At 52.8% G+C, this 70717-nt stretch overlaps 1 protein-coding gene and 1 long non-coding RNA gene across 7 annotated transcripts; one reads left to right on the top strand and one right to left on the bottom strand.

Annotated features, from left to right (window-relative positions):
- The first annotated feature begins 18163 nt into the window (after positions 1 to 18163).
- Positions 18164 to 18480, top strand: LOC118502279. The gene is made up of 2 exons (XR_004904991.1): positions 18164 to 18286; positions 18382 to 18480. It is a non-coding gene; the product is annotated as an uncharacterized LOC118502279 (long non-coding RNA).
- A 7529-nt stretch (positions 18481 to 26009) lies between these two features.
- CELF5 (CUGBP Elav-like family member 5) lies at positions 26010 to 67948 on the bottom strand. 6 transcript variants are annotated; one of them, XM_028519281.2, is made up of 13 exons: positions 67632 to 67946; positions 52335 to 52417; positions 42053 to 42104; positions 40205 to 40333; positions 39163 to 39242; positions 37331 to 37477; positions 36536 to 36677; positions 36305 to 36451; positions 34714 to 34776; positions 34157 to 34243; positions 31560 to 31703; positions 29187 to 29354; positions 26010 to 27834 (listed from the first exon to the last, which is right to left on the bottom strand). In XM_028519281.2, exons 1-12 carry the CDS (start codon positions 67888 to 67890, stop codon positions 29227 to 29229), a joined length of 1461 nt encoding a protein of 486 aa, XP_028375082.1. In that variant the 5' UTR covers positions 67891 to 67946; the 3' UTR covers positions 26010 to 27834; positions 29187 to 29226. The 6 variants fall into 6 exon arrangements, with proteins under 6 accessions (XP_028375082.1, XP_035890217.1, XP_035890216.1 ...); XM_036034324.1 differs by having other exon boundaries at positions 36377 to 36451; XM_036034323.1 differs by having other exon boundaries at positions 42056 to 42104.
- Between the last annotated feature and the right edge of the window lie 2769 nt (positions 67949 to 70717).

Genomic DNA, 70717 nt, shown 5'->3' with positions numbered 1-70717 from the left:
TTATCTCTGTTTTACAGGTGGTTTGCCCATCACAGAAGCTAAAGCTCAAGCCTGTTAATGGCTGTAGTGGCCTACTGCATGGATGCACTACGGGTTGTTTTTTAAAAACTGTGATTAAATATATGTGACCTAAAATTTGCCATATTGACACTTTTTAAGTGCACAGTTCTGTCGCATTGTTGTACAGGCATCACCACATCCATCGGCAGAGCTTTTTGTCTTCCCAAATTGAAACTCTGCCCCAATAACTACTAACTCCCCCTCCCCCTCCTCCTGCCTCTGGCACCGCCATTCTTCTTTCTGTCTCTCGATCTGACCTGACTCTCTAGGGACCTCCTAGGAGTGGGGCCGACCATGCAGGGCCTTAGGGGCAGGGGGAGGACTTGAGATGCGACACCAGGGAGATGGGAGCCCCACAGGGCTGTGGGCAGAGGAGGGGCAGGGCCCCACTCAGTGCTCATAGGCACCTTCAGGGCGGACAGACTGTGGGGACCAGGGTAGGATCGGGGGATCAGGACAGAAGGAATTTGTATCAGTCCAGACATACAATGATGCTATGAGGCCAATTTTTCTAACTCCTGAGGGTCTCAGTGAGCCCATCCCTAAAATGGGACTGCAAGGGTTTGGTGACCAGACAGGACTCTGCCTGGCATATAGTATAGTAAATGCTCAGTAAATAGCAGTTTGCCCTGAAGAGCTCACTGAATCCCCACCCCCCACCAACAGCCCTATGATGGAGGGATTTATATTATCATCCCCCTTTTTTACAGAGGAGACAAAACGAGTCACAGAGAGAAAAAGTGACTTGCCTGAAGACACACAGCTGGTGAGTGGCAAAGTGGGCTTCTTGCTCTTAATTCCTGTGTATCTAGGAAGTTAAGATTGTAGGTGACCAGGGCAGATTCCACTGAGAGTGAATAATTGGAGGGATTGACCTAGTCTGGGAGGGCTCCCTGGAGGTGGTGACATTGGAGGTGAGACTTAAAAGATGACCTATCCAGGTAAATTAGGGTAGAAGGAGCACCCCTGAAAGAAGAAAATGCATGGTCAAAGGACCTGAGAGTGGACCCACAGGAATGCATGGGCACAGGTGGGTCCATCTCTCAGAGCCCAGGGTCGCCTTTTTCCCTTCCCCTCCCCACCAATCACGACCACCATATGGCTCTCCCCAGCAGCAAGGCAGCACTCTTTCCAGCTCCCCTCCCTCTCCCTTGCAGATTGGGTGGCTTGGCGCTGACCCCCTCCCCTAGCCACCTCCAGCTGGTAACAATCCCCAGAAAGGGGTCATTAAGTGGCCCAGCTGAAGCCGCCGATCACCAGCACACAGGGACTATTTTAATTTTCCACTGATTTGTCTGCGGTGGGCCCCCCAGAGCTGAGCCATGTGTGCGTGCAGAGGAACACCAAGCTCCAGTGCTGTGTATGGGGAGTGAGGGCAGAGGAAAGGACCTGGTGGGGAGACCTCACTGAGAGACAGTTATGGGGTAGCTGGCCTGGTGTCTGGGGGCACCAAATCTCCCCTGCCTAGCTCTGAAGTGGGAGATTCCTGGGGCTTTGCTGGGCCCTTTGCCTTTCATACTGAGAGCAAGCACTCTTGTCTTCAGCCTTCACCATCCATCCATCCATCCACCCATCCATAGGTCCATCCACTCATGCAGCCATCCATCCATCTATCTGTGCATCTGTCTATCTACCATCCATCCATCCAGCCCTCCATCCCTCTACTATCCAGCATCCCTCCCCCATTCCATGGACAGGCGGTTACTGATCACATAGGAGGTACCAGGTGCCGTCTTAGGCTCAGGGGCCTTCTCCACACTGACTCAGCAGCCCCCCCAGAACATGCCCCAGGAGCCCTGAATTCAGAATCTTCCTCCTCAAACCCTCCTCCCTGTGTCCCAGTCTCAGACAGTCTTACCACTGCTCCCCACCCCCGAGGCAGGGACCCAAGCATTGGCCTCATTTCCTCCCTCCCTCTCACTTCCCACGGCCTGCCAGTGTCCATGTTCTGCCCACTCTCTCCCTGACCAGCTGGGTCTCTGCTCCTGTCTCCTTGCTTTCCCTCTGGATCAGGGCTCTTCTGTCTCCTTCTGGTCCCCATTCAAGTTTCCACACTTGCCTCAGACCCGCCCACGCCGTGCCCTGCTCAAACACCTCCCGCAGCTCCCTACTGCCCTGGGGAGAAGCCCCTGCTCCACAGCCCGGCGTCTAAGGACCCTCACGGTCTGGCTTGGCGCGTCCCTCTGACCTCCTCCCTACTGTGGCCGTCACACCCAGCACATTCCCACCCCCGTGCGTTTGAGTAGCTCCTTCTCCAGGAAGCCGGCAGCTCCCTGCTCCTGACTTTCCGTCAAAGGACCGGCGCCTCCCCCCTGCCAGTGGCTCTGCTCTTCAGGCTCTTGGAGGCTCGCAAGGCTGCCAGTTGCAAACCTGGACAAAAGCACCATGTCATGAAAACCATGAGTGCCTAGTGTGAAACTAGCGTGTGACACACACACTTCCTGGGTGATACGGCCTCCCAGAACATCATCCATTTGCAGATGGCAGAGCCAGACACTGACACCCCTGCTTGCTCGGACCCAGCAGGTAAGCCCTCAAACCGTCAAGTCCCCCTGCAACCTCGTGCAGCGACTGCCCCTCCGTGGGCCTCAGTTTCCCCACCCATAGGATGGCGGTAATAGCAGTTCCTTTTTCGGAAACTTGCTAGGAGGATGGAGCAAAATATAACGTGGGAGGCTCAGCGGGCTGTGACTCCAGTCGGTTATTATTTGAGGTCTCAGCCCAGGACTGTGAGTTTACGGCCATTTGCTGTGTGATCTTGGAAAACGTGCCGTCGCTCGCTAAGCCTCAGCTTTCCCTTTCTCTGAAGACTTCTAGAGTGAACAGCAGCCCGGCTCTGCCCTTCTCCTGGAGGGAAAGCCACTGGAGCCCCCAGGGCAGGGCCTGAATCCCCCCATGCTTGTCTGCCCTAGAGAAAGAAGTATCAGGGAGGGACTGAGGTCAGATACAAGGAGGGACTTCCAGAAGGTAGGAGGTGTGCCGGGAACTGGAGAATGGGGGTGTGACGGGTGCCATCAGGGTTGTGGTTTGTGCCAGGCTGAAGGGGGAGGCTGAGCTAGCTGGCGTTTTCTGCCATGATCTGCTCACTGCCACCGCCCGTCCCTCCATTCATTCATTCACTGAAGGAACTGCACTGGCTCCTGGGTTAGCGGGTAAGCCCCCTGAGCTCTGCAGCCAGGTGGTCTGGGTTTGAATCCCACTGCTGCCTCTCCCAGCCCTGTGGACAAGTCCATCGGCCACCCTGTGTCTCAGTCTCCCCATCTGTAAACAGGGGGGCCATCACAGTGACGATAACTTCATGTTGACCTGTGGTGCTGCCCATGCCTGCTTTCTGTGTCTCCCCAACTCTCTTCTCGGGGCTCCCCACCCTTCCCCTCCTCACCGCCGACATTCCCGGCCAGGCGCTCCGGGAAACATTCCGTGGTTTGCAGCAGACTGTCCGGCTCCTCGGTGCCTCAGATGTGGGCAGAGTGGGCGGCGGCTGGGCGGGCGCAGGCCAGGGGCTGGGGAGACTGCGCACCCCCGACCCCCCACTCCAGCACCGGGCACCCGATGGGGGAGGCGGTGGGTGGCACTCACGGATGGGCAGAGGGTCCTGTCTGGGCAGATGGGGAGGCCTCCCCTGCTTACAGCCCGCCCAGGGCTCCCTAGGGCCCCTTGAACAAAACCCGAGTCCTGCTCGTGGCCCACAAAGCTCTGCCTGACCTGCCCTCCCCTCCTCCCGCTCCCCCTCACTCACTCTGCTCCAGCCACATGGGCCTCCTCGAGGTTCCTCCAATGTGCCAGGCACGTCCTACCCCAGGGCCTTTGCACATGCTATTCCCGCTGCCCCCAGACCTTTCGGTCCACTGAAATCACACAGGCTACAGTGTCACCTCCTCAGAGAGGCCTTCCCTGCCCAGCCAGCTCCCACCACCCTCTTCTAATGTCTCTGCAGCCTTTCTCCCAATGGGAAATTATCTCATGCATTTATTCACTTTCTCTCTTACTGTTCCCAAAGCTGGGCCGTGAGCCCAGGAAGGGCAGGGCTGGGTAGGCCTTGTTCACCGCAGACGAGTAACAGGCACTCACGGAATAGATGGAGCAGCCACGAAAGTCCTCCTGGAATCTGACCACAATCTCTTCTGCTTTAGCTGCATGAACATCACACAGTGTCTAACCTGGACACAGTCCTCAACAGTTTGTAAGACACCTCCACACCCATCAGCTCACTGGGTGTCCTGCCAAGACCCTGTTCGGGGGAGTGTCTATTACTCATGACCCCTCACTTTACAGGTCAGGAGACGGAGGCACGGAGGGCTGGCGAGATAACTTCTCTCTGAACAAATGAACGGAGATCAAATGAACTAGCCACATTATGACTTTTGAGGGCCTGATGTGTTTTTGCCTTCCTCCATGAAAAGGACGTTATTAAACATGATCTTTTAGGGCTGCATTAGTATACAGATGAACACAATCCAGGCTGGATTCATTCCCGTGTATTCACTATATCGTATTCACTGCTTTCTTCTGATTGTAAAAGAAGTAAAAGTTAAGATATTTACGAGGACCCTGAACGTCCCACAGACCCGGCCCCATGCCTCCTCTGGCTCCGGGAGGTGTTGAGTACGTCTGGGATTTGGGGGCTGAGGCTGCAGTCTCTGGCCTCTGCCCTCTGCCCTCTCTCACCCACTCAGCCCCACATTCGAAATGCTGCACGGCCCCCTCGGCGCCCTGGGGATCCTTGGTGCTTTGAGTGTAAAGGGGCTTTTTCAGAATCATCTGGTTCACGCTACTTAAGAGACTGAAATTCTTGCCAGTTGGGGCTTGAATGCCTCTTGTGATGAAAAACTCATTACCTTTCAGCCAGTTAGGAGGAAGTCCTGTTCTGAGGTTGAACTGACCCTGTAGAGGCGGAGCTCTGACCTCTGGGGTTGAACGCACCCCTCCCCCACCACGCCCTCATCAGCTTCCCATGCCCAAGGGCAGCCCTGCTGGGAAGATTCGAGCCCTGTCCTGTGTCTGGTGGTTTCAGCCCCTGTGACTGGGGGCTCCTCGTGGGTGGGGCTGGAACCGATCCTCTCCGGGGAACCCGGGTGACACAACTCAGAGCTGAGCCCAGAGAAAGGTCAGGAGGAGCGGGGTGAGTTGACCCAAACTCTCCCAAGCATCTTCCTCTGTGGGCTGAAGGCCTGAGTCTCTCCTTTCTTCCCTGCAGACTGCTGGACTCCATCCTCTCTTTCCTCTTCTGGATAAACCTCAGTCTGACGCCTGCCTGCCCTTGGCTGATGAGTGGACCCATAACCTCCTCCATACTGGCCTTTTCCTCTGATGATAAGACCTCACGTGTGCACAGAAACGTTCTCCTTCCTCAGACTGCCGGTTCTGCTGGACTCTCCAGGGACCCTGGAGGAGGGGGACGGGGAGTCGCTACCCTCGCCTCCGATCCCAGGCCTCTCCTCCCATTCCAGCTCTGCCCGGCGCTCGCTGTGCGACTCTGAGCAAGTCTCTCTGTTCGCTGAGCTTCCAGTTAAGTCACAAAGTGCCCCCCATTCTTCAGCCGAGACCCACCCACTCTCTTCGACCCCCAGGCCCCACCGTCGCAGACCCAGACACTGTCTCGCCTTCCCCTGGTCTGGCTGCCATGCAGCCCCAGATGTCCCTTCTCCTCACAGACGCCCGAGGGAGCTTCAGAAAATGTTAAACAGGTCCTGTCCCTCCTCTCCCCACAGCTCTCCAGGGTCCCAAAACACTGGCGTAAAAGCCTAAGGCCCCACAGCCCACAAGGCCCTGTGCGACCTGTCCCCTCTCCCCCTTCTGCCGTTGTCTCCTCCCTCTGTCACCCTCACTCACTCTGCTTCAGCCACGCTGGCCTCCTTGCTGTTCCTCCACCGTGCCTAGCACGGTCCTGCCTCAGGACCTTTGCACATACTCTTCCCTCTGACTAGAACTCTCCCCACTTCTCTTCTAGTGAATTCTGTCATCTGCCAGGTCTCAGAACAGATATTGCCTCCTCAGTGAAGCCTTCCTGGACTACCCCATCTCAAAGCACACCCAGCTCCTTGTAACCCTGCACACAATCGTAACTAACTCCTACTTTGTGCACTGATGTTTTAATTTTCTGTCTCTCCTACTGGGACAACGGCCCCGAGAGGAAAGGGATCTTTGTGTGTCGGGGTCACTGCTGTGTCCCCAGCACGAGAACAGGGGACATAATGGGTGTTCATTGAATGCTGAGTGAATGAGGAATGAAATATGAAAGCAAGTCCTGACACTACCCAGGGATGTGAGGAGATCCCCTGTCCTCGGGGACCCTGGGACCTCAGCGCACCGAGACTGGGAGGGACAACTCCCACTGTCCCCAGCATGCCTGAGGCAGCTACGGGGCGGGGGGGGGGCACAGAAGGTCGTAAGGAGCTGTCTCTTACCCTGAAGCCCAACTCTCCTTGGAGAGCCACAGAGCACTGGCCACAAAGCCCAAGACATTTAGGCCCCATACCATTTCCCTAATGGGGAAACCAAGGGCCAGGGAGGGTAAGCCACTTGCCCAAGGTCACACAGCACACCCAAGTTCAAACCCGGGGATGTGTGCCTTATTGTAGAATTGTGCTGATAGAAGGTTTCAGAGTGCCACTGTGGGTGACAGGCCTGGACAGACAGACGGATGGACAGCAGAGCAGATAGCAGCACGTTGGCCTGGAGACCTCACTCTGGCCTGGAAGACGTGGACTCGCAGCCTCAGAGTCCACGGCTTCTTGCACTGCTCCTGGCTTCTCCCCTCAGTGGCTGGGTCTGGGGAGCTTCTGGAAGGGCGCTAAGTCTTGGGAGTGGGTGCTGCAGGGTGTCTGTCCCCTCCCTCCCCGGGGTCAGGGGGCACAGCAACAGCCAAGGTCCCACAGCAGCTCAGACCCTGAGCCTCCTGCCTCCTGGTCGGTTAACCTGGGTGCTCTCCGGGACCCCTCTGGCCCCCTAGACCTCGCTGCACTCACAACTTCCCGTCGCAGGCCCTGGGGTCACAGGAATCCCTGTGATGCCCTCGTAAGGGCTCCAGGTCCAGCCAACTCACTGCCAATCTTTTGAGACAGCCCCCGCCCTTGGCACCCTCCCCGGCCGTGGAAACTGGCACGTTCCAACCCTGAACGGTATCTGGGGAGTCTCAGCCACACTTTCAAGTTCAAGGCTCAGCAATGGCTTTCTCGCCATTGTCTGGTCTCGGTTTCCCCACTTCGGACAGACCGCCTTGCTGATTTTCAAATGCCCAGGGCAGGGTCACTGCCCCTGCCAGCCACGCCTGACAGCCTAGCACCGGTGCTCAAGTGTCCACACATCTGAGAGGCCCCTGCTGCCCGCCACCCCCTCCTGCCTCCAGGATGGCCTCCCGAGCCCCCACTCAGTGCCGGTGGGCACCTCCCCACTCACCATCCACCACATTTTGGCCGTCATGTCGTAGCAGAGCTGCCATTTGACCGAGGTCTCTCCTGGTTTGCTGGACACCGAGGCCCCGGGCACCTCCATGCTTGGACAGAGGGGGAGGGCGGCCCGGTGTCGGCTTATTCAGATAAAAGTGAGGGCTGCGCCGGCTGTCTGGGGTGCAGGGGCCCAGCATCCATGGCCCTGGGCATGAGGGCTTTCTTCTGGGAGTCGGAAGAGGGTGCCCGGGACGCTCAGAGCTGGAGATCATAGACGAGAGGGAGGGAGGGAGAGGGAGGGAGAGGGAGAGAGCGAGGGAGAGGCGGAGGAATGGAGACACGTTAATCTGAGACACACCAGCACCAGGCCACCGGTCTCATGCAAGTGGCCACCCACAGCCCGAGGAGGCTGTCAAAGGCCATGTATGTGTGTGTGCGTGTGTGTGTGTGTGCGCGTGCGCGTGTTGGCAGTCAGTATGATCACACCGGAGCGTGGATTTGTGAATGAGGCTCTGATTGGAAATACCCCTCACTCCAGCCCCGGAAGGAGTGTGGCTTGTCCCATCTACCCCCACCCCACCCCCGCCGCCTGTCTGCCTCCCCATCAATTCCATCAGGGAAGAAAGCCTGGGGCCTCGACCCACCCACCACCCTGTCCTAGATGCCATCTGGGCAGGGCACCCTGAGGCCTTGTGAGCTCCAGGCGCGGCCCTGAGCCATGGGACAGCGAACAGGGTTTGAGAGTTGGGAAAAGCGCTCTCAGTGTGTGAAGATAGTCAGGGGCAAGGGCCCTGGATTTGGAAAGAGACGGGGTGCTGTGTTCTGGCTGTGTGGTCTTGGACAAGTCTCTGTGCCTCTCTGGGCTTCACTCTGCCTTACCTACCTTAAACATGGAAGAGAATCACTGAGAACAGTGGAGGGGTGGGGGCGGGGCGAGGAGACAAAATACAAAGCTCTTAGAAGGGGATGTAAGTGTCATGATTTCTCTCTCTCTCTCTCTCCCCCCTTCTCTTTTTCTTTCTTTTCCTCACTCAAGGACATTTTTATTGCTTTTAGAGAGAGGAAGGCAGAGAGAGAAATACTGATGCGAAAGAGAAGCGTCCATAGGTTGCCTTCCATGCACACCCGGACCACACACACATGGACAGAGAATGAACCCCCAGCCCAGGCATGCGCCCTGACTGGGAATCAAACCTGCAACCTTTCGGTTATAGGACGATGCTCCAACCGACTGAGTCACACCGACCAGGACTCAATTTCTTTCTTTCCTTCTCCTAACCCCTGAGCAGAGGCAAGCCAGAGGGGGTTCTTCTATTATTTTTAAAAATTTATTGATTGATTTTAGAGAGAGAGAAGAAAGGAGGGGAGAGAGAAATATCAGCTTGTTGTCCCGCTTATTGGCGCATTCATGGATTGCTTCTTGTTGCCCTGACTGAAGATCGAGCTCGAAGCCTTGGCGTATTTGGACGATGCTCTAACCAACTGGGCTACTGGACCAGGGCTGGGATTATTTTGTTTCCATGATCTAATCATCACTGTGCATACACGGAGCCCTGAGGGTGTGTCCAACTAGATGTGAAGGGGCCGGTCACTGCTCTGTGTGAGTTGCATGTCCTGGCCCCACCTGGCAGCAGGAGGGACTGAATATAGACAGCAGGAAGGACTTCCAGCAAGGGGCTGCCCATAAACTCTGAAATGGCTAGAAAGCATTCAGCCCCTGTTTTTGCATGTGGCCTCGCAGGCTATGAATTAGGAGTGGACGGAGGGAGTGGGGGACACTGGGCAGTAGGTGCTGGGAACACACGGGGACCCAGGCTGACCCCCGCGGAGCCGGAGTGAAGACAGAGTGGCATGTGGGACTGCGGCTGCTGCAGGCCGCCCCTTCTCTGTCCCACCACAGCCGGGAGGGGTCCTCCGAAGACACAGTTCTGACTAGTTCCCTGCCCTGCTCGGTGACCAGTGTCTCCAGGTTAACCACCCATGGCGACTGGGGCTGGCACCCCCTTCATCCCCTCTGCCTGGCACGCCCTTCCTCTTCTGTCATCTATGCATCCCTCAGAACCCAGACCAACAGTCCCCACCCACCCCCAGAGTGAGAAGGAGTCGGACAGAGAGAAAGGGAAATAGGCACAGAGACAAAGAAAGAGACAGAGATGAGAGACGGAGAGAGAGTTGGAGAGACACCCAGCCATGCCCATCCATCCTGGGGTCACACTCCCGCCCAGAGGCCCGAATTGTCAGCCACACTTTCCTTGAGGAAAAGATGCCTGCGTGACGCCTCCCTCCCAGCGCCGGGCCCCGCCCTGAGCACACAAGGAGCCCGGAGGATAGGCCCCAGGTCGGAGCCCTCGGTGGGACTCCAGACCACACAGGACAGGACTGTGCCGCCCACAGGCTCCAATGATCACTGACACAGGGCGAGCGTGTGGATTGGATTGGGTCATTTGAATCATCATTGTTAACAGCAACCATTGGTCGACCACCTACTATGTGCCAGGTGCACAACCACACACCCAGCCCTCCCAAGAGCTGTATGAGGTCAATACGTCAATTGTTTCTATTTTACCGATAGGGAAACTGAGGCTCGGAGACGTTCAGTGAGGAGCCCAGGGACACGCAGTGAGCAGCATTCACCCCTGGCACGCAGGGGGCCGAGTGTTCGCCCGCTCCCCGCCTCGCCCCCTCCAGGCCTCCGCTCTGTGTGGCCTTCCTGTGGACGCCTGCTCTGACCCCTGTTTCAGCTGCCTGCCCTCCCCTGGCACCTTCACCTCCTCTGCCTTTAGTTGTCTTTGTCACTACTGCTCATTTCTCGTCTGTGTCCTCCAAGGGCATGCCGGCTGGTGTCTCTCTTATTCACTGCTTTGGCCTCCAAACCCAGAACAGGAACAGCACCTGGCACAGAGTAGGTGCTCAGTAATATATCCGCTGAATGAATGAACGAACAAATGAATAGCGGGTCTGGGGTTTTGCAAACATTGGCATTTCCTGCTGACTTTCACAAAAGGCATCTACATCTTGGCATAAAAGATGCAGGTCTGGTAAGGGGGGTGGAGAGGGGCAAGAAGCCAGGCGTTGCTCCCAAGGCCAGAGCCGGGCCACGCCCCGGCCATCTCGCCCAGCTGAGGCCAGCAGAGCCCAGCCCAGCGGACGCGGTTCGCCCACATGGAGGCCCCCGCCCCGTAACTATAATTTGCCTCAGTACCTTGTGGTCTAGGAGACAATTACCCCACAGATGTGCGGTCGGAGTGAGGCATTCGGATGGCGGGTCAGAGCCTGGGCCTCGGCGGAAGGCAGATGTGGGAGGCAGCCTTCAAACGGGAAAGGAGGGAGGAAGAGGGAGAGAAACAGAGAGAGGGAGAAGGAGAGGGAGAGGGAGAGAGAACTACCCCGAGAGAGGTAGAGACAAGGGGGAAGGATATTGAGAGACAGAGAGAGAGAGAGAGCAGTGGGGATAGGGGACAGAAACAGGAAGGGGAAAGAGAGAGAGAGAAGGCAGAGACACACAGAAACAGAGAAATAGAGAAACTACGCACAGATGAAAGGAGACAAGTAGAAACAGAGAGAGAGAGAAGGAGAACGGGAGGGAGAGAGAAGGAGGGAAAGAGACACACATTAAAAGAGAGAAACAGAGACAGACGGAGAAATGCACACAGAGGTAAGGACAGACACGCACGGCACGGCGGGACAGAGAGGTGCAGAGGAGGTGTGAGGGAGACAGAGGAGAGAGAGGCACACACAGGATGAGGCAGAGGTGAGGCAGCGGCGAGGAGAGCCGGAGAGCCGGAGTGGAACAGGTGAGACAGAGACACACAGAGACAGAACAGGAAGGACCGAGAGACCCAGCCACACTCCATCCAGTCATGCAGGCTGTGGGGCTGCTGGGTCACACCCTCTGCGCTCCCACCCTGAGAGGCCTGGTTTATCAGTGACGTTTTCCACTCGAGGAAACTGAGACCCCTGAGGTACAGCCTGATGCCCAGACCTTCAGCAGCCGCGGAGCTGGGCCAGGGTCTGGATCTCTGTGAGGGCTTCCCAGCTCCTCCCCCAGTTCCCATCCCCCAACACTAAGAGCAGAGGGCCCAAGTCCACCCTGCACCTCAGTTTCCCCAGGTTCAAAGTGATGACGTTAGACACGGAAGCCTCTCTCAGCCATCTGTTCCTCACAGAGCACCATCCCCATTTTGTCTGTGTCCAGGTATTACTGTACATTTTTCTTTCGACCGAACCCTTAATATAAAAAGACTTGGGTGTATTTAAAGAGAAAAGGACAATACAGGCTGCCATAAGTCAAGGTCAGCTGTGAAGTCAGATGCAGTAAAAACCCCAATCTTATTTAATTCTTCCCAGAGGTCAAACTAGAAGGCTTCTCCCTTTGTTAAAAAGACACTCAAGAATTAGGGCCCAGCACCGGTGAACACCTAAGGCTCCGCCCCCCGCCGTAACAAGAGCAACCAGACCGGAGAAAAAATAAATAAATAAGTAAAATAATAGGAGAGACGGGGAAAGACGTAAGATATGTTTCCAGCAGAACAGATCAGACCCCCAGGACTCATCCTTTTGAGTGACCAAGAAATAGCCAATCTATCAGATGCACAGTTCAAAACACTGGTGATCAGGAAGCTCACGGAACTGGTGGATTTTGGATCCAAATTACATGAAAAAATGCAGATTACCATAAAAGGGATGCAGGAAGACACACGGAGAAGAGCCAATTGTGAAAGGAAGGAATCTGAATCTCAAAACAACACAGTGGACCAGAAGGAAGATAGAATCAACCAAGCAGGAGAGCATGATGAAATAAGAATTCAAAAAATCGAAGAAAAGCTTAAGACCATCGAGGACACCTTTAAACGTTCCAACATCCGAATTATAGGGGTACCAGAAGGGGAAGACCAACAAGTGGAAAAGTTATTTGAACAAATAATAAAGGAGAACTTCCCCAAACTGGCAAAGGGAACAGTCTTCCAAGAAATCCAAGGAGCGCAGAGAGCCCCAAAGAAGTTGGACCCAAGAAGAAACACACCAAGGCACATCATAATTACATTAGCCAAGGTAAAAACGAAGGAGAGAATCCTAGAAGCAGCAAGAGATAAGGGGACAGTAACCTACAAAGGAGTGCCCATCAGACTGTCAGCTGATTTCTCCAAGGAGACCTTACAGGCAAGAAGGGGCTGGAAAGAAATATTCCAAGTCATGAAAGACAAGGACCTACATCCCAGATTGCTCTATCCAGCAAAGCTCTCATTTAGAATGGAAGAGAAGATAAAGTGCTTTTCAGATAAGGTCAAATTAAAGGAGTTCATCATCACCAAGCCCTTACTTTATGAAATGCTAAAGGGGCTTATCTAAGAAAAGAAGATAAAGAAAAGACATGTAGAGTAAAAGGACAGCAAACTCACAATTATTAACAACCACACCTAAAGCAAAACCAAAAGAAACTAAGTAAACAACTAGAATAGGAACAGAACCACAGAAATAGAGGGCACAAGGGGGGGCTAGCAGTAGGGGTGGGAGGAGGAGAGAGGGGGAAAAGGTATAGAGAATAAGTAGCATAGAATGTAGGTTGAAAATAGATCGGGGGAGGGCAAGAATAGTACTGGAAATGTAGAAGCTAAAGAACTTATAAGTATTACATATGGACATGGACTAAAGGGGGGGAAGGTGGGTGGGAGAGGGGGCACAGGGGGGAGGGGAGTGAAGGGGGAAATGGGACAACTGTAATAGCATAATCAATAAAATATATTAAAAAAAAAAGTTGTGTTTAAGCCCTGGCTGGCGTAGCTCAGTGGATTGAGCACGGGCTGGGAACCAAAGTGTCCCAGGTTCGAAAAAAAAAAAAAAAAGAATTAGAGAGGTGCCAGGCAGGTTAAGAAACCCCAAGCACTGTGGGACAAGATCAAAAGATCTAACATATGTGTAATGAGAATTCCAGAATGAGAAGACAGAGAAGAGAGCAGAATATTTTAAGAGAGAATAGCCAACAATTTTCCAAAATTAAAGACATCAAGTCACAGATTCAAGAACTTCAGAAAATGTCTATCAGAAAAATATTGCCCCAAACACATTCCCAGACACATAATACTCAAAATGCAGAAAATTAAAGAGAAAAAGGAAAAAAAATTGAAAGCTGCCAGGGCGGGGAGGGGGGAGACCTTGCGCAGAGGAGCAGAGACAAGAATAACAGCAGACTCATCACCAGAAACTGTGCAGACAAGGAGACAATGGAGCGGTATACTCAGAGTGCTGGCAGGAAGACACTCAACCTGGACTTTTATACCTAGTGAAAGTGTCATTTGAAAATGAAGGGGAAATGAAGGCTATTACAGCAGACAAAAGCTGAAAAATTTCATGGTTAGCAAGACATCCACTTTACTTATTTATATTTTTTAAAGCTGAATTTGGAGAGAGAGGGTGGGGGAGAGAGAGGGAGCGGAGAGGGACAGGGTGGGGTGGGGCAGAGAGAGAGAGAGAGATTTTTGTTCCAATTATTTATGTATTCATTGGTTGATTCTTGTATGTGCTCTGATCAGGGATCAAACCAGGGAAAGACACCTTTTCACCAGTAAAAGAATAGGGGAAATATACCAAGAAAACACTAATTTAAAAAATGCTGCAGTGGATACATTAAAGTCAGACAAAGCAATTGTATGTCAACTGTAACTGAAAGATTAAAAGAATCAGACCGAGCAAACATGACGGCACGGGGTGCTCTATGGTAGTGGGGTCAGTTTGCTGGCCGTGAGCGTGTGCGCACCTAACCGCATGCTATCCCGCAAGCAACATACAGTCGAAATACACAAAGCTGACACTGATAGAGCTTAAAGGAGACACTGGAAAATCAGCGATTTTCCATGGTTATTTCAACACTATTCTCTCGGAAACTGATGAAAGAAATAGACAGAAAACCTGCAAGGACAGAGCAGACTTGGCAACACTAGGGACCGACTTGCAGTGACATTTGTAGATTCTTCACCCGACAGCACTAGAGAGTACTCAGTTCTGAAGTTGGCCATGGAACACCCATGAGAGAGACCACACTCCTTAGTCACATTCACCAAGAAAGGCCGTAACATAAACCTCATTACATTTTTTAAAATTCAAGTCCAAATTATGTTCTCTGAGCATAAAAAGTCTAATGAGATATCAATTACAAAAAGATCCATGAAGAAAATCTCCAAATATTTGGAAATTAAACAACAAACTTCTTTTTTAAAAAGATTTTATAATTTATTTTTAGAGAGGGAAGGGAGGGAGATAGAGAGAGAGAGAGAAACATCCATGTGCGGTTGCTGGGGGCCGTGGTCTGCAACCCAGGCATGTGCCCTGACTGGGAATCGAACCTGCAACACTTTGGTTCACAGCCTGCGCTCAATCCACTGAGCTACGCCACCCAGGGCAACAACAAACTTCTTAATAACCTAGATCAAAGAAGAAATCTGTAAGAGATCTGAGAAAATTCTTTTTTTTTCCTGAGAAAATACTTTTACTTCAATGAAAATGAAAATGACAACATATTAAACTTTGGGAGATGCAGCTAAAGCAGTGCTTAGGAGAAAAATTACAGCTTTTAGTCTTATATATTTCATATAAATGCTTATAATATAGTATTTTATATTATTATTTTTTAAAGATTTTATTTATTTATTTTTAGAGAGGGAAGGGAGGGAGAAAGAGAGAGAAACATCAATGTGTGGTTGCGGGGGGTCATGGCCTGCAACCCAGGCATGTGCCCTGACTGGGAATCGAACCTGCGATGCTTTGGTTCGCAGCCCACACTCAATCCACTGAGCTATGCCAGCCAGGGCTGCATTTTATATTATTTATATGGAATGTAATACACATGCTTATATGATAAATTATGTGAATGTACTTTAATGCTATTGAGCCATGCACCTAAAAATGGTTAAAATGGTAAGTGTTATGTTTCATGTGTATTTTATCATAATTGACAGAAACATAATAGAAAGGGGATGTGAACAGATCACGAGAGTGACGTTACCACCTTTACCGAATTCTGTTGGTTAGGGCAAGTCCCGGCCCTGCCCACAGTGAGCTGAGGGTCTGCCTCAAGGATGGCGCCAGGCGGGTGTCACAGCCGTTGCAGCCCACAGCACTCTGCTCTGCACCCCGCAGACCTCCCCAGCTCGGGACCGTCTCTCTGACCCCCAAGCACCCCATGTTCTGCCCCTCAGGTTTCCAGCTGGATCTCATCCTCCTGCAGTTGCATGACTTTACTCTTGCTCACGCCCTTCCTGTAGCCAGGAGTGACCTCCTCTGACCCTAGATCTTTATCCTCTCTCTTCCAGCCCCCACCCAAGGCCACCTTCCCCTGGAAACCTTCCACAGCCAGCAGTGGACTCTGTTATGTGGCCTGGGTTCGCTCAGGCAAATCCCTCCCCTTCTTTGAGGCTCAGATTTCCCATCTGCACAGAGGGTCCAATTATGCCTTCTTTGCAGCTTTGGTGTGAGATTTCACGTGATGTTAGATGTCTCCAAGCCAGACCTCTGGGCATGAGACATTTCTTCATTCATTCATTCATCAGACTTTTACTGAGCACCTGCTATATGCCAGTTCTGCACTGAGCTCTGGGGAACAGAACAGGACCAAGGCAGACCCCAATCCAGTCCTCAGGGAGTCCACAGTATACTGGAGGAGATGGACGTCAGGTAGGTAACTGTATACTGAATGTTTAAGTGACAAAGGTGACAGGTTCTGGGGGGATTCTGAGAGGCCCCAGCCTTATCTAAACCACACCCTTGCTTACCTAGAAGCCAGCACAAACTTCTTCTTTTTCCTAGTCTCCCCTGCAACATGTTCTCCACACAGCAGCTGGGGGAGACTTAAAAATGCAGACGTGACTGTTGGAGCTCTACCCTCCCCTGGCTCTCTGTTGCCTTTGGGATAGAGACCAACATCTTCCGGGGCCTCTGATGCCTCCAGAGCTCGCCCCTGCGAAGTTCTTCCACCTCCACCCTCATCCAGGATGCCCATGTGAGGGAGAAGTAGGTGAGAACAAGTGTGCAGGTGAGTATCTGGGGGGAGGGGGTTCCGGACAGAGGGCATGGCCCACGCAAAGGCCCTTGGGCAGTATCATGCCTGGCATGTTGGAGGAACAGCAAGGAGGCCCACAGGGCTGGAGCAGAGAGAGTGAGGAGGAGAAGAGAAGATGAGGGCTGACATAGCAGTGAGGTCATGCAGGGCTCTGTGGAGAGAGCGCAGGCCTTGGGTTTTTATCCCCAGGGAGGCGGGAGCCCTGGAGAGCTATAGGCAGAGGAGCAGAAGATGTTGTCCACATGCGCCCTCTGGTGGTTGCTTCGGGGAGAACAAACCAAAGTGGGTGCAAGGAGGGGAGTCTGGGAACCAGAACAGAGAACTGCACAGGCGTAGATGGGAGATGATGGGGCTAGACCAGGTGGCGGCAGAGGAGTGGGGAGAAGTGAGCCCATCCAGGACAGAATTTTGAAGGCAGAGGCACAGGACTTGCTAATAGATTTGATATGGAATGAGCAAGGAAGAAAGGTACTGTTTGACCCCAGCACCCGGAAGGATGGGACTGGCATCTGCTGAGATGAAGACCATATGGAGGAGCAGGATTGGGAACCAGGAACAGTTTTGACCTGAGTAACATCTGCTTGGAGATGTCAGATGGGTTCATGGATTTAAGACTGGGCTCATTGGAGTCTTTGATGGGGGTGGGGGCAGACAGGCAGAGAAAAATTAGGCCCTTGTCCCCGTGGGAGGGCTGAGAGCCTGGAGTTCCTTCTAGACTCTGTTCCCAGGACCGCCTACCCACCCATTCACCCACCCATACAGCATTCTTTGGTCCGGACCCTGGAGCTGTCCGCGACCCCCGGTGCTGAAACTCCAGCTCTCTGTTGCAACGTGGCGCCCCAAGCTGGTAGGAGCAAACGCTCAAAAGGCATGCCTGGACTTCACCGAAGCTGGCAAAGCTACTCAATGCCATTAGTTTGCGCTGGTTTGTATGCCTCACACACCCCAACCTGCATTGCACAGGCCTCCTCAAAGAGAGGCAAGTATGTGTCACTCTAGGTTGATTCCAAACTCTGACTTACAATTTACTTCTTTTTTTTTAAAGATTTTATTTATTTATTTTTTAGAGAGGGAAGGAAGGGAGAAAGAGAGAGAAACATCAATGTGTGGTTGCTGGGGGCCATGACCTGCAACCCAGGCATGTGCCCTGACTGGGAATTGAACCTGCGGTGCTTTGGTTCGCAGCCCACGCTCAATCCACTGAGCTACGCCAGCCAGGGCACAATTTATTTCTTTAAGGATCACTGTGTGTGTCACTCTTGACTTCACAATCACCCACCCAGGCTCTGAAGCCTAGCCTGCCTTCAGACTGTGGATTGGCTGATGGCCTCATGAATATGTAGATCACCCTCACATACAACTTGCTCTGGTAGGCTCCGAAGAAGGGGCCAAAGAGGAGCCAGGTGGGAGGGGGCAGGGCTCTGGGGACGAGGTCAGGGAACTTTGTGTATTTTGTTTCTTGCTGTGTCTCCAATATCTGCCACAGGGCCTGGCACATGGCATGTACTCAGTAAGTGTTCATTGCCCTTTGAATCCAATAGGAGTGATGTCTAGGAGTTCACTTTTCTGATTTTGGAGCTGTCCCTGTTTTCCCTTATCAAATATAATGACAAAGCTGTTATCTGTGTGCATCAATCAATCCCCTGGGTCATTTAAACATACCTGGATGGTGCATGCTATCATGAGCCCCGTTTTACAGACAAGGAAACTGAGACTTGGAGAAAGACCGAGGTTGCTCAAGGCCAATGAAAACCTTGACTTGCTCAGCAAATATTGAGAACCAGAGGTGAGCATGTATGTCAGTCTCTGTGCTCCTAGCCCTCATGTTCCATTTCAATCTCAGTTTAACCACCACGGGTCCTGCTTACATCCTCTGTGCAGCCTTGAGGCCCACCAGGCTGAAGGCCCCTGTTCTCTGACTAGGACCCAGATAATTCCTACCTCTATACCTGGGCCAGTGCTGTTCCCTGTGCCTGAAAGGTAATGTGTGCCTCCATCCCAGCTCAGCATCTCAGAACTCTAGGTGTTGGGGCTTGGGGGGCAGGCAGGAGAGTGTTCAGACCACATTCAATCTGGAGAGGGGATGGGAGGGGAGGGCGGGGGGGCTGGCTTTAAGAAATGAACTAAGAAATTTGCATAGGGTAGCTTTTGTGTCCCAAAGAAAACCCAGAGGTCCCCTCACCACCTCAGCCAGCCGAGAAGCAGGTGGCACAGGCCCAGTACTCGCTAAAGGTGCCTGAGGCGTTTCACGTGAAGGCTCTAATACTGAACAAATGTGTGGGTCTCTGCTGGCCCCTGCTGGTGGTCAGGGACAACGCCTCTGGAAAGTACATTTTTTACTTTCCAAAGGGATTATTTGGACACTTTTGAAGCTTTATAACTGTCAACCCCCACAACAGTCCTCAGAAGCGTGTGCCCTATTAGCCCCGTTTCCCAGAAGGTGTGTGGGGAGTGGGCAGGGCCCGAGCCTCAGAGACATCAGCCACTGGTCTGATGAACGTCGTACACAGGCTTCGCACCCTGGGCAGTCGGCCTCCAGACTCAACCATTATCCTTCTAGGACATTCAGTAAGTAGCTACTGTGTGCGGGACTCTAGGGCATAGGAAAGTAAGAAAGGCCTGACAGGCACTGAGGACGGGCTATTTTAGTTACTACAGCTTCATAATGCATCTCAATGTTTTATGGGGTGGTGGGGCACAGAGGCCAGCAGCCGATGTCTGTGCTTCCCCGTCTGTGAACTAGATCCCACCTCCTAGGACTGCTGTGGTGATTAAATGAATAAGACACACTGGGAACTGTGTCTGGCATGCAGTAGGTGCTTAATAAACAGCTATTAATTTCAGCCCACTCCAGTTTTGTTTTCCTTATCATCCAATCATCCGCATGAATTTGAGAAACACTGCCCAGTTCTGTGGAAACTACTGTGGGGATCTGAACTGGACAGAAGTTCAAGGTTCATCCAGGAGAGAATGGACCCTTTAAAATTGTGAGCTGCCCCGGGTGCCATTGCCATCCAGTTCGACGCTTTTTCTTTTAGGTCTTTCAACAAAATGTTGCTACATTCTCCAGGTTTTCCTGAGGTTTATTTCAGGGACTTTGTAGTTTTTGTCGCTGTAATTGATGAGGTTTTGCGGATGTGTGGGTTATCATTGCTACGTAATGAATTCCCTTAAAACTTAGTGGCTTAAAACACTTATCTCACAGTGTCCGTGGGTCAGGAATCTGGGGGCAACTAGCTTGGCTCTCTTCTTCAGGGTCTCTCACAGGTTTTCTCAAGGTGTCAACTGGGCTGGGGTCTCCTCTGAAGGCCTGACTGGAGAGGAGCCCACTTCCAGGCTCGTGGTCATTGGCTGGACTCCATTCCTGGATGGCCAGCTGTTGGCCCTTGCCTCACAGGCCTCTCCATAGGGCAGTGGGGTGGTTGTGTCAAATGTAGGCACTTTCCCCCAAATAGTTCTCATGCCTGCCCTTTACATTTCTCTTTTGAAAACATATTTTAAATAAATTTTTTAATATATTTTATTGATTATGCTATTACCATTGTCCCATTTCCCCCCTTCATTCCCCTCCACCCTGTACACCCTCTCCCACCCACTTCCCCCCCTTTAGTTCATGTCCATGTGTCATACTTATAAGTTCTTTAGCTTCTACATTTCCTGTACTATTCTTACCCTCCCCTATTTTCTACCTACAATTTTTGCTACTTATTCTCTGTACCTTTTCCCCCTCTCTCCTCCTCTCACTCCCCTGCTGCTAACCCTCCATGTGATCTCCATTTCTGTGGTTCTGTTCCTGTTCTAGTTGTTTGCTTAGTTTCTTTTGGTTTTGCTTTAGGTGTGGTTGGTAATAATTGTGACTTTGCTGTCCTTTCACTATACATTTTTTAAAAATCTTCTTTTCTTAGATAAGTCCCTTTAACATTTCATAAAATAAGGGCTTGGTGATGATGAACTCCTTTAACTTGACCTTATCTGAAAAGCACTTTATCTGCCCTTCCATTCTAAATGAAAGCTTTGCTGGATAGAGTAATCTGGGATGTAGGTCCTTGTCTTTCATGACTTGGAATACTTCTTTCCAGCCCCTTCTTGCCTGTAAGGTCTCTTTGGAGAAATCAGCTGACAGTCTGATGGGAACTACTTTGTAGGTTACTGTTCACTTATCTCTTGCTGCTTCTAGGATTCTCTCCTTCATTTTTACCTTGGCTAATGTAATTATGATGTGCCTTGGTGTGTTTCTTCTTGGGTCCAACTTCTTTGGGACTCTCTGAGCTTCCTGGACTTCCTGCAAATCTATTTCCCTTTGCCAGAATGGGGAAGTTCTCCTTTATTATTTGCTCAAATACATTTTCAATCTGTTGCTCTACCTCTTCCCCTTCTGGTACCCCTATAATTCTGATGTTGGAATGTTTAAAGATGTCCTGGAGGTTCCTAAGCTTCTCCTCGTTTTTTTTTTTTTTGAATTCTTATTTCTCCATTCTCTCCTGTTTGGTTGTTTCTTTCTTCCTTCTGACCCACTCTATTGTTTTGAGTCTCAGTTTCCTTCCCATCACTATTGGTTCCCTATGCATTTTCCTTCATTTCTTTTATGGTAACCTGCATTTTTTCATTTAATTTGCGACCAAAATCAACCAGTTCTGTGAGCTTCCTGATCACCAGTGTTTTGAACTGTGCATCTGATAGGTTAGCTATTTCTTGGTTGTTCAAAAGAATGAGCTCTGGGGCACTGATTTGTTCTTCTGTTTGAGCCATCTCTCTCTCTCTCTCTCTCTTTTTTTGGGGGGGGGTCGCTCCTGTTACAGTGAGGGGCAGAGCCTTAGGTGTTCACCAGGGCTGGACACCCCAGTTGCTAGATTGTGACGTTGTATGTGAGGGCAGGTCGAGAGGGAACAATGGCGGTAGCTCCATTCTCTGTGGGACCTCAGTCCCTTCCCTGGGATCCTGGGCCATGCGCTCTGCCCTGGTCCACAATCGCCACCCCACTGGGTCCACCAGCCACCGCCTGCGCACTCAGGGTCCACCCACTGCAATCTTGCACGCCCCAGATGCCTTACGAGCTCCCGGTTGCCTTATGCACCCAATTCTCCCTGTTCTTTGTGCCGCAACCCACGCCCTGCTGCTTGTCTCTGCCCCTCCTACCGGTCTGGATGAACGGGTCTACTTCAACTTCTTGGCTGCCCGACTTCCATTCAGATAAATTCTCTGTCAGTTCTGGGTGTTATTCTGCCTCTAAATTGTTGTTGTTCCAATCTTGGTTGTGCGTGGAGGTACGGTGCATCCACCATACCCCCATCTTGGCCGGAAGTCGATTTAAAATAAATTTTTAATTTCCTGAATGATACCAGAATATGTTCACCGTGCAAAGATTGCAGCGAAGGCTCAACTCTGCTTCATCCTGGACCCCAGGTCCTCACTCCCCAAAGCCACCACCTTCATCATTGTGGTAAATATACTTCTGGCTCTTCCTTTTATTCTTTTTTTTTTTTTTTAAGGTTTATTTCATTCTCATTCGAGAGAGAGGGGAAGGGAGAGGGAGAGGAAAAAATCGACGTGCGAGAGAAACACCAAGCAGCTGCCTCCAGCATGCGCCTGAACGGGGGTCCAGCTCGCAGCCTGGCGTGTGCCTGGACCAGGACTTGAACTGGGGACCTATCTGTTACAGGACGGCATTCCGACCAGCTGAGCCACGCCGGCCACGCCGACCACGCCGACCACGGCCTTCCTCTCATTCTTACAATCATGTACATGGCTCCAGAGAGGATGCATGGATTTTTAAAAGTCATACATGTACACACATACACACTCCTCATGGATTGTTTCCAGCTGTGTTTTCCACACCTCCCTTGTTTTCCTCTAACAGTGTGACCTGGAGCTGATTCCATCCTCCAATAGCCGCATACGCGTGAATACCTTCACGGTGGGGACCCCCCCTGGTATCCATGCCTGTGTATAATCCCCTGCTGTGGCCTTAGGCTAAATCTAAGGACTCACTTCTAACCAATAGAATAAGGCAGAGGGGATGGGGTGTGACCCGGAGACAAGTCGCAAAAGGCAGGGTTCAAGAGGTCCACATAGAGAGGAGCGGAGGCCTCTTGCCAACAGCCGCATGAGGGAACCAGCTAGAAGGGTCTCCTCCACCCCCCCTCGAGACTTCGGACAAGGCAGCCCTGGCTGATGTCCTGACTGTGATGTCACAAGAAACCCCAAGCCATTACCACCACCTGTCATTCCTGGATGCCTGACCCACAGAAACTGTGAGATAATGAGTGTGTATTGTTTTAATCTGCGAAAGTTGGGGGCGGGGAGATAATTTGAGAGGCAGCAATAGCTAACTGCTGCACCCTGCCCTGGAGGTCACTCAGCCCGTCCCACTGGACAACACCCACACCACAGCCAGCCGAGCACATCCCTGCCCCCCGAGAGGTGGAATGGCTACATTGTGAGGATGCACATTCTAAATGTTTAACAACTTTGAGTTAAATTTAAAGGCTTAAACTGAATGATTGCAAAACATAACTGGACTGTAATCTCACATTTGCACCCCAGCCACTGCACAGCACGGGGGTGAGGGACAGCGCGGCAGTAAAGAGATGAGCTTGAGAGCCCAGGTCTGACTCCCGGGGTGGGCCTCAGGCGGGCGCCCGCACCTCGGCGGGCCTGGCGCGCTCACGCATCTGTGTCAATGTGGGCTGATAACAGAACGCCCTCGCAGGGCGGCGCGCACCAGGCTCCGTGAGTCCAGTCGCGTAAAACACCTAGGCCGGTGCTGCCTGCAAGAGCTTTCTGCAGCGATGGGTGCGTGGATATCGAGCCCTTAAAGCATGGCTCAGTATGACTGAGGAAGTGAATTTATAATAAGTAAAACTGATTTATTTATTTTTAATTTTTACTGACTTTTAAAGAGACGAAGGGGGAGAGAGAGAGAGAGAAATACTGATGTGAGAAACATTGATCGGCTGCCTCCCAACCAGGGACTGAATCTGCGACCTAGGCGATCGACCCTGCGGCCTTTTTGGTTTACAGGATGATGCTCCAACCAACTGAGCCACACCGGCCAGGGCTAATTAAAACTGATTTAAATTTAAATAGCCACATGTATCTAATGCCTACTGTATTAGATGACACAGGCTTGAAACAACGCTTGCCAAATAGTAAGTGCTTAATAAACGCTTGGTAGAAATAGTACCCTGCCAAACTATCCTCCAGAGAGTCGATTTACACACCCCAAGCGTGGAGGTCGCCCCCAGTCTGATCATGCCCCTCCCCCGCTCAAAGCCCTTCTGTAGTTCCCCATTGTCCGAAGGTGACATCCCAGATTTGCTGTTCTCGTTGTGGTCACAACTTTCAGCGTACTCTGGAATTACTTGACTGAGGCCTTCGGAGGAATGAAGTCCAGCACACAGTAGGTGCTTCATCATGAAAGGACCTCTGTAATCTGGCCGCATCTGTTTCTTTTAAGATTTTTATTTATTTATTTATTTTTAGAGAGGGGAAGGGAGGGAGAGAGGGAAACAGCAATGTGTGGTTGCCTCTCAAGCGCCCCCTACTGGAGACTGGGCCTGCAACCCAGCTATGCACCCTAGACTGGGAGTTGAATCAGGGACCCTTTGGTTCGCAGGCTGGGACTCAATCCACTGAGCCGCACCAGCCAGGGCATGCACCTGTTTCTTTGCGCAGTGCTGCAGTCTCAGCCAGCTGTCCAACCACCACACCAGCTCAAGCCTCTGAGCCTTTGCCCAAGCTATTTCTCCCATCCAGAAAACCCTTCTAAGCAGACTCAGACTCATCGTCCCACCTCGTAGCCCAGCTGGTCCTTGTTCTCTCTGCGAGTGCTGGAGCAAGGCGCTTCATGCCTCAGAGCCTCGGTTTCCTCAACCATAAAACGGGATGAATTATCGATAAAAGACAGTTCTGCAAAGCATCTGGCAGGATGCTAAGTAGCTCATTAAACTGAGTGGTTAGCATGACTCCCATCAATTTCAAGAGGCTCAGCTTGGGTGTGGCCATCTCCACTATTCACACCCCCACCCCAGGCTCTCTCCTGGAGCCTCGTCCCCCACTCCAGGTCTCAGGGCTTTGTTTTAGGGACTTTGAGGCCTCCCCTGGAGTGGGGCGGGAGCCAAAGCCACACCATCTCTCTGGTCTCGCCTCCTTCAGGCCTCACCTCCTCGGGGCACTTCGTGGTCCTGGGCTACAAGTCCAATTTGGGACGTTTTCCCTAGACATTCCAATTCAAAATCTATTGTATAAGAGAGCTGGCAAAAATGTGGAGAAATCCTGAAACCCCTGTGCCATGCTGGTGGAATGTAAAATGGGGCTCTTGTCATGGAAAATGGTTGGGCAGTTCCTCAAAGAGCTAAAGATAGAATTACCACGTGACCCAGCAATTCTGCTCATAGACACCTACCCAAGAGAACTGCAACAAGTGTTTGAACAAAAACTTGTACATGCGTGTTAATGGTGGGACTATTCACACCAGCCCAAAGGCAGCAACAGACTGTCCGTTGGTAGACGAATGGACACACAAGGCGTGGTCCATCCGCACAAGGAACATCACTCAGCCCCGAAAAGGAGTGCAGCTCTGACACTCTACAGCATGGATGGACTTTGAACACACGGTGCTCTGGGGGAGAAGCCAGACACAAGAGACCACAGTGTGTGATCCCATGTACGTGACACGTCCAGAATGGGCACAGCCCCAGACACAGGAAGTGGGTCAGTGGTTGCTGGGGCTGGGGGAGGGGAGTAGGGAGTGACGGCTAAGAGGAGAGAGAGTGCTTGGGGCGATGGAATGATCTTGAACTAGACAGAGATAATGGCTGCACACCCTTGTGGAGGTACTTAACGTTGATGAATTGTACACTTTAAATTGGTAAAAATGGTAATTTTTAGGTGAGTTTTACTCCAATTTTTTAAAATGTGTATTATACAGAGTCTCCTCTCCTGGGCTGCCTCCATGAGGGTGGAGACCAAAGCCATTTGGTCACTGCTGTGTCCATGGTGGACAGCAGACAGCTTTGCAGTAGGTGTTCAAGAAACACTGGTGGCCCCGGCTGGTGTGGCTCAGTGGACTGAGTGCCAGCCTGTGAACCAAAGGGTCACGGGTTCAATTCACTGTCAGTGCACATGCCTGGGTTGCGGGCCAGGCCCCCAGTGGGGGGTGTGCGTGAAAGGCAACCACACATTGATGTTTCTCTCCCTCACTTTCTCTCTCCCTTCCCCTTTCTCTAAACATAAATACTTTTTAAAAAGAAAGAAACATTTACGGACTGAATGAATAAATGAGTGTGGGAATCCAGAAACACAGACACCTGCTCTTCCTGAGAAAGAACACTCCATTTCTTCAAATTCTGGAGAAATCAGATGAAATTTCGGCTACGGAAACTTCAGACTTGCTGCCTCAGAATATCTCCTAACTCCAAATCTGAGTTCTCCTCTACCCAGGAACCCATGGGGCCAGATGCACTTGGTCTTTATCGGTGTGCAAGGGCAAATAAAGAAGGACTCAGTCCTTTAGCAAGTAAAACTTTTATTAAATAAACTTTCAGTTTCTCCAGACCAAAGAGAGGCGTTTTGGACATAAAGATGATGCTCGCAGTTTCTCACCTGAGACACGCCACAGTGACAAGGACCTCTCCAGCCACGAAATCCATCAACCCAGAGTTTCTTCTAAGTCCTTTTCTCGTCTTTCTTGTGTGTGTGTGTGTGTGTGTGTGTGCGGCAGTTTGTTTCCAAAAGTCGGTTTGCAAGTTGCAACTTCATGAAATTACTAGTAGCAGAAATAAAGTACATTGTACAAATCATGTAGATCTTCGGTGTGGAGTATAAAAATGGTATTTACAGCCAGTAAACATGGACCAGAAGGACACACGCCACTGCACGCCAGGCCTGGCGGGAGCTTGGTGGGTGCTGGAGACACAGACGAGGCCCCCTCTCGGCCCCTGAGCACACGCTTGCACACGCAGACGCACGGGACACAGGCACACTAGAGAATGTCTTGGAACAATTATCAAACTCTGGAATATCGAAACAAGTTGGTCGGAAGATTTTTTTTTCTTTTTTTTTTTTTACTATGTGTTTTTCTTCTTTTTTTTTTTTTTTTTTGGGTCAGTCAACACATTTGGTAGAAACAAAAGGGAACGCTTTTTTCTTTTCCAAAAAATTATTTTTCTTGAGCTTATTAAGTTCTCTGGCACCTTGTCTGGCAACAGACCCCACTGGACGACCAGAAGAACTCGACTCTGTGCTTTCAGGTGGGTTTTCATGGTTTGGGTAGGTATACAGAGGCACCCCACGGGATCTCCCTCCCAGCCCCAGCTAGGAAACAAAAATCCACTGTTGTTCGATTTTTCCCCATTTTTCTTCTCTTTTCATCTTTGTACCTGCTCAGAAAGATCAAAATTTAAAAAAAAAATTCTTTGAAGAGGTATCTTCGGCAAAGGGGTGCTTGGCCAGTGCAGGTTGGGCTTGTCCAACGAGCGTGGCGGTCTTGGTTATGAGATTGTGAATTCCAGGCTGGTGATCCTAAGGCAGGGAGGATTGGCTGCCTGCCCTTGGGAGGGGGCGAGAGGAGTGGGGGCTCCCACAGACCCCATCTACCCCCGACGGAAAGCTAAGGGCTCTTGGTCACATGAGTAAGGCTATGACTGGGGGGAAAGGGCTGGGGGAGGCAGGGGGTCTCTTTTGTGCTGAGGAAGGCAGGGCCCTGGGACACGGGAGGGGTTGGGGGGTCCCGGAAGCTGCAGCTAGGACCAGGGACACTCAAGCCGGCTGAGCCCATAGGCCCAAGAGAATTGTTGGTGGCAGCGGCCAAAAGTCCTGGAGGTATATCGGTTGGCTGATGACTCCCAGTGCTTCTCCGGCGCCCTGGTCTGACGTGACAGCCGGGGGGTGGGGAGACACTGGGCTGCCCGGCCAGCCTCAGCCCTTCTTATGTCCCTGCTGAGTGACCGGCCTAGGGTCACCTTCTCTTGGATGGAAGGAAGTCAGAAAAGTTTGGTCCCATGATCTATACTCAAAAAATATATATGTCTATAACTCTATATATATATGCATATATATATATAGGAAAAGTTGTGATTTAGTCTGGGGAAGCCACCGAGGTTGCTGGGGGTGCCGAGGAAATCTCCCAGGAGGGAGAGGTGAACTCCTCAGCCCCCGGCTCGGGAGCTTCCCCGCCCCCTGCCCCCTTCGGTAGCGTTTCACATTTTGGGGAGGGGGCTCAGGGGAGACAGGAGAGGAGAGGGAGGGCTGGTGTCCAAACTTGGTTGTAATTTACGGAAAAGTCCTGGATCGGTTGGAATCGGGGAAACCCTCCTGGGGTGGAAGGCCCCTCACCTGGCGGAGAAGGGAGGGGCGTTAGAGAGCTCCGGGCCAGGGCACGCAGGCAGGCCGCCTCACCTCCCATCCGCCCCTTTGCCCTGACCAGGCTGGGGTCTGGGACCCCAGCGCCCATAATCTTTTCAGAAAGAGTCCATTTTGGGGTTCAGAAGCTGACAAACTCAGCTTGGAACGGATTTAGTGTCACCAAGCCCATGTCCTCATCTGGCAACGGGGACAAACATTCCTGTTAGTGTTCCCTCTCCCCTGCTGCCCGCCACTGAAGCTCCAGGGAGGCCGTTTCTCCTCCCGCCCACTCCCCAGTCTCTGCTCATCTGCAGCTGCGTCCCCAGGTGCCGGAAACAGGGCCTAGCACACAGCAGGTGCTCAGGGAGGATGTGCCATCCCGGCGTAGGAAAGTGTGCGGATCCCCCGAGATGGTCCCAAACGTGCACGCTGAGATGCAGGGCTCTGTGACTGCACACCTCAGACCTGGGGGTGCTGAGCCGGCAGGCTCCGAAAGGCACCGCCATGCCCTAACTGAGCACCCACTTTGTGCCAGACCCAGGCGAGGCTCTCTGATGACGATGGCAATGGTGGTTTTAAAGGGGAAAAAAAGGGATTATCGAGAATTTTGCAGGTGGCAGGTTCTGGGCTCGGCAGGGGAGCACTGCATTCCCTGTGTGAGCCCACCCCACTGCTCCTGGGGGAGGTGGCTTTTATGAGCCCATTTCACAGATGAGTGTCATGGAAGCTTAAGATCAGTAGTTTTCCTCATTGGCCCCTTAGGCTCACTATTTGTTCCCCAGACAAGGTGATTAGTTGATACAGTTGTTCACTCCGATGTCAGAACACTCTCGGGGATTTGTTTGTTTGGGGGGAGTGTTTTTTCTGGCATGCCAGTGGGCGGGGCAAAATCCCACTTTCCTTTCAACCCACTGGGTATGAATTACACCAAACAAGGGAGCTGCCGGGTAAGGGGGCGGCTCATCTGGGAGGGCCAGAGGACGGGACAGAAGCCCTTCTGCATATTCCCCACCCACGGCCAAACCTGGCCCCTCAGGGAAATTTCTCTTCATTCTTCAGAGTTTTCCTGGTAAGGCTTCCCGAACCACCCTTGGTGAGCACCGGCTTCCCAGCCTCGCTATGCCAGATCTACTCTCCAGTCCAGCACAGGGAGTGGCAGTGTCTTTATCTAGCTCTGTCCCTACCCCTCCCACCTGGGGGCTCCTGCATACAGCCTCTCGCAGCGATCTCACCCCTCCTCATGCCCACCCCCGGCCAGGACTGGAGATGGTTTGGAGAAGCAGGAGGGACCGGCCACAACACCGGGCAGGGCAGGGCAGGGCTAGGGCCGCCTGGCGGCTCACCTGGGCCAAGCCCACAGCCTTGGGGTGGCTGTGGGCGTGGTCAGTAGGGGTGTCCTGGGTCTTTGGGCCGCTTCAGCTGCACTTTCAGTCTCTTCATGCCGATCTGAAAGCCATTCATGGCCTGGATGGCGGTCTGCGCGCTGGCCGGGTTGTCAAAGCTCACGAATCCTGCAGAGACCGGGGTGGACCCACGATGGTGGGCAACGTGGGCGTCTTCCACTCGGCTTCCCAGCTTGGGGTCCTAGGGGCGGGGCGTGTGCTTGCCGGGGGGGCAGACGGCCCCTGGAGGTGGCAGGGCTTGCCAGAGGACACACAGCAGTCCTGGCCTGGTTCTGACACCCCTGGGTCTGCATGCATCTGGGGACAGGGCACCTACGCCTTAACTGGGGTGTGCTCTGCTGGGACTTCCCATGTGGAATTGGGGACAGGTGGGACCTCTGGGGTCCCGGGAGGTCCGTGTTCTCTCTCCTACCAGGTTGCCTGCCTCCTTCTAGGCCCTGACCTTTGCCTCCTCTGAGACCCCAATCCATGTGGGTCTATCTTGTCTTCCCCCATCTTGTCCATCTGATTCTCTGTGTGTCTCTCTTCTGTCTCCTCTTCCCTCTCTCCCACCCTCCCTCTCTTTCTTTTCTCTGTGTCCCTGTCTCTGTCTCTCTCTATGTCTTTCTCAGCCTTCTCCTTCCAGTCTCCCCTGAGATCATCAGAAACACTTAAGCCTCCCCCCCTGAAACTGCCACCAGCCCAAACCCCCTTTACCTGCCACCTCAAGGCCACCTGGCCCTATCCCTGCCCCTTACCTCTTGGTCCCCACAGGCTCCACAGGGGACTATGTGGAGGCCACAGAGGCCAGGGGCCCTCCAGGGGGAGGGGACCACATGTGCAAACACTCGGAGGTGGGGTCACCTGAGCTCTGTGACCAAGAGGCCAAGTGGGTGAAAGGTCAAGCAGAGAGATAAGGGGGGACAGGGTTGAAGGGTCTTGCTGAGGCCCATGGGGAGCCATGGGGGAATTTAGAGCTGGGGGGATTGATATCATCATATTTATCTCCTCTAATCCCCCCTGTATATAGAGGAGCAAACTGAGGCTCACAGAATGTGTATGACCCGCTGATTGTTGAATGTGATTGAGTAGGTTTTCCTCCAGAAATTTCCTCTCCCTTCTGGAAGCAGGACACAGGAGAGGGGTCCTGGAAACTGGCAGGAGTCCCTGACTTGCTGTGAGACTTCAAGTGTGTTTCTTGGCCATTCCATTCCTCTCTTTCCTCCCTCAGCAAATTGGGACAAGTCTTCCCTTTTATGGTTGGATACTAAGCATGTACAGAAGGCACATAATAAATAGTCAAGGGTTAGCCCTTCAAAGAAGACAGGGTAGGTTAACAGATCTTGTACTCAAACAGACTGGCTCTAATCTAGGTTCTGCCCCTATGCTGCTGTGTGACTTTGAACGTGTCAGTGCCTCTCTGAGCCCTAATTTCCTCTGTTTCCAGGGACAAAGAAGTCCTTCCCAAGGTCCACAAGGCCCTGCATGGCCTGCCCCTGTCCCCACCTGCCCTTACTTCCTTCCTCTCTCCCCATCTTTCACTCTGTTCCAGCCACACAGGCCTCCTCGCTGTTCCTCCAACATGCATGCTCCAGCCCCAGGGCCTTTGCACATGCGTTCCCTCTTCCCAGAACACTGTTCCTGCAGATTTCTCCATGCTGGCTCCTCATTGGTCAAATCTATTTTTCTTCTTATCATTTATAATTCCCTGGCCTAGATCCTAAGTTTCTTTATTTCCATCCCTCCCCCTAAACCTGTGCCCTCCAGTTCAGTAGCCACTAGCTACAGTGGTTATTTAAATTTAAGTTAATTAAAATTAAAGAAAATTTCAAACTTAGTCCTTCAGTCACACTGGCCACATTTCAAGTGTTTGCTAGCCACACAGGGCCACTGGCTCAGACAGCCTGGATGTAGAACAGTTCCACCATCAGAGAAAGCTCCACAGGACAGTCCAGGACGACTGTGAGGTCTCGGAGGGCAAGGGTTTGTCAGCCTCCTTCACCGCAATAATCCCAGCACCAAGCACAGAGCCTGGCACACAGCGAGACAAAATATATCTATTTGTTGAATGAATGAATGAATGAATGAATGGGTCTTAGAAAGAGGGTGTGCCCTGGCAAGTGCCTGGAACACAGTAGGTACTTAGGTACCTAATAAGTGCTTATTCTGATTATGAATGTGATTTTTTTAAAAGCAAAATGTGATTCCTTTGGACCAGGCCTGCCTCATGGCTGACCAACCCCTCCCCCCACCACTCCCCCGGTCCCCGCTTCCAGTGCAAGGCGGGAAGGACAGGCTGGCCAGCAGGAAGGGGTGCCCTCTGCAGGGACTCACCAAAACATTTGCTCTGGTTGGTGGCCCGATCCATAAACACCTTGGAGGAGATGATATTGCCGAAGGGCAGGAACATCTGCGTCAGCTCCGTGTCTCCAAACTCCTGGGGGAGGTGGTAGATAAACAGGTTACAGCCTTCGGGACCTGCAGGTGGGGAAGAGAAAGACATAAAGCCCCCAAGGAGAGGAGGTGGACCCGCCCCCCCGAGGGAGGAGCGGGTCCAGACCCACATCTGGCACCTCCAGCTGTCAAGAGAGGGGTGCCCCATGACACCCAGAAAGAAGGGGTATGAAAATGGGGAAAGGGAAGGCAGGGCGCCCTGAGATCTGGTCTATATAATCCCACACATAGATACTCCAAACCTCTGGTGATCCTCAGGCCCCAGATAATTTATAAAATTCAGATGACCCCTCCCCCTCCCCCCAAACCAAGATAAATCCCAGGAACTCCAAGCTCCCAGAAAGTCCCTCAGCCTCAAACTCCAGATTATCTGCAAAAGTCAGGTTAACTAGTTGACAGAGATATGAAAACTATAATCTATCTTTGCAATTATTCTGCAAGTCTAGAACTGGTTATAAAATAAAATTAAAATGTTTGTTTTTTAAAAAGTGCAGTGAACAGCCCTGCCTGGTGTAGTGCAGTGGATTGAGTATAGGCCTGTGAATCAAAGGGTTTCCGGTTCAATTCCCATTCAGGGCACACGCCTGGGTTGCAGGCCAGGTCCCCAGTAGAGAGCACGTGAGAGGCAACCACACATCGGTGTTTCCCTCTCTTTCTCGCTTCCCCGCTCTAAAAAAATAAATAAATAAAATCTTTTTGTTTTAGTCCAGTGATCACAAAATACAAGAGAAGTGATTCTCTGGCTCCAAACACCAAATAATCAGACATATTTTCCAAAAGCCTTGGGTAATCCTTCTAACTGTGGACAATTCACAAAACTCAGATGATGTAAAAATAAAATAAAGTAAAATAAAAAGAGGATTCTCCAGTCCTAAATCCCAGATATCCTGAAACCAGATATCATTTTCAAATGGTGGACTATACCAACTAGAAATATATTTTTTTAAAGCATGGCTAACCCTCAAAATCACCCCCTCCTTATATAATCCCCAGTGCATCATTTATATGCAAACTATAAATAATACCACTTAAAAACCTGATTAACTTGGGGTGGTGAACGCACAATACAATATACAGATGATGTATTATAGAATTGTTCACCAGAAACCTAGAATTTTATAAACCAATGTCATCCCTATAAATTCAATAAAAATAAATCAAAAAATAAAAAAGAATGTTTCCCAAAACTTCTCCCATGCTTCCCAAAATAAAGGTGATGGCCAGACCACCAAGAACTGCTCCCATACTAGCAGTGAATATTTCCCACAGCAGAAAATACAAAATCCGAGATCACACAGTCACACCCACCCCTTACCTCTCTGATTGGGACCACAGTTCTGCTATAATGCATGTTTTTAAAATGCAAGTGTGTTCCGATGTGATTAATGTGTTACGGAACAATTTTGAGCATAACACAAACTCTGTATTGTCTTATGGGCTAACACCAGGTGAACACAGAAAATCTAGACCCAGCTGAACCAAGCCACGTAAGAAAACACAATATGTGCTCACACACGAGGCTCTAACACCTATTAACTTCCTCAGTTCCCCAAATGTGTTACAAGCCACACCTGTCCCCACCTGGGGTTACAACTCTCTGACTTCAGACGCTGTTTCTACTATTTCACTGGAACTCACATGCGGCAACACTTTGATGCCACTCCCACGTGTAAGCAAGCTTCAGCTCTTTTCCAAGATAAAGTGCCCTATTTATTGTAGTATTTCTTAGACATCTAACATTGATAAAACTGCTACAGTTTTTAGCAAGGTTCTATCTTTTTTTTTATTATTATTATTTGTTTGACGTGGCTGCGGGCCAGGCTCCGAGCTTCCCTTGCCATGGGGGTGACCTGGAGCTTTTCTGGTTGGTCGCCTCTCCCTAGTTCCTGCACCCCTACCAGCTGGATTAAAGAGCGAAGGTAGCCTCCGGTGACGAGCGCCCCCTGTGTGTCAGGAACAGCTACTGCTTACTTCCCAGTTGGCACAGACAGCTGTGTTACAGATGGGAGAACTGAGGCATAGGCTGGTGAGGTACCTTCCTTTTGTCACAGGTCAGAACTAGGTGGATCTGAACTCCAGTTGTCCGACTCAAGAATCTAATCCTTGCATCCCTCGACTTTACTGGGGAGAACTCAGTTTACCCTAAATACCTCATCACCCCACCCCCAAACTCAAAACGAATTTCCTCTCCAAAATTTCAGAGAATCATTCAGTTTTAGAGAGGGTTCCTCTATGCCTACGGGGTCGAGCTAGAATGGTTCCCACTTTCCGGAGGAGGAAACTGAGGCTTAGAGAAGGAGATTCAGTTGCTCCCCCAACACTTGGCTGCGTCAGGACCTGAACTCAGGCCTGTCTAGCCCCTGGGCCGCGTTCTTAGCCTCGGGTTCCCAGAGGCCAGGTCAGGTGTAAGTCCTAGAGGTGGAGGGGGCGGTCAGAGGGCGGGGCTGGCGCCCGGGGGGAGTTCGCGGCCCCCTCACCTTCTCGCTGCTGCTGCTGCTGCAGGAGGGGCGGCGGCTGTGGGACGCTGTGCGCGATGGGCGTGATGGCCGCAGTGGGGTACACGGCTGTAGAGACCCGGAGCGGAAGCGGGCGTGAGGCGGGTGGGTGCCCGGCGTGAGTGGGACGGGGCTGACTCGAGGGGTCGGGGCGAAAGGTGAAGGCGGGGCCAATGCCGGGTCTTGGGAAGGGGAGGGGCGTGGCCACAACGAAGAGCCAGCCTAAGGGTAAAGCCAAGGCCACAGGAAAGAAGGCGGGGCCAGGATTTGAGAGGCGGGGCCATGAGTTAAGGGAGAGCCAAGGCTGGCCTTAGGAAGAGCCAGAGATGGGGTGGGACCTTGGTAGAGGCAAGGTGGGACCAAAGGTGGGTTCTGAGGGGCGGGACCAGACTCTAAAGAGGGTACAGGGCTAAGAGCTGGGATTGGGCCAGAGCCAGAGTAGGAAGCTTGGCTAGAAAAAGAAAGACTTTGGGGCCGAGCCTTGGGGGCGGGGCTTCTTGTGGGGTGGGGCCATCCGCGGTGCGGTCGGGCTTCCCTACCTGTGTACTGCTGAACTCCGGAGAAGGCAGGATGGAGGGTCTCAGCCATGGTCGGGCTCTGAGCTGCGGGCAGACGGAAGGGCTGAGTGGGGTAGGGGCACCAGAAGACTTCTTTCCACCCCCAATTCTTAAGAGCCGGAAGGAGAGCAACAGACATCCGCCCCAGCTTCACCCCTGTATAAACGGTTTACAGGTATGATTCCCATTTTACAGGTGGGGAAACTAAGACTCAAGTAGATGAAGTAACTGGCACTCTCAGACAGGAGATGGCAGAAGCCTAACTGGAATCCAGGTTTCTTGGACTCCAGAGAGGCTGAAATATCACCCCCATCTCTCTCCCCATCCTGGTCCACTCACTTGTTCCCTTTATTCTCTAGATTCTCCGGGACTCCAGGCCTCTGCTCCAGACCACCACTCACCCCCCATCCCTTCCCCTCTCTCACTCCCCACACCTCGTTCATCAGACACCCTATGGACCCACTATGTGGTTGTGACCTGATTGCCCTAGTGGAGGAGGTAAGTGAGGGGAGAGTTTGTCCAGGCCACTAGAGCTGGCGAATCGAGAAAATTCAGCCAAAAGATTCTGCTCGAGTGAAGAGAGGTTGCTGGAGGATGGAGTGGTGTGTGGGGGGTGGTAGGTGCAGGGGATGAGACTGTAAAGGGGTTGCATGAACGAATCCTTCGTACAGCTGGAACAGTTCTGCATCTTGGTTCTGATGGTGGTTACATGAATCTATACCTGTGATAAAATGGTACAGAACCCCCCCCCCCACACGTACATGCAAAGAGTGGGAAAATGTGAATAAGTTCTCCTATTCCAGTGGAGTTCATTGTACAAACCAATGTCAGGTCCCTGGTTTTGACAGTGCCCTGTGATTATGTAAGATATTAGCATCGGGGAAGGTGGGTGAGCAGTACACAGGACTTCTCTGTATCATTCTGGCAACTCCCCGTGAGCCTCCATTCATTTCAAAATAAAAATAAATTCTCTTCAATGTTGGAAACACAGATGACTTACTTCACCTCAGCAAGGTGTTGGAAGATGTTTGCCTTGAACTCATGGTATAGGGTAGGGAAAGGTGGGAGGGACCTCTGCTTCAAGAAGGCAGGGCCCAGCTCAAATCAGCGCATGGCCAGTATTGAGTGAATGAATCAATGAATGAATGAATGAATGGATACAGGCACCGATACCTTCCCAAACAGTATGATTAATAACTAAGATTGATGGTGCCATTCTTGGTACTAGGTACTGTGTTAAGCATTTTACATACTAAACTCATTGTCAGTGCAGCCTCCTGAGATGACTGATGTTATCTGATCCATTTCACAGATGAGCAAAGGGAAACTCAGAGACTTAAAGGAATCACCCAGGGCCACCAAACTTGAATATGAACCCAGAAACGTCTGGGTCTAAAGTTCCTATGTTTAACCTTTTTCTCTGTGCCCACAGCACACATCTGCTCAGCTGAGACTCCCTTTGTTCTGTGTCTCTGTTCTTCGGGCACCAAGGCATAGGAAATTATGCTTGTCCTAGAGATACCGTCCCTGCCCCCTGACGCTCTCCTAGGCCCTGAGGAACCACCTGAGTTACCTGGGTAGGGCATGAGGCCATTGGCATATACAGTCTCTAGGGCAGGGTGCCCACCAGGGAAGGGCACGACACCTGCAAAGCTGTTGGTGATGGGAGCCACGAGGCCGGGTACGGCGGCAGTGCTGAGCAGGGGGGGCGAGTGCAGTCCTGTGGAGCAGAAGAATGTCATGGGGAGCCTGGGCCTGGCCCCAGCCCTGCCCACCCATCCTTGGGCCTCTGGGGGACTCTCACCAGAGGCAGGGGCGATGGGCGTGGCAGGCAGCCCATTAAGGCTGACGGCGCCGATCTGCTGGATATGGCAGGGTGAGAAGGCCACGCCAGGGCTCAGGTAGCTGCCCGAAGTGGACAGGACTGTCGTCTGCTGCTGCATGAGCTTGGGGTGGAGAGGGAGTCAATGTGCACAGTCAGGGTGGCACCTGCCCTGAGATCACAGCCCCTGGGGGAGGCCTGGTCCTCCAGTAACTAGTTAGAGGAGGGGGTCAGGCTGGATACCTTGGCTCAGGCCACGGTCAGGGATCAGGAAGGAATTGGGGCTCAGCCTGGGGTTAGGGCTCAGTCTAGAGTCAGGGTTCATAGGAATCAGGGCTCATCCAGGGAGCTGAATTCAGTCAGGAATTTGGTCTTGGTCCGGGATCAGGGATCAGCCAACACAGAACTCAGCCAGGGTTGGGACTCAGTCTGGAATTAGACTGGATTGAGAGGTTCATCCTGGGTTTGGTCTCAGTTTGGGGTTGAGGCTCAGCCTGGATTTGGAATCTCATCATGAGGTCATGTCAGTCCAGAGTTGGGGTTCTGCTTGGGCTCTGGGCTCAGTTCATGGCTGGGGGCTCAGCCAGGGTTGGATCTCAGGAATCAGCCATGGCCAGAAAAGGACCCTGAGCCAGAGAGACTGGGCAAGAGACAGAAAGATGGGCAGTGACAGGCCTCTCAAAGATACTAGGTGGAGAGGGAGAAACTGAACTGGATCATCAGAGTGGTTTTGGGAACCCCACTGGAGGCAAAAGTGTGTCTGCTGGGGTCACTCACAGCCTGGGCGTAGGCACTGTATGGGCTGAAGGGCAGGGTGAGGGATGGTGTCAGAATGCCCAGCTGGCCCACCATCTGCTGCATGCGCCGTAGCGTTCGCTCCTTGTCCGTGTCAGCAAACTTCACCACCAGGCTGGAGGAGGCACCCTGCAGGGGCAGCCACGAGCAGGAAGGGAAAAGAGGAGGGAGGTAACCAGGACTCTGGGGTCCCCAGAGCCACACCAGCTCAGGTCCTGGATGGCAGCAGTTGCTGGTCCCGTCCATGAGCCCCCAGCTGCAGACCTCAGGCACTCAGAGAGACCACCTAAAGATCAGAGCCCTGGGTCTCACTCTTGACCGTGCAGCCAACCCTGCACATGGGTAGGGCATCGGGCCCAGGGGTTGTGTTTAGGACACAGTGGAGGACCCTGACTCTCAGGCACATGCTCTCTCAAAAATAGGAGAATCCAAATGCTGGAGAAGAACAATGGCAGCCTGGGTGGAGGAAGCATTGTTACCCACACAGCTGAGAATAGGTGAGAATCCAGTTGCTGGAGAGTAACAATGGGGCACAGGTGGATAACCCTGCGAATGGTGCCTTACACCTGAGAACCAAAAGAGGTTCCAACCAGCAGAGAGGTTGACATGCCCCCTTTGATGAAGAGCTCACTCCCCGCTGTGCCTGCCAGCCCCATCACTGGACAGCTCTGAGTAGGAGGAAGCCTGGCCTGGTGATGAGCCATATCCTGCCTGTCCAGGGACTGAAACTGGTGCCGCTCTTCTGAGACTGCCCTGCACTTCACACCCGCTTTCATGAACAACTGAGAGGAGAGCTGGTTCTTCCAGGCTCGTCTTCCCGTGCAGATTTGTGCATTACATACAGTAAAGGTGGTTCCTGGAGCTTCCTTTCTTGGGGGGCAGGTCACCCAGTGCTGGGGTGGTCCTCCCCAGCCTTACTCTGCTGCTGACCCACAAGTTCCCAGCTCCAGTCTTGCTTCTGCCCACCCCTACTCTGGCCCCAAGGAGATATTTCAAACCAGCCTGGTTCCTTCCCTTCGCTGGGGAACCCCTCTGTGGCTCCCATGGACAGAGGAGGAATCTGCGTGCCTCACCTTGAACTGCAGGCCACTCCAGCCCGTCCTCTGCTGCTCCTGGAGCCGCCCATTCCTGCCACCGCCTTTGATCTTGTCACTCCCCAGCCCTGATGTCCCTCTGCTGGCCTTGGCAAATCCCATCCACCCTGAGGTCTCACCCCACCTGTGTACTCACACATATATACACACACTCACACACATACGCTCACCATGCATGCTCACATTCATGGATGGCACTCACACATACACACTCACCATGCATGCACACATACACTCGCACACATACATTCACGCTCGTGCACAAAACCACACATGTACACACATAAGCATAACAGTCACTGTGCACATATAATCACAACCCTCACCCACACATACACACATGCACTCATCCGCACACACATTCACACACCGTCACACCTACAGAGGCACACACATGCACTTGTTCTCCCACATTATCCAGGCATAACCATGCACTCAACATGCTTGCGCCATGTACTCAGACATACAGGCACTCCCATGTGCACTGCCAGGCACACTGGCAGTACGTCCTTGCACATACATTCACACACTCACTCACACATGCACAATCACACACATGCATACACCCACTGGCACCACCATCAGAAACTGCCCCCTTGTCCACCTATGCCCTCGCTGGAGAACAGCCAGGGACTACTAGACAGCTGGGATGGAAGGGAGAGGGCCCCCTTGCCTCTTTCCATGCACACCAGCACCATAGCCAGGTCAGCCCCTACTCACCGGCATGGTCTGGCTGCCATGCAGGGCGTGGATAGCTGCCTGAGCCTCTGTGTGGGAGGAGAACTTCACGAAGGCACAGCCTGCACCAAGAGAAGGACAGGTGAGAGGCAACGGGGTCTTTCTGGGCAGGCAGGGGCCACCAGAAGGGGCTGGAGCCCTGGATGGCCAGTCAGCATCAGACACACACAGGCAGAAAGCCAGACATCTGGACAACAGAGCCAGCCAGCCGTTTGCTCAAGAGAGCTAGGTGACGAAGGATCAGACAGTGACAGGAACACACAGCCAGCCATGGGGTTGGACAGTCAGCCGATCAGTCATCCATTCAATCAGAAAGCCAGCCAGCCAGATAGCTGCTTGTCAAATGCACAGTCAAGCAAAGGGGACAAGCTTAGAGGACACCCACTAGCCACCAACACCACGAGACCCAGAGTTGTAGGTAGATGTGCAGAAGTAAAGCAACAAACCATGAGACACAGACTCGGAGAGATACAATCCTGTGCACACACTCAGGCAGAGATGAACTCAGACCCAGATGGACAGGCTCATGTGACCAGAATGGAAGAAATGGGGATAAAGTCACCAGACAAGGGCAGACCCAGCTGGGCACTCACACAGGCAGAATCAGGCGGACAGCCAGCCAGAGACCACCAGACACATGAAGACCCCGACAGAAATAGTCATTTGGACACCCAGGCAGAAAGAGCCAGAGACTCAGTGATACAGCAGGAGTGATATGTAACCCCAGTCACATAAAGTCATGTGGGCAGACAGGAAAACAAGTCTTTGGAGGTCATTAAACAATCATTCCTGGAAGGTACAGCTATATAGGCAGAGTAAAATCCACAGCACACAGGCAAATCCAGGCGGAAACCGTCCCAGGGACAGTCAGGTGGAGACAGGCATCCCCAGGTAGTCACAAGCACAGAGGCAGGACCCTGACCACCCATGGGCCCCACCCTGCAGTCCAGCTCCTTGGGTGCCCTGCCCAGCCCCTGTGTCCTAGGCCCCGCCCCCAGAGCCACCCTCGACCCTGGCCTGTCACCTTTGCTGCTGCCATCAGGTCCCCGGAGCACCGTGCACTCATCTATAACCCCGAAGGGCTGGAACAGCCGCAGCACGTCCTCTTCCGATTGCTGCTTGTTCAGCATCCCCACAAACAGCTTCCGGTCCCCTGTGGGCGGAGACACCACCTCAGCCGAGTCCTGGCTGGAAAGCCTCTCGGAATTTCTCCACTGAGCCCGCCTGTTTCGTGCGTGTGAGGGAGGTCACAGCCGGGTGCTTTACCTGCCCTGGGTCTCTCCACCCTCTCACGTTCCTGCTCTGTTCCATCTCCAAGCCTTTGCTCATGCAGTGTCCCCCTCCCCCGTCTGGAATGTCCTCCCTCCAGTCCTTCCGGACCCCTGCTCCACCGCTCCCACTCTCCTGTGGCCTCAGAGAGGCGGCACATAGTACCAGGGTTAAGAACTGCCTTGCCTGGCCTAGGTCCCTGTCAGCCTGTCTGTCTGCCATCTAGATTTTCCAGGGAGGGGTCAGCGCTGATGGCTTCTGCATCCTCACGGTGCCCAACAGAGCTCCTTGCCCAGCCTTGCCAGGAAACAGGAGTGGCCAGGCATCAGTGTTTGTTGAATGAATGGGGGCACATGTGTGCATAGGACCAGGTGTCTGGGGAGCCTGCAGTCCCCCTCGGGTGGGGTTGGAGTGGGTGCCTAGCTGGATGCCTGGCTGGGACCTGCCGAAGTCTGAGGCCAGGGCTCAGTCTGGGCCAGCCCCTCCTGTGTGAGGCACCAGAGATCTGTCCCTTAGGGTAGTTGCGCTGCTCCCCTGTAATCAGGAATGTGGCAGCTTCCTCTCCCTGAGATGGTGACTTGGGTTACTATGGAGACTGGTTTTCTGGCAGCTGTCACTCATGGGGGAGGGAGGGAGGGAGGAAGAAACAAGCAGAGAGAGTGAGAATCAGGAAGGGAGGGAGAGAAATGAGAGTGAGAGAAACAGACACAGGCAAAGAGAGGCTCAGAGAAGAGCAGAGAGAGAACCTGAGAGGCAGGAGAGAAAATGACAAGGACAGAGCAACAGATACGGAGGGGGAGGGAGAGAGAGAGAGGACAGAGACTGAGATGCGCAGACCCCACCTCTCTAATCCCTGACCCCCACTGGCGGTCAGGTTGGAGAGCGTCAAAACAGGTTCCCAGCCCCACAGGCTTTACCAGACTCCTGCACCTACACGGGGGTCCTAACAGCCCTGCCCCACAGACCATCCCCAAGGCTGGCTGTTCTCCCTCAGCCCCCAGTCCACCTGAAATGAGGAGGAGGAGATCTCCAAGACTTTTTGTTTCCCAGTGGGGACAGCCAAGTACCCCCACAGGCACACCCCCACCACATGGTCCAGCCCCACACAGACTCCAGGCTTCCAGCCTGCACCCCTGCACGCCCGGCCTGTTACAGGCAAGAACACACCCTTGAACATACATGCCCATATGCACCCCACCACACTTGCTGCACATACACATGTGCACATACTCCCACATGTCTACACACAGGTGTGCTCAAATGTGTGTGCTTACACACAGAGAGATGCACTTGTCCAGATGTGCAAACATGCACACGAACAGATCAAATTCACAGCCCTTTAGAGATGCCATCCCCTCTGCATCTGAAGGTCCCATTACTGCTCCCTGAGAGGAATGGGGTTTGTAAGCTCCAGGGGAAGCGCTGCACCCGGCCTGTGGCTCTGTGGTTGGGACGAGGGGACACAGCGTCCCTGCTGTCCTGTCCCTAACCCATTAGGTGTGTGAGCAGGCAGGTGGCTACTGTGGCCTTTTGTGAAAAGATCTTCCTTCCTTCCCCCCACCTCTGCCCACCCGCAGCCTGGAGGTCAGGGAGAGATGACAACTACCTCCACGGCTTTCGCTGTCCGCAGGCTTCACCTGGATCGGCCGTGCCATCTGCGGAGAAAGGGGGGAGGGGGAGGTCATGGTCAGCTGGAGTAGCAGGGTAGGGGCTTTGTCCGAGCTCTGCCAGGCAACCCTGCCTACCTCCCCAGCCTCAGCATCCCAGCAACCACCCGGCAGCAGCTCACACCCCCCTCACACCAAACAACACATGCTCCCACCTACGGGGCTTCGCTCAGGCTGTCTGGAAAACTCTTATTTAGACTTTAAAACTCAGCAACAACATCCGTTTCTCCAGGAGGCCTCCATGCCTCCCCAGGTGTGACTGACTGTTAACAAAGATGGCCCGACTCCTCCAGTCCCTGTATGTGATATGGTTGTGTGGTTCCCCTTGTCAAGAACTGGAGTCTATTTTCCTTTTGCACCTGGACTTGGCTATATGACTGCTCTGACCAATAGAATGTGGTGGAAGTGAAGTTGTGGGAGTTCCAACCTTGGCCTCAAGAGGCCTTGCAGCTTCCACTCTTGAGACCCTGAGGCTGACCAGGTGGGTATGCCCAGGCAAGCTGCTGGAGGGTGGTAGACTTCATGCGCAGAGAGGCCCCACCAACACGCAGCACATGGGAGAGAGGGTGTCCTGGCCCAGCTTGCTCTAGTCAAGCCCCAGCTGACTGCAGCTGCATGAATGACCCCTGGGGAGACCAGCAGAACCACAAGCAGCTGAGCCAGGTCAGCATTACCAACCCACAGAATCATGACCAAATAAAATGATCGGAGTGGTTTGTTACTCAGAAGTAGCTGACCAATACACCAAGGCTGCTACATTTAGTCAGCTCCCTGAGCCGTAGGTGGGAGAATACCATACTGAGTGGGCCAGCCTGCAACACAGACTCAGTGTTCTGAACACTTCTATCCTCCACCCCTAGCACTGAAAATGATGTTCGATGAAAGAAATCCTCCCCTAGCCCCCACCCCCAAACTCACCCAGCCATGGGCATGATGTGAGCTAATGTGAACATCTGACAACAGACTTGAGGGACATGAGATGGGGGTGACATTTGCTTCTCCACTGGTCCCAGGACAGAGTCCTCCCAACCTGCTGTCTTTGGTGAACTCCTACTCATTCCTCAAAACCCAAAATCAAAAGCCCCCACAAGATCAGTCCTTCCACCCCTCTGGATTCCCTGCTCCTTCTGCCTCAGGGCAGGACATGTCTCTGTGATGCTCTTCTCCCTGCAGCCTGGGGACTACAGCATCACCCACACAGGGCAGAGGGCCCGATGAGCCTGCTGAGCTGAGCTGGCCAGAAGGAAGTGGCCAGGTCTACCATCACGGAAAGGCACTCTCTCCCCACCAATCCAGAGAAGGCGCTTGATAAATGTCAGTGTTCTCATCATAACGCAGCTGCCCAGCAAGCTCGAGAGAGGTCCAGTTTTCACCCCATTTTATAGATTTCAAAATCAAGACCCAGAGAGAAATTATTTACTGTATCTACCAAGGTCAGGGTAGATGAGTCCAGACACTAAGGATTCCTAGAGGTCAAATTTAGAGATCTTTCCACTCACTCCCATCAGTATAGACCCCTCCCCAACTTGAAAGCCCCATGTCTCCTCCCCTCAGAGTTCCCTCCCCTTCTCTCAGACTCTGTCCCAGCTCTGAACGCCCTCCCTCCCTCAGCAGCCTCTTCGCCTGAGTATCCTCCTCGAGTGGGTTCTCCTCTAGCTTCCCTCCCCGCTCTGAGTTGTACCCCGTTCTGAGTTCTTTCCTTCTCTCTGCTCCCCTCCCCATCCAAGCCCTTCCTGCTTCAGACGCCCTCCCCTCTCGGAGTGTGTGCCCCAGACACACATGGGCCCGGCTGCCTCAAGTTGAACTCAGCCTCGGGAGCTCCGGAACCGGAGAAGTCTTGGTCTCCCTTACCCAGTGTCCCCAATCTCTGTGGCCCAACCTTCTTGCCACCCATCCTTACCCTCAGAGAAAAGGGGTAACCATGTATCCCTTCCTCCACAACACACACACACACACACACACACACACACACTGAGCCTTCTCCACCTGGGTACCACACCCTCCTAGCTGGAGGAAGGAGGGTAGATTATTTCAAGCAGATGGGACCAGAGTCTGGACTGAGGTGGTGAAGGGAGGTGGGGGGATAGAGGGAACCTAAGCATCAGCCTCCTGTTCCCCCACCCCTCCCACCTCACCTCCACTAGCCCTCAGCTCCTCCCCCCTCCCAGCACCTTGGGCAGATGAGGATGGGGTTGCCATGGCAACGCTGATTCACCACTTGGAAGCTGGCAATTGTTGTTGCCATGGAAACTGCCTCTTAGGGGCGAGACCAGCTCCTGCCTTGCACAAAAGAGATATTTAAATATAATCTTCTGGAGATGGATGAGCCAAGAGAGGGAACTAGGGTGGGGGCCACAGGGAGGGAACCTGCCCTCATTACAGCACCCTCAACCCTCACCCCATTCTCATGGCCCGGTTACCTGCTCACCAATTGCAGAGCCTGGGACCTTTCACCTCATACTGGAAGGCTCCTTCCTCATCCTGGGCCAGATTGGCAGGGGGCGGAGGTCCTGGTCTGGTCCCCGAAGCCAGGTGGGCTGTCCCCTCCTCTCCAGCCCCCCACTTGAAGGCTTGGAGGCCCCGCTGTCCGCACCCCACAGTCCCACACTGCACCTTATCCACCGACCTGGAGATTCACACCAGGCTGGCATCCATGTGCTGTAGCCGCTCGGTGGTCCTGGGTACACAGGGGTGCATACGTCATACGCAAGCTGAGGCCCAGCGCCTCACTCCCTGTGCCTCACACCCAGGCAATTCCCCAGCTACTGGCCAGGCCCTGCCCACCCGCTGGAGCCCAGAGGAGGTGCGCAGGGAAGGGGGAGCCGAGTCTGCCCATACGCCACCTCTCCACCTCTCCACTCGCCCTGCCTGCCCATCTGGCTCTGCCCACCTCCTTCCAGCTCTTTCTCTCCATCTGTCCCACCAAGGTCTCTGCCCAGTGCCCTCCCTTCCTCCTCTACCTTCTTTAGCTCCCCAATGCTGCATCTCTTCTTCCCTTTCCTCTCCCTTCCTCTTTTCATTTATTCAACAACATTCCCAGTGTGCCCCATGCTGAGTAATTTTGCAGTCCCAGGGAAGACCCCACTGGTCTGGTGGAGGGGGAGACAGAGGCAGATACAGACACTCCCAGGCACACAGGGTCAGGGCCGGAGCAGCAGGCAGAAGCAGGGGCTGGGAGAGCCTAGAGTGGAGAATGGTGAAGAGCCAAAGGCAGTCCCGGGGCTGCAGCGAAGGTGAAAATCTGTGGAGGGTTTTGAAGTGAATAAGAGTTTGGATAGGAGTTTGAGGGGAAGATGGTTTCTTGTGTTGGAGCAATATGTATACCCACTGACTCATTTAATCTCCAAACAACTGCATGAGATGTAAACACTCCCATTTTATGGAAGAGCACATCAGAAAGGGAAAGGATCAGACTCAGGGGCCCCATCTCCTGCCGATTTCCTCAAGGTCCTCTGAGGACCCAGCCCCCGCTCCAGCCAAGGGTCTGTGGGCCAGGACTCTGGGAGTGCCCATGTCTTTGGGGTGGGCACATGTGCAATGGCTGGGACTCAGTCTGTGCTCTGCCCCCCAGCTCTTGCTGAGTGACTCCGACCAAGCCATACACCATTGGGAAAACAGGGTCCCTTAAGTCTGACCTATGCATATTACAGATAGGGAAACTGAGGCCACCAAGGGGGAGGGACTGCAGGAGGGGTCTCTAGTGGTCAGGATGGGGCCCCAAAGAGTCTACTGGATTTGCAAAGTTGTGACTTTAGAAGATGTAGGGACACCAAGGGAAGCCCCAGCTGGGTTGTTTCTGGAGGTGTGGAGAGGAAGGAAGCAAGGTGGACACCCCGTCTGGGCTGCCCAGGCATCCATCCCAGGCTCCCCCTCTCCCACCTTCTCCAGGCCTAGATGCTGCCGTGGCTCCCTATCAGATGTAGCATGTCAGCTCCTCATCCCGGCATTCAAGCCTCCTCCACCACTTAGCCCTAGGGATTTCTCCCAGGCCCTGGGCACTGCTGCCGCACTAAGTGGACTGGAATGCACCCTCTGCCTCCCATCCTCACCTGGAAGAGACCCCCTCAAGTGCCACTGTCCTCTGAAGACTTCCCCTCACTATCCATCTGCTTCAGTTGCTTTGCCCAGGCCATGCTTTGATCCCAGCATGTCCCCCAACACACACACACATGCACACGCACACACGCACACACACACATACACTGTCCCGATTATGGGTGAGCTCCTCGGAGCAGGGGCTGAGGGGCTCTCTGCCTCCTTACCTGAAGAGACCAGAACAGGGACTGCAAATAACCAAATGAAATGAGGCAAGACCTGTGGTTTTCACAGGAAGCAAAACCCAGGCCCTGGCCCCGTGGGCACAGAGCAAGCTGGACATGTGCTGGGCAGCGTGCTGAGCACGGGAGGTAACCCAGGGTGTGTGCCAGGCGGTGTCTGCACTTTCCCCTCCTTGGGAAGCACGTGGGCTCGGAAGGACCGCACGACTGGCTGGGAGTCCTGAAGCCTGACCTGCCCGGATAGCTCGTTCATTTGCTTGGCACGGCTGTGCCAAGGTCCCGTTGCCTGCCTCGCACCTGGCACGCATCACCTCACAGAATCCTCGAAACACCCCTGTGGTCTCATTTCACAGGTAAGGAAATGGAGGCCCGGAAAGTCGAATCATTAGACATTGACACCTGGGGGCCCCTCGCTCATGTGCGGATTTGCTTGACACTGAGCCAAGTCGGAGTGTGGGTGTGGGCCCTTCGACGGGGCCACCGCAGAGACCCCTGTGGGCACAGCGGGGTTTACAGGGAGCCAAACAGATGGGAACACCCCTTTCTGGGGGGTCAGACGAGCTGCGGGGTGGCTGCCAGATCCGGGGTGTCCCTCACCCTCTAAGACCTTATGATGAGAGATGGTATATCTCACAGAGTCCAGCCCCTTGCTGGCCAAGAGACAGTGGCTGGCCCCACTGGCCCCCATGGCCCCCACGGGACCTGTTCCACCTCCAGGAACCCCATCCCGGGGTTTGACAGCCCAGAAGAGATGCTCCGCTGGGATCTGAGGCACCTGCCCAGCCTGGATTCAGGGTCCAGGGTCCATTCTGGGCTCTATTCTGGGATTCTGTTATTCAATTTAGGATTCTATTCCAGAACACTGAGATTTGATTAAACTGTGTCCCCCATGGACCCCGCTGGCACACGCAAGGAGGAAACGGGAGAGGGGCCGCACTTGCACTTCAGAAAGCAGCGTTAGGGGCGGGGCAGCTGGGGGGGGTGTGCCTTGGGGGCGGTACACAGGGCAAGCCAATGACCTGGGTCACTCCCTTCCTGGTTTATCAGGAGACAGAAAGACAGAAGTGCCCACTCCATACTGCCTCCCCGCCCCCACAAGCACGTGGGGATTTCTCAGGGGATGCTGGACAGGAGAGATGGTGGCCTTACTTGATCTCTAGAGTGACGCAGCTCTGGCCCCTCACTCCCTGGCTGTGCGTGCACACGCGTGCAGGCACGAGAGCCAGCAGCGAGGGTTTTTCCAGCATGAGGTAAGTTGTATGCGGCTCCATCCTGTGGTGGAGGTGCCTCGGGTGGCGGACGGGTTGGGGGTCCGGTGCAGGTGCTCAGATGTAGCTGACAGGCGAGCAGCCACCCTCCCCTGCCGTGCAGTCTACAAATAAGCCTCTAGCTCTGGTTCTGAAGGGCTGACCCCATGTCTGGGGGTGTCCTCGAGGCAGAGGTGAGCGTGGCTTATCTGGAAAGTCAACCCCTTCACTAATCGTAACCAAAAGTACACAGATTTAGAGATCGGAACTCCTGGGTATGTGCCCCATGGGAACATGGCACATGCCTGCCAGACCAAAACACAGACAAGGATCTTTACTTGTAGCAGCAAAAACTGGAAACAATTCAAATGGCCACCAACAGGAGGATGAACAAATAAACTGAGTATTCATGCCGTAGAATACTACACGGCAGTGAAAAAGTGCCAATCACAGATATATGCCATGCTGACTGTCATTAGCATCATACCAAGTGGGGAAAAATGCAGATAGAAAAGTCTATAATATAGCCCTGGCTGGTGTGGCTCAGTGCACTGAGTGTTGGCCTGTGAACCAAAGAGTCTCAGGTTTGATTCCCAGTCAATGCACATGCCTGGGTTATGGGCCAGGTCTCCAGAAGGGGGCGTGCAAAAGGCAACTCCACATTGATGTTTCTCTCCCTCTCCTTCTCCCTGTGTTCCCCTCTCTAAAAATAAATAAAATCTTTTAAAAAATTTTAAAAAGAAAAGCCTACATATAATATGATTCCATTAATATCATATAGAAAAACAGGCAAAAGCCATCTAATACTTTAGGAGCGTATTTTAGGAAGTGCTGAGACCATGGAGAAAAGCAGGGGTTAGGTTCCAGGAAAGTCCGAATAGTGGCTCCTCCGACAGTAAGCGAGAGGCTGGGACTTGGGGACCTGGGATGGTGGTTTCCAGGGTGCCAACTATGTAGTAACAATGGGGTGCTTGCTTTCTAATCACTTACGTTGTATGCACTTTTCTCTAAGCGTATAGTATTTTGCATACTTTAACAAATATATATATATATATATAATTTAAGACAGGCTGTATTCCCAGAGGATGCTGCCCAAGCTGGGAGGTGGTCCCCAGTGGTCCCTACATCCCCAGCGTCCAGCTCTGAGCCACCTCTCCTTATTTATCAAACATCGGCCCTCACCTCCAGGAGGGCAGGGACCAGCTTGCAGGAAACTGAACCAGACAAGCCAGAGGTTCGAGGCCTGCGGGGTGGGGTAGATGGAGCTGCAGTCCTCACCCTGCTGGCTGATCTCGCATGGGTCCCTTCTCTCTTACCCACAGCCTCCCCCTCTGTCAAAGAGGGCAGGCAGCACTCCCCCCTCCCCGCCATGGACAAGGCATTTTTGGGGGGCTCTAGGAGTGCTGGGCAATGGTGATAATTCACACCCCAGGACCCCCATGGAGGCTGGGGAAACTGAGGCCCAGAGGGTGGTGCCCAAGACTTCTCATCACTCAGCCCTGAGCTAGTATCAAAGAGAGACCTCAGACCCGGCAGTCTACCCACGTGGTGACACTGCATTGTGCTCCCAGGTCTAGAACATTCTGTGTCTGCACTCTCCAATACAGTGGCTGGCCCTGTCCCGAACATTCTAGATCTGTGCTAAGGCAATAGCTGACCCTGATGTGGAACATTTTACATTTTAGCTATCTAATATGGTAGCCACCAGCCACATGCAATCATTTAAGCTTAAATTTACATTTATTAAAATTAAATAACATTAAAAATTCAGTTCCTGAGTCATACTTGCCACATTTTAAACGGTCAGTAGCCACACGGACCTGGTGGCTGCCACATTGGACAGCACAGGCCAGGACATGCCTGTCACTGGAGAAAGTTCAACTGCACAGCAATGGTCTAGAATGGGGTTTGGCAAACTATAGCCTTACTCTGACTCCCTGCCTGTTTTTGTAAATAAAGCTGTATTAGCACACAGCCACATCCATTCATTTACATCTTGTCTGAAGCTTTCCTGTGACTGCGACAGTGGCCATATGGCCAGCAAAGCCAAAATTATGTGCTCTCTGATCCTCCGCATAAAAAGTTTGCTGACCCTGGGCTTGGAACATTTTAGAACTCTACTGTCCAGTATGGGAGCCACCAGCCACAGGCGGCTCCTGAACCCTTGAAGTGTGGCTTGTGCGACTACGGACAGGGATTTTAAATTTCATTTAGTTATAATTAATAAACTATACTGATTGCTTGTTGAAATATCATTTTAGAGATCTTGGGTTAAAATGAAATGTAGTATTAAAATTCATTTTACCTGTTTCTTTTTCCTTTTTAACTGTTGCTACTAGAAATTTTAAATGCTGTGTGTGGCTTGCATTGTGTTTCTGTTAGCACCGCTCACTGGCTCCTCATTCTCCCATCCAGGGCTCATCCCCCGGGCTCTATTGATTTGGGGTGGACACTTCTTTGCTGTGGGGGGCCATCTTGTGCCCTGTAGGGTGACGAGCGGCATTCCTGGCCTCTACACACAGCATCTTCCAGTCCTGACAATGACAAATGTCCCCAGATATCACCCAGTGTCCCCTGAGGGCAGAATCACCCTATGTTGAAAACTCCTCCTAACCTCATGTACATTCTTCCGCTAGACTAGATGCTCTCGTGAGTTCTCAACAACACGCCAGGCACGCTCCTGCCTCTGAGTCTTGGTACACGCCGCCCTTACACCACCCCCGTCTTCATCTCCATCTGCCAGAGTCTTCCCCGCCTCTCAAGACTCAGCTCACATCCTCCCTCCTCCAAGAAGCCGTCCCGTGTGTTCCCTACTAAGTCCCCCATGCGGGTCAGTTGGCCGTCCTGGGTGATGCTGCCCCCAGTCGCCCTTACATCTGGCCATTCACTCTGCGGTGACCTGCTAGAGTGGGTTGTGTGGTAGTCCCCCTAAAAATATGTCCAAGTCCTAACCTCGGGAACCTGTGAATTTATTGGGAAAAGGAGTCTTTACAGATGGAATTAAGTGACAGATTTGGAGATGAGGTCATCCTGGATCTAGGGTGAGTTCTAAATCGAATGACAGGTGTCCTTATAAAAGAAAGGCAGAGGGACATCGGAGAGATGCAGACACAGAGGAGAAGGCCATGTGACAAGGGAGGCGGGAGTTACTGGAGTGATGGGTCTACCCGCCAAGGCACCTCTGGCAGCCACGGGAAGCGGGGAGAGAGTCAGAGAAGGGGTCCTCCCAGAGGGCAGGCGGCCCTCCGTCACCTTGATTTCTGGCTTCTGGTCTGCAGAACCGTGAGACCATGTGTTTCTGTTGCTTTAAGTGCCCCGCTCCACCCCGGTTTGTGGTGCTTTGTTAAGCAGTCCCAGGACTCCAGTAGTTGGAAGAGGGTTTTTATTTAAAGGTTTTATTTGTTTACTTTTAGAAAAAGGGGAAGGGAGGGAGAAAGAGACCGAGAGAAACATCAATCAGCTGCCTCTCGTACTTGCCCTGAGCAGGGACTGAACCCGCAACCCAGCCATGTGCCCCGACCAGGAATCTAACCAGCGACCTTTCGCTTTATGGGGCAATGCCCAACCAACTGAGCCACATCAGTCAGGGTGGAAGAGGGTTTTGAAAATGAAATAAAAATCAAACCAGGTCATTTCTCCTCTGGCCACACTCCTGTGGCCTAGCCACCCTTGAAATGAAATCCCTGCCCCTTTCCTCTTCCCCATCCTCCTTCCATCCTCCTCCTCACTCCCATGGTTTCACTCTACTGACCTTCTTGCTGCCCCCAAATGCACTGAGTTCGGTGTAGCCTCAGAGCCTTTGTACTGGCTCTGTCCTCTGCTAGGAATGCCCTTGCTGCAGAGAATGCACAGCTCCCTCCCTCCTCTGCATCACCTCACCTCCTCAGAGAGGCCTTCCCTGACCACCTGGCTTATCTAGAACCCACATGGCAGGCACACCCCAGACTTCCTGGGAGTGGGCAGAGCTGCTGCCCTGGTTGGCTGTGCTATGCCCATGTTCCCAGCATTGAGGGCTAGAGATGCTCCAAGCAGCCCCTGGATGCTTTTGATGCTGAAGGGTCCCTTCAAAGAGAATTCCGGAGGGAAAGGCAAGCCCCACCCCCAGAGCCATGAATCTCAGTGTGGTTCCTCCACTTTCCATCAGGAGGTGCTGCCTGGAGACCAGGCTCACTTGGCTCAGAGGTCCCCCATCCTTCACTGAGGGGACAGGGACCTCCTGCCCACCCAAAGAGGACAAGGCTGACAAGAGAGACCTGGCAGGAACAGAGCCTGGGCCGGCCCCCTCCGGGGATGGAAATACTGCCCAAGCAGCCTCTGCATCCAGGGGTTGTAGCTCTGTTTACTTCAAAGTTCCTCTAACGTACCAGGCTCAGTCCTGCCTCAGGGCCTTTGCACATCCTGTCCTCGCTGCCTGCTAATGCTCCCTCATCTTCAGGTCTCAGGCCAGTGACACACCCTGGGCAAGGTGCCACCTGTGCAACCACTCTGGTATGCCGCATAGGGCCTGATATGCAGGAAGCACTTAATAAATGCTCACTCTGGTGATTCTTTCTGTCCCTCCGCACCTTATACCTCTTTCTGAGTCCAGAGACACATGGGTTTCACAGCCAGTCCCAAGAAGGGCCTCTGCCTTCCCAGGGCTGAGAGCAGCCCCGCCATCCCCCACCCCTCCCCCAGACAGCATCCAGACTCACCCCGGGCAAGGTCTTCTGTTCGTGCAGAGCAGTCTGAGCTTTGATGGCAGAGTCCCTGGCACAGTAAGTGAGAAAGGCACAGCCTGGAAGGGAGAGAATGGGGGTGTTAAGAAAAAAGGGTGCTGCACACCCATGTCCACAGCAGCATAATTCACAGCAGCCAAGAGGTGGAAACAACCCAAGGGTCCATGGATGGACGATCGGACAAACACAGTGTGGTCCATCCAGACAGTGGAATACTGCCCAGTCATAAAAAGGGAGATTCTCACACCTGCTACAACATGCATGGACTTTGAGGACATTTTGCTCTGTGAAATAAGCCAGACACAAAAGGACAAATGTTGTACGATTCTGCTCATAGCAGGTCCCCGTAGGGGTCGAGTCCACAGAGACAGAAAGAAGATGGTGGGAGCCAGGGGCTGGGAGGAGGAGGGGGAGTCCATGCTGAACAGAGGCAGAGAGTCAGCTTGGGAAGATGAGAAAGTCCTGGAGACGGAGGGTGGGGATGGCTGCACGACAGTGTGAGTGGACTGAACGCTGCTGAACTATACACTTAAAAATGGTTAAGATTGTAAATGTGATATTATGTGTATTTACTACAGCAAAAAAATTGGGGGGAAAAGGAAAATGATTGAAATGGTAGATTTTATGTTATGTGTATTTTATTGTGATTCAAATAAGAAGAAGAGGACCCTGAGGCCACCTTTTTTGGGAGGGGGCAGTAGCAGTGGTTTGGGCCCCCACCCCCACCACTTCCCAAACTGTGAAACAGGGAAGGGAAGAGACAGGCCCCAGCTGTTAACTAAGCCTGTGGCTGGCACTAGATGAAGAGCTTCTTGGAACTGTGGTCTGGGCACTGTGGGGTCAGGGGAGTGGGCAGAGCTGCTGCCCCGGGTTGGGGTGGGGTGGAGGAGGCAAGTGGGGAGGGCCCCAGCGGCTCCAAGGGGCCAGGAGAGGTCCGGGCCCCGGGCTGAGGAGCAGCGGGCTCTCATGCCCACTGGCTTTGTGGTCCTGGATGGGGCACTGCCCTGTTTTTGCCTCAGTTTCCCCCACCAGAGAGAATGGTCCGAGAGTGGCATCAGATGGACCAGCCAAGGGGCGTCCACAGAGCTAGAGGGTGTGCAGTGCGGCAGAGGGCAGGGCCGGCCCTGAAGGGGTCCAAGCCAGGGTGTGGCTGCACAACACTTGTTCGGAGTCATGGAAGCAAGGAACACTGAGAGAGACAGAGACAAAAAGAAGGAAAGAGAAAGCAATGCCCAGAGAAAGGCCAATGAGGTCAAAGGTATTTTGAAAGACATTTATTGGAGGCAGGGTGGGGGTGCAGGCTGGTGTCAGGTCCCCTGGGACAGACACAGAGGCCTGGGCCCAGAGCAACCTCTGTGGACCTGATTTCCACTGCCTGTGAAATGAGACCATCACCGGCTGTCCCGATGCTGTCGGACCCTATGTGCCCCCACAGCCACCTTCTCCCACTCACGGTGCCTGTCTCTCTGCCTCCCTTCACTCTGACCTCCTGTGCGGAGCTCTTGGGATCAGCTCTGGGATTCTGCCCCAGGCAGGAGCTAATAAAAGCTGAGTTTTGCTGGGCTACCGTGGCTGTTCCTGTCAGCTGGGCCGGGTGATGGGGAGGGGTCCCTGCGCCAGGCCTGAGGGGTCACCTGGAGCTCTGGGGTGGGGGGCACCAGGCAGAGTGGAAGACAGTCTCTAGCATTTTAAAAAACACTTGTAAAATGTAAAATGGTGCAGCTGCTGTGAAGAACAGTTTGGTGGTTCCTCAATAAAGTTACACGTAGAATTACCGTATGATTCAGCAATTCCACTTCTGAGTAGATATCCAAAAGAATCGAAAGCAGGGCTGAAAGAGATGTCTGAACACCCATGCTCACAGCAGCATTACTCACAACAGCCGAAAGGGAGCAACAACCCAAATATCCATCAACAGATGAATGGATAAACGAAGTGTGGGGTGTATGTACAATGAGATACCATTCAGCCTTAGAAAGAAGGAAACCCTGGCACCTGCTACAACACGGATGGACCTATGTACATTATATCCAATGAAATGAGCCAGACGCAAAGGGACAAATGCTGGGTGCTCTCACTTTACGAGGCTCCTAGAGGAGTCAAATCCAAAAAGAGAGAAAGTAGATGGTGGGAGCCAGGGGCTGAGGGGGGACAGGGGGAGTTAGTGTTCCATGGGGCAGAGCGTCGGCTTGGGAAAGTGAGGCAGCCCTGGGGATGGACAGTGGGGCAGCTGCCCGACCATGTGAACGTGCGTAATGACCTGAGCTGTACATTGTAAAATGGTAACTTTCACCACAATAAAAAAATACATAGTTAGAATACATTACAAATCACCTCCCCCCAAAAGTGCAGAACATGTAAGTGCACAATGTAACAAATAATTATAAAGTCATGTGACCTTTCCACAGATCCCAAAATAGAACCTGGCGGCCACCAGAAGCCCCAAGGTTCCTCCCACACTGCGACAATCTTCCAACCCCAAGAAGTGAGCCACCCTGGCCCTGGCGACAACCAGGTCGTCGCTCGCACTGTGGCTGCCCACGCCGCAGGCGTCGCCAGTCGGTGTGGCTGAGGGCTTCCCTGTGCTGAACTTACATGAAGGGAATCATAGTGTATGTCCAAGTTACACCTTTCTTCCACCCAACAACGGGTGGTTGTATGTCTCCGAGATTAATCCCTTTTGGTTTCTGCCTACTCTTTTACCCTATGAATATGCTACACACGGATATCCACTGTCCGGTGGATGGCATTTAGGCTGTTCACTGTTCAGCGGCTACCATGAATAAAGCCGCCATGGAACATCCTTGCACACGTATTTTGATGGACAAAGGCATGTCCAGAAATGGGATTGCTGGTTAGAAGGTTGGTATATGTTTAGCTTTGATCGATTCTCTGTTTTCCAAAGTGGGTTCCACCCGTGCACATTCCCTCCAATGGGGTCTGATAATCCTGTTAGTGCTTTTTCTTTTTCTCAGCAACTCAGTTTTTCCAGACTTTTAAGTGCTAGTCATTGTGATGAGTGTGCCATTGTATTTCACTGGGATTTTAACATACATTCCTAGAGTTACTGATGAAGCAGGGCACCTTGTTGCTTTGTAGAAGTTCTTTATATATTGTGTGTTTATCCGTTTGGGGTTATGTATGATGCAAACATCTTCCCCCAATCCATGATCTGTCATTCTATTCTTTTTTGTGTGTTTCTATTTTCTGAATTTAACCCACCAAAGTCTTCAGGAAAATGAGAGGTGCTAAGATAACTAGCCCTAAGACCTCCGAGACATTAGGCATGGCTGGCAAGAAATAAGGCTGCTGGGAGATGTAAAATAGGAGGGAAACCCTTCCTCTTTCTTGCCAGGTCCTTTCTAGCCTGTGGAGCCCTATGTGCAGAACATGAAGTCTGCTGACCCTGGGAGGGCAGGGAGGGACCCCAGAGCAACCTTGGATGCCATCACCCTCTGCTCTGGAAGTTTTGCCGGGCGAGGAGGGAACAACCAACTCGGAAGCCGCTGTCCCTGGTGCTGAAATGTTTCCCAGTTCTCTTTGCCCAATCTCCCTGGGACTCTTAGTTTTTCTTTTCTAGTTGGTGAAAATGTGTGACATTTACCCGTTTCTGGATACATAGAAACTTGATTTTCCATTCCTAAAAGAGTTGGATTGTTTTCCCCTCCCCCAATTCATAAGTTGCCACCCTAACTCCCAGGACCTCAGAATATGACCTTGTCAGAAACGGTGCAGATGTAGTTGGTTAAGGTGAGGCCACACTGGATCAGGGTAAGCCCTAATGCAATAGAACTGGTGCCCTCATAAAAGGGAGAAAATCTGGACACAGAGACACAGACACAGGGAGAAGGCCACATGGACACAAAGGCAGAAATCCAGGTGATGTATCACCAAACCAAGGAACAGTAACAATTGCCAGCAGCACCCGAAGCTGGGAGAGGGGCCTGGATCAGATTCTCCCCCACAGTCTCAGAGAGAACCAACTCAACCCTTCTAACCTCCAGAACTGGACCCTCTGAAGGAAACCTCGGCCCACCCAATACCCATACCAGGTGAGCCTCTCACCCTGATTCTAGCCCTGGCCAACCTCACCCCACAGACCAGCCCCACTGATGACATGGGTGCTTGGGCTGAGTATCCAGCAGCCCTCCTCAAACTAACTGAACCCTGGGGGGTTAACTGAGGGGTGATGGAGATAGGCAGAGAGGGCAATCCCACCCACAAGAACTGGCAGAATGCTTAGCACTTGTCAACCCTATGGTTTCCTTTACACCCACCACCATTGTCCAAGCTAGGACCATGACTGATCTTGTGGGGGACAGTGTCCACACATCTCTCAAGGCTCAAGTGCACAGCAACACCATTGGGGGGATCCTTGGGGAGCAAGATATTTCCTCCATGTGTGAAAGTATCCTCATAACTAGATCTGCCTCATCACAGGTCTCTTAATAAGGAGAGGGCTCCCCACACCTACAGGGAAGCACGCAGTGTCTCCACAAAGAGGAAACTTCTCTGTCAGGGAATCCTTAGGGTCCATCCGCAAGCCAAGACCTGCTGCTCTCTGCTCTTAGATCTGGTCTGGGATTTCGCATTGAAATTGTAACAACAATAATACTCGATGTCCACTGAGCACCAGGCACCTTATGTGGGCATGCCACCATGCCACCAGGTTACAGATGGGGAAACTGAGACACCAGCTATTGAGTCATCTGCCCGATGTCACAAAGTGACAGGAGCCAGAGGCTTCTGAGTTTCAGAAAATCCCAGCACAATGAAGAGTACTTAAGTTGCTGAAGTTACACTGATCAAAGGGCCTAAAAAATGTTTTAAAATAAAAAGAAAACATGGTTTTTACTTCTTACTATTTATAATCCTTATTCTCATGCACCAATCTGGGATTTTTGTCATTTCCTGTGGAGCTTGGTAGGTCTAGGGACTGACTCTGCTGGCCATGTCCCTGGCTGTGCCCTGACCCCTGCCACACCCATGCCCAGCCTCTCTGACTGTCTGGGCACCACGTTGCCTTGGTCCACACTCTGATGCGCATCTTTGATTCGTTTCTTCTCAACCTTAGGTCCCAGCTCAGCTGGCCCCTCCTCTGGGAAGCTCCCCACCCCCAGACGATATTGGGTGAGGCACCTCATGGGCTTTTTCCGTGCCTGAGTGTCCTCCATCACAGCTCTGCTCGCTCATGCTGTGACTATCTGGTCCTGTGTCATTTGCCCCCATAGGACTGTGGGCACCTTGAGGGTGGGGCCAAGCTGCGTCCGGGTCACCAACATGTCCCCAATGCCCAGAACACTGCATGTGCTCAGTAAGAATTTGGCCACTGATCATGCCTCCATCCTGGGAGATGATGGGTCCAGCCCCATCATCTCCCACCTGGGCCAGGGCAGTTGCTTCTACCCTGCTCCCCCAGCTTCTATCCTGGCCACCTAGTCTGTCCTCCCTACAGCAGCCATCAGAGGTCTACTGTGAGCACATGAGTCAGGCTCTGTCCAACTTCTGTCCACAGAACTCCAGGGCTCCCACCACCTCCAGAGTAAAAGCCCGAGTTCTCCCTGAAGCCCATATGGCCTTGCACAACCTGCCCCAATCCACATCGCACTCTCACCTGCTCCCTTGCCCCATAACCTACTCTGTTCCAGCCGCACGGGCCTCCTCACTACTTTCCCACCACACCAGGCATGGTCCCACCCCACGACCTTGCACATGGTGCTCTGAAAGGTGCTTCCCCCAGATCTTTCCATGGTTCACTCTCGCTTCCTTCAGGTACTGGCTCCAACGTCACGCCCTTGATGAAAACTTAACTTTACAGCCCTTGACCGTCTCCCACCCTATCCTTTTTTCCCGGTGACCTAATCACCATCTCACACACCATACATTCTTTTACCTCTGGCTCCCCCACTGGAATGCACCTTCCACGAGGACTCGAGTTTTGTTCAGTGCTGGGTCCCCTGAACCTAAAGAGTGCCAGGCATGCAGTAGGTGCTCAATACATGCTTGTTGACTGAATGAATAAATTTATTTTGTTTCCAAACTGATCTGTTAATATGGAGACCACCTCCTCGAGGGCAGCAACCACATTTGATTCATTTTCATCCGCCGCCTTCCCCCCACCAGTCAGTATTTTCTGAGTGCCTGTCCTATGCCAGCTCTGCTGGGACAACCGATGTGGGGAAGACAGCCTCGTCGGTCTTCTCCTTGATTTCCAGCACCTCGTCCTCTCCTCAGCCAGGGCCCAGCCGTAACCCACCGTGTGAGCCCCTCATTCCCAATGCCCCTGATACCAGACCCCTGCACACTGTGCCGTGCATTCTTGATTTTTCACCTGAGCTCTCTGATCTAGGCCACCGCCTCTCTGCCGTGTGGTCTTGGGCCCACCACTGAATCTCTCTGAGCTCCCACTTTCTCCTCCATGAAACAGGAGTCATAATGCTATCTATCAAGGACTATAGGAGACGCTCTCTCCTGCTGTGGGCCCACCTCTTCATCACTCATGGCCCCTGGTCACCCTCTCCACACCCTCTTCCCTCCTCCCAACCTGAGGCCGTCACCCACTTTGCCAAGAACAATGGAGCTGGCAGCCTTCTCTCATATTCACTGTCCCTCCCCCCACTTATGGACTCACCAGTTCCCGTCCCAGAGGGCCTCGGGCTCAGTGATCACACTCCCGGACCCCCGCATCGGGCACACCATTTCCCGGCTGTCTGCCTACCTCCCTGGCTGCCATTCTTCAGCCTTCTTTGAGACTTCACCTCTGTCCCAGCCTTCCATGTTGGAGTCTTCTCGGGGCTCTTCTGGAACCCCCTCCCCAATCTCCTGCCCACAGCCATCTTGACTCTTCCCAGGGTTTCAGTCACCATTGCTCCACCAGTAATTCACCCATCCTGGAACCCACCCACCCACCTATCCATACATACATCCATACATACATCTATCCATCCATCTATCCATTTATCCATTCACCCTAGAGCAGGGTCCCTCCCCTTGGTGCTGCTGACACTGGGGCTGAATCACTCTCTGTGGGACCATCTTGAGCGTTGTGGAGTGTTGAGCGGCATCCCTGGCTCCACCCACTCAATGCCAGGAACACCCCCAGTCCTGACAATCACAGATGTCTCCAGCATCATCCAGTCCCCCCTGGGAGCAGGGTCACCCTGGCAGATACCCACTTCTCAAGAACCCTCCCTCTTCCTCATCACCAAACCTCCCCTGCCTAGAGCTGATAATTTGACATCTTCAATATGTCTCCAGCAATCCCCTCCTCTCCACGCCCACAGCCCAGGCCCAGCTCAGGCCTTACCCTCTTCCACCTGAACCACAGCTTGGCCGCCTCTCTGACCTCATCCTGTCCCCATCCTTCCTCCACACAAACTACCAATGGAATTTCCCTGCACTCAGCTGTGAACTATGTCTCTCCCTAGCTCTAAACCCTGCCATAGCTCCCCAGTGCCCTCAGGTCAAAGCCAAGACTGTCAGCCTTTACAGCCCTTCCCAACCTAATCACGACTGTCTTATGACCTCTTCTCTCACCATTTCCCTCCACTGCCCTTAAATTCAATCCCCTTATAATTTCCCAGACACACATGTAGTCCCCCTCATGCTTCTAGGAGCCTGACTCTAGAATCCTAACCCCTCCCAAATACCCAGCCATGTCTAGGACTCTAATTTTTCCATCTGGTAAATTGAAGACCCAGGATCTACATTGTCCAGATTCTGAAGAATGATCTCCTTAAGGGACCCTGTCTTTCCCCTGCCCACAGCCCTCCAGGGCTCCCATCTCCTTTGGGGTAAAAGCTCAAGTCCTCCCAAAGCCCACACGGCTCTGCACAACCCATCCCCATCATCTCCCTGCCTCCTCTTCCTCCCTCTCTCCCCCTTTCTCACTCTGTTCCAGCTACACGGGCCTCCTCACTGTTCTTGCAACACGCCAAACTCATTCTGACCTCAGGGCCTTTGCACATGCTGTGTCCTCCTCCTGGAATGCCTTTCCCTTGGTTTGGAGTAACAGTTTTCTCATCTGTCTTTCAGGCCCCGTCCCACCCCTCTAGAGAGGCCATCTCTGGCCACCCAAAGTAAGCTGCCACCCCCTACCACACATCTGGTTTTATTTCCTTCATAGCAACTCATTCCGACCTAAATCTTATTTCTGGGTTTATGGGTTTATTGTCAGTCCCCCCGCTCTGCCAGATTTCTGTGTCCCCAGAGCCTCTCTCAGTGCCTGGACACCAGAGAGGCGTGAGGGGCAGCTGTTGACTATCTGACCGCGGGGCTGTGCATTCACACCAACCATATGCCAGACGTTACTCTGCATAATTACATGAATCACCTTACATAAGTGAATTCCAGTTTTTATAACTGCTCTGTAAGACAGCCGTCACTATTCTTTCTCTTCTATAAATGAAGACGCTAAGGAAAGAAGGGGTGGCTTGTCCAATATCACACAGAAATAAAAAGCAGAGACAAGATGGAGATCAAGTCTGTTGGCTGACAAAGCTGAAGGCCATTCCCATGCACCAGTGAGGAGGAAGGTGGCAAATGCTGGGGAGGTGTCCATCTTCCATCCTTCAATCCACCCACCACCCATCTATTCGTTCAGCCACCACTCACCTGTCCATCCATCCGTCCATCCATCATCCACCCGTCTTTCCATCTGTCCTCCACTCACCTATCCATCACTAATCTGTCTCTCCATCTATGTACCCATTCCTCTATCATCCATCTATTCCTCCATCCATCTATATATGTATCCACCCATCCACCCGCTCACTCATCCACCAGCCCATTCAGCATTCTACCCATCTACCCACTCTTCGATCCATCAGTTCACTCACGCGTCCACTGAGCCGCCGTCGTCCATCCATCCATTCATGCCTACGCTCATCTGCTCACTCACCCATCCGTTAGCCAGGCCACCCCACCCACCATCCCACATCTCCCCCTCACTCCCACTCCTCTGGTCCCCCCGATCATCCTTATGCCCTCACTCATCCACATCCGCCACTTCAAAACAGCGAACAAACCCAGGCCCTGCCCTCCCAGACCTCATGTCTCGGTGATGATCACCCTGACCCCAGACCAACGAGACTATTGCTAGGTCAGTGTCTCCGAAATGCAGCAGCCCCTCCCTCTGGCCTTGGTCACCTTCAGTCCAAGGACAGCCTGCCTCCCTGGACGTCTTTCACCCTGAGTCTATGCCTCACAGACTCTCTTTTTCTGCCTCCTCTGTTTGTTTGTTTGTTTGTTTGTAGAGAGAGGGGGAAGGCAGGGAGAAAGAGAGGCAGAGAAACATCAAGGTGAGAGAGAAACATCAAATGGTTGCCTCCCATATGTGGCCCAACTGACCAGGGATTGGGGACCGAACATGCAACCCAGGCAGGCATGTGATCTAACCAGGGATAGAACTGGTGACCTTTCAGTTTGCAGGGGGACGCCCCACCAGCTGAGCCACACTGGCTAGAGCTCCTCAATTCACCTTCTAAAGTGGGTCAAGGCTCAGGCTGGGAAGTGTGGTGCCTAGCTATATTGCTGTGTGATTTGGGGCTGGGTGTTGCCCTCTCTGAGCCCCAATTTCTCACCTGATCTATGTGGTGCAGAGGACCCTGGTTTTCTAAGAACCACTGGAACCTGAACACATGTCTGATCCCTTTCATTCCATTCTCCCCACACTGTGGGCCACTCCAAGGGGAAGCTTCCATTTTATTCATTCAGGTGTGTAGGAGGTGGGCACACTCTGAATAAGGCTGGGAGGAAAGAGGTGGGTGGAAGCAATGGCAGATAACAAGATGTCGAGCTCCCTTTCCATGCAGGTCTGACATCCTCCCTGCTCTAAATTCTTCCATGGCTCCCAAGTGCCATCAGGAAAGAGTCCAAGCTCAGTCCAGCATCAGAGGCTCTTCAAGGCCCAGTCTGTGCTGACACTCTGGCCCCATCTCCCATGTCTCACCTAATTCCTTCTCGATTCCAGCTGTGCGCCTTCACACCTTCAGGACTTTGCAAACCCTGTTCCTCCTGCCCACATCTGTAAGCACAGAGCCATCCAACCAGCTGACTCGCTGCTGTGTTTCACATCCATCATAGGGCCCAGAACACAGTTAAGTACTTCTCTTAATAAATAAATGAAACATTTTCTCCACCTGGCTAGCTCCTACTCATCCTTCAGAGCCCCAGTTCTCATGCCCCTCTTCTGTGCAGCAGGATTTCCCAGGCAGAGTCCCTGATCCTCTGTCCGGTTCCCTCAACCCTGCATCCCTCCCTCAGACCCAACACTGACTACTGTGGCTGTAGGTGCCAATGGCTGCCTCTGTCTAACCATAGAGAACCCTTGGGCCTCTCTTACCCAGTATAAGGCGAGTCCCCAGAAGGCTTTCAGGAACTGTTGACTAACTTACTGACTGACTGAATGAGTGAGCATGGTCCTACTGAGTGCTCCCTGTGGCGAGGTTCTCACCTGCCAATATCAGAGGTGAAAGAGGGAGACACGAGCCTATCTCAGAAAGAGCTCTTGGGTCCAACTCCTATGCCAGAGCTTTTTAGAAGAGACCTGCCCACTTAGCCCCACATCGAAAGGGGCTCTGGGGCTCCTGGAACCCTTTCTCCTTTCCCACCAGGGCGAAAGCTCCGTCCTCCCTCCACCTGAAGCTATCAGAGTTAGCGCTCCTCTGGGCCTTCACACATGCTGCTCTCTACACCAGGAATGCCTTTCCCCATCAACAGATCCTCTGCACCCTTCAGGTCTCAGCTTAGTCACATAACACGCTCCACTGACCCAGCATGCACTCTGTGCCAAAAACTTTGACAGCTGTTCCCATCCTCTCCTTCCCCAAGCCCGAGATGGGAGCTTCCTCTATAGAGGACAGCACTGGGGCTCGGAGAGACGGAGAAGCCTGCCCAAGTCCGCATAGCTGGTTAAGACGCAGAGAAACCAGACTCCTCTCAGCACTAAGCTCTTAAGTGCTCTCCCACACTGTCTGCCTCCTCCAGGAAGCCGTCTTGGCCCCCACGCATGCCAGGGCAGACAGATCCTCCTCTAGGCTGTCCCTGCCAGTGTGTGTGTCTGCCATTGCAGCCCTGACATCAACACTTTATGACCTCCTGGTTTCTCACTGTGTTCGCCAACCAGACTGGTTCTGGGCTTTGGAGGGATCTGGGTAAGGGCACTTGTCTCTAGTTCAAGAGGTCTGGACCAGGGCCTGGTACACAGCAAGTGCTCAATAAATGTTGGTCATATGGGTGGATGGATTCACATATTGCTTACTCTCACAGAGATTCCTGTTTTCATGAAATTCCAGCTCTACTCAAATGCAGGCACACAGTAGGTGCTCAAGCAATGTCCTCTGCCTGAAGGAGGGCAGAAAATGTGTTACAATCACTTGTATGGCCCCATAGGCCTCATAAGATCCTGTTAAATCAATGAAGAATGAGAAGCTGGGAAAACTGAGGCGCAGAGTGGGGTGCTTAGCCCAAAGCCACACAGCCAGCCCTGGTGGCTCCCACTCAGCCCCTGCCCCCAGCTGCTGTCCCCTCAGATGCCTCAGGGAGAGCAGCTCCTCCCTCAGTCCCCCACCCCGGGCAGTGCCTGCCGGCTGCCCAGCCCAGCCCGTTGTCTCCCTGGGGCTGGCACGTCACACACGGAATCTCACGCCTCAGAGCTCAGCATGCTCCAGCCTCCCCTCCTGCCTCTGAGCAGAGCAGCTGGTGCTCCCATGGAAACCACAGGCCCCCCCCAAATCCCTCCCCACCTGCACGGCCCCCCTTGCAACCTCCGCTTTAAGATAAATATTGTCATTAACATGCAAATGCATATGTGATTACCATAAATGGGGGGTCACGCGGCAGCAGCGGCCAGCGAACCCTATCACCAGACTGTGCATTAATATTCAGCCCTGACCAGGGAGAGGTACCTCAGGGCCCCTACAGTCACCCAGCCCGCTCAGAGCGAGGGTCATGGGGGATCCTGCCTGCAAGCAGGGGGCTGGAGGAGGGTAATGACAGGACAGCAGCCACTGGGAGCCCCATCCCAGCCCTCAGTTCCTGGCTGGAGCCCCTGGCTGGGCTGGGGGCACCAGGGAGGTCCCCTTCCTCTGGACAGACGAGGCACAGATCTGGGAGGTGGGGGCAGGAGGCAGCACTGCGGCTCCCCCTTCATCTCTCTCCCTGGCTCCCACCCTCTCTCTGCCTCTCCCTGTGTGTGTGGAGGGGGGAGGGCTCCCTCTGTCTCTCCCTCGTTCTCCCCCTCTCTCTGTCTCTGTCTCTATCTCCACCTCTCTTAAAAAAAACCCGGCACCCATAGGCCTGCCCTCTTTCTGACAGCCCCTTGTTCCCACCCTGTCCCCCAACACCTGTCCAGCCCTCAGAGCCCCGAGGACCTGCTCAGCCCTCTGCCTTTCTTTTGGTCCCAAGAGACCCCCCTGTACCCCCCCTCCGGCATAGCCCTGCCCACCACTGGCTGTGGCTGTCAGATGTCACAGCCACTCCCCCCATGCCATTTCGGGGAGCCTTATTCTCGGCTTGGGGGGATCTGCCACCCCTTCGTCACACACACATGCTTCTGCTTCCCCTGGCCTGGGAGGGAAGCGGGTGAGTGACGGCGGGAGGGCTGTTCTGGTTGGTCCCTGGGACCCAGTGGTTGGCCCTCTGAGCCTCAGTGTCCCTTCTGTGTGACGTGGTGATGCTCCTAGGCCACCCTCAGAGGCGATCCCTCTGGTGAGAGACCAGACAGGCCCCTGAACGTGAAAAGGGAAGAGTTAAGGGTGAGATGTCATGAGGGTATGACAGCGCTGGGGTGGGGGAACGTTGGCCACAGAGAGGTTTTACTTCACCCCTCACCCCTTTCCGGCCCTCTCAGCTGCCCTGCTGCTCAGCCTCCCTCAGCAGCCAAAGGCCCGGACAGACGGCTCTGGGAGGGGGGTTCTCTCCACTCCTGGCGCCCTGGCCCTCCCACCCTTCCCACGCTCCTCCAGCACCACCAGCAGGGGCCCTGTGTGATTGGCCTTCCAGAAATTACACTAGGTAAGTGTTGTTGGGGGGTTCCTGGACCACCTCTATCCCCCCACTTCCCTTTTATCATTTTACCTCCCTTTGTTTGAGGCCCAGAGAGGGGCAGCCACTGGCCACAGGTCACACAGGCCTCCATCCCAGCTGCTGGCCCTCGAGACACCCCCACCTCCAGGTTGCCTCCCACAGGTTAGGTCCCTCAAGACCCTAATAGGTGGGACCAGAAGGGGGATCCCTTCTTGACCTGAGGGTACTGGGTGAGGGCAAACACGAGGGAACCCCCCCCCACACACACCCTCTTGCTACACTCAGGTCCTGCATCCAGAGCTCAGATCGGCCCAGGATCCCTGCAGAGAGAAGGGTGAGGACTGAGTGTCATGGACACCCTGCTTGCTAATTTTAAGCCTCCAGGGAAAGATGGGAAATTGGAAAGCCCTGAGACAGCCCCCCCATCCCAATATTCTCCAGCCGGAAAAAACAGCCCCACATACACGGGGCCCCACGTTACCGGTGGTGGGGAAACTGAGGCTCTAGTCCAGACAAACACTCAGCCAAGCACCCCCAACCTCTTTTTGCTCGGAGGGGTGGGGGGTGGTTTCCATGGGAGATTTAAAAATGAGAAAAGGGGCACCTCCACAACCCGTTCATTTCCCTGACCCGGAGCTCCCCAGCGAGTCTTCCAATCCAATATTTGGGGGGCCACATGGACACCCCCGACTCCCGTCAGAATCCTAGAAATGGGCCCTTCAGACATACGAGGGGGCTGGGTAGGGGTGTGTGGACAGAGCCCTCCATTAGCTGTGGACCCCTGAGCTGGATTCATTGGCAAGAGTGAACCCTCAGCCCTCCTAGGCCAAATGGAGGAATTAGATTTTCCAGGCCCCCCCCCTTTTTTTTTTTTGGTGATAGGATTTAAAAAAAGGTTAAGGGTGGGAGGGGTTTCTTTCCTCCATAGGGTACCGGCTGAGGGTCTAGCTGAAGTGACAGGCCTGGGCTCCGTCCAACCAGGCTCTCATTCATTCATTCATTCATTCATTCATTCATCGAACATGTATTAATGGTTACCATGCCTGCAACACTAAGGGGAGGTGGGGGCAAATGAGTCTGAAATAGGTCATGGGCCCTGGGCCACCCCTAAGGTCTCACCATGGGCGTCCAGCACAAAGCCTTTGCGATCTCCACCCCCAGTTCCCAACCCCCAACAGGAGAGCTGTCAAAGCAACCCCAATTCACGATCAGAGCCCAGGGCCAGGGCCACAGTCCCTGGGCACCTGCTCCCAGCATGCCATCAGAGAGAGAATCAGGTTGCGGGGAGCTAGGCAGGCCTCCTCACCCCACCTGCCTCCCTGCTGGGTTTGCAGGCTGCCCACGCCTCCCCTATCCACCCCAGGATCTGGGCTCTGCCAGATGGACAGCCCAGGCTCCTCATCGTTGGCCTCAGACCTCAACACACTGCTGACAGGATCGGCCAGTTTTAACTTGAGCCAAAGGTGGAGACAGGGAGGGGAAGGGCAGAGAAACGGAGGGGGGATGCTGGTCCAAACAGAGAGGGTGGGCAGGGGGGAGGACGAACGGTAGCATTTGAGCCACCAGAGGCTAGTGCTCCCCCCTCAGCCTGGCTCAGCTCCCTGAGCCCCCCCAACCCCCCTCCTGCTTTCTTTGTAGTTACCGATTAGCCCAGGGTCCTGGGCATCCGTGTGTCCCCGGAGGCCAGCTGGACCTGCCCCACCGGCCTGGCTTTGTGAAAATGACCAAAGCAATGGAGTCCAGAGGCGCAAAGTTCCCCGACGGGGCCTGGGGAAGCCAAATGAATGGGGGGAGCAGAGAGGGGTGGCAGTGTTCAGGCAGCTCCCCCAGAAAAGGGGCAGGAAAGAGTGGGTGAGGGGGAAGGGATGGGGGTCTGGGAAAATGGGAGGGAAGGGAGAGAGAGAAAATGCTGGGGGGTGGAGAATGGGAGGTAAAGGAAGATGGGAGAGGAGAGAGAGGGAGAGAGAGAGAAGGGGAGAGAGAGAGAGAGAGAGAGAGAGAGAGAGAGAGAATGCCGGAAGGTGGAGAGGGAGGGAGAGGGGGCGGAGGAGGGGAGGGGGCCAGATCGTATCTGTCAGCTGCACCCCCAGAGGGGGGAGGAAAGGGTGGGTGGGAGGGGGGAGAAATGATGCCGTGGCAGAAGCAAGTGGAGGGAGGAGGTTAGGAGAGGAGGGTTGGGGGAGAGAAGATGCCGGAAGGTGGGGTGGGGAGGAGAGGGGAGGGGAAGGAGGGGGCCGGGGTGCCCACCTTTGTGCATGCCCGTGTAGGGGTCTTTGAGCACCGTGAGCTCGTAGATGCGGCCGAACTGCTCGAATAGCGGCTTGAGGTCCTTCTCGTCCAGGTTGCGCGGGATCTGGCCCACGAAGAGCTTGATGGCGTCCAGGTCCTTCATGCCGTCGGGCTGCCCCCCGGGGGGCTCGGGCCCGCTGCTGCCCACCGGCGAGGGCCGCGGCTGCAGGAGCTGCTGCTGCTGCCGGCGCGCCTCGCTTTCCGTGAGGCGGGCCATGGCGAGCGAAGGCGGGCGGCGGGCGCGGACCGAGCCGGCGGCGGCGGCGGGCAGCGGGCGGACTCGCAGCTAGAGCGACGGACGCCGCCTCCCGCCTCCCTCCCACCCGGTCCCCGCGCCCTCCTCCCTCCTCCGCGCCCGCTCGCTCCAGCATCAGGACCACAAAAGGGCGGCTCCGCAGCGTCCCCTAGCGGCCGATGCGCGCATAGCCATTCCGCCTCCTGCCTCCCGCGTGCATCCTGCACTTCTCATCCCATTCTACATCCATCCCCGCCTCCAGTCCAGACGGGGAGACTGAGGCCAGCGGGCTGCAAACCTCGCCTTCTAGGTGGGTGACATCGAAGCTTCAAACAGGACTAACCTGACTTCTACTTGTCACTGGCTCCTAACACTGATAACAATAGGAAATTTTATTACTGAAAGTAGAGCCCAGCATTTACTATTTACTGGGCTGTTCTTGGCACTTTTAAGAATACAATTAATCAATAATAATAATAATTATTGTTATTATTATTTTTAAATATTTATTTATTTCTTTAGAGAAAGGGGAAAGGAGAGAGGAAGAGAGAGAGCAAGAAAGATCAATATGTGGTTGCCTCTTGAAAATCCCCAACTAGGGACCCTGCCCACAACCCAGGCATGTGCCCTGACTGGGAATCCAACCAGTGACCCTTGGGTTCGCAGGTCGGCACTCAGTTCACTGAGCCACACCAGCCAGGGCACCGAATTATTATTATTATTATTATTATTATTATTGCTGCAACAAGTTTAAAAACCTCCCCAAAAGTAAAATTCCAGGACCAGCTGGCTTCATTAGTGAATCTTACCAAGCATGAAAGACTTGATACCTTTCCTTTTCAAACTCTTCCAAAAAAATGGAAGAAGAGGCAATACTCCCTAACACATGTTATGAGGTCAACATAACCCTTATGCCAAAACCTGGCAAGGATAACACTAGAACATAAAACAATAGAGCAATATCTCTGATCAATACGGATGCAAAAATCCTAAACAAAATTGAAATCCTAGCAAATTGAATACAACAATATATTTAAAAAATAATACACCAGGATCAAGTGGGATTCATTCCAGGGGCACAGGATGGTTCAACATACACAAATCAATCAATGTAACACACCACATTAACAGAGGATAAAGATTACATGTTCTTATCCATAGATACAGAATAAGCATTCAATAATATACAGCATTAGTGTATGATTGACACTCAATACAATGGATATAGAAGGACGTACCTCCACATACTGAAGGCCGTGTATGACAGACCCACAGCTCACGCCGCACTCCATGGTGAGACACTGAGAGCTCTCCCTCTGAAATCCGGATCCAGATGAGGACGCCCACTCTCACCACTCGTGTTTAACATAGTTCTGGAAGTCCTAGCCAGAGCCATCAGGCAAGAGAAAGAAGTATAAGACATCCAAATTGGGAAGGAAGAAAGAGTGTCACTTTTTGCAGATGACATAATTTTGCATGTGGAAAATCCTAAAGACTCCACCAAAAACTACTAGAAACAGTGGGCAAACACAGTCAAGTTGCAGGACACAAACTCAGTGTACAAAATCCACTGCTTTCCCGTGTGCTAACAATGAAACTTCAGGAAAAGAAATGGAAAACACAACTCTTTTTGTAATTGCGACCAAAATAATAAAATACCTAGGAATAAACTTAACAAAGGATGTGAAGGACCTATATACTGCAAACGACAATGGATTATTAAAAGAGATAGAAAGAGACACAATATAATGGAAAGATGTTCTGTGTTCATGGATCAGAGGAAACAACACAGTTTAAAATGGACATATTGCTCAAAGCAATATACAGATTTAATGCAATCCCCATCAAAACCTCAATGTCATTGTCTCAAGATTTTAGTTATTTATTTTTAGAGAGAGGGGAAGGGAGGGAAAATGAGAGGGAGAGGATATGTCAGATAAACATCAATTGTTTGCCTCTCTCACACCCCCCAGCTGGGGTCCTGATTCTCAGCCCAGGCATGTGCCCTGAGTGGGAATCAAACCAGCAGTCTTTCAGTTCACAGACCCGTGCTCAAGCCACTGAGCCACACCAGTCAGGACCCAATGTCATTTTTTAAAGAAATAGAGCAAAATAATAATCAGATTTGTATGGAACCACAAAAAATAGACAAAGCAATCCTTAGAAAAAAGAAAAAGCCAGAGGTATCTCACTACCTGACTTCAAATTATATTACAGAGCTATGATAATCAAAAGAGCATGGTATTGGCAGAAAAACAGCCACAGACCAATGGAACAGAATTAAGAGCCCAGAAATAGAAACACAGGCATATGGTCAAATATTTTTTGACAAAAGAGCTTAAAAAATGGAGAAACGAAAGTCTCTTCAATAAATTGTGCTGGGAGAATTGGAAAGCCACATGCAAAAGAATGAAACTAGATTACAGTTTGTCTCCTTGTACAAAAATTAAATCAAAATGGATCACAGACTTAAATGTAAGATCTGAAATAATAAAGCACATAGAAGAAAATACAGGTACTAAACTTACAGACCTTGGCCATAGAGAACATTTCATGAACTTGACCCCAAAAGCAAGGGAAGTAAAGGCAAAAATAAATGAATGAAGCTGTACCAAACTAAAAAGCTTCCTACACAGCAAAAGAAACTGATAATAAAATACAAAGGCAACTGCCCTGGCTGGTCTTGCTCAGCAGATTGAGCACTGGACTGTGAAGCAAAGGGTCACCAGTTCGATTCCTGGTCAGAGGTTTTGGGTCAGGTCCCCTGTAGGGGGGGCACAAGAGGCAACAACACATTGATGTCTCTCCT

Source organism: Phyllostomus discolor, chromosome 8 (assembly GCF_004126475.2).
Source record: "Phyllostomus discolor isolate MPI-MPIP mPhyDis1 chromosome 8, mPhyDis1.pri.v3, whole genome shotgun sequence".
Taxonomy (NCBI): domain Eukaryota; kingdom Metazoa; phylum Chordata; class Mammalia; order Chiroptera; family Phyllostomidae; genus Phyllostomus; species Phyllostomus discolor.
This window is presented reverse-complemented; position numbering and strand designations above follow the sequence as displayed.

Coding starts and splice junctions, on each gene's coding strand:
- CELF5 (XM_028519281.2), bottom strand. CDS start 67,890: ATGGCCCGCCTCACGGAAAGCGAGGCGCGCCGGCAGCAGCAGCAGCTC. Junction 31,704..34,156: donor GCAGCAGCAGCAGCGAGAAG/GTGAGGGGGCCG, acceptor CCCCACCTGCAG/GTCCCGAAGGCTGTAACCTG. Junction 29,355..31,559: donor CAACCAGAGCAAATGTTTTG/GTGAGTCCCTGC, acceptor CGGTCTCTGCAG/GATTCGTGAGCTTTGACAAC.